This window comes from Enoplosus armatus, chromosome 17 (genome assembly GCF_043641665.1).
Source record: "Enoplosus armatus isolate fEnoArm2 chromosome 17, fEnoArm2.hap1, whole genome shotgun sequence".
NCBI classification, from domain to species: domain Eukaryota; kingdom Metazoa; phylum Chordata; class Actinopteri; order Centrarchiformes; family Enoplosidae; genus Enoplosus; species Enoplosus armatus.
The window spans coordinates 12772611-12844699 of record NC_092196.1 but is presented as its reverse complement, the minus strand read 5'-3'; the positions used below and the strand labels follow the sequence as shown (position 1 = coordinate 12844699).

The window sequence follows — 72089 nt, the reverse complement described above, 5'->3', positions numbered from 1 at the left end:
CTACCTCGCTTAGACAAACACATTATTCATCCACTTTTAAATCCTGCTTACACACAGATAAAGAGTGTTAATGTGAGAAAAAAAAAGACAGATCCTCACCTCTAAGGCTTCTCCAAACTCGCTTTAATAAGATAAATCCAAGTAGATGTAGTTCACAGTTACCCTGCGGTTTGTCTGTCAGGATGAAAGTTCTTTGCCAACAAACTTAAGACTTAAAGTAAAGTCGTTTTCTCGTTGTGTTTCCGTGCTGCTCCGGCGAGCTGTGAGTTACTAGTGAGCGTGGAGGAGGAGAGGAGGGCTTATAAGTGGAAAAAAAGAGGAGGAGGAGTCTGCTTCCAGTAAAGCATCTCTCTCTTGGCAGATTGACAGGAAGCATATGTTTATTTTTTTTAAAGGATTCCTGCTATGAGAAGCGCCCGCCCCCCTCCCTGTTCCTCCACAACGAAGTTAAGGAGGAGTTCCAAGCAGTGCGTATTTACCTTTGGTAACCTGGAGTCTGTCTCTTCAGTGTTTATAAACACTTTAAAGAACACACATTTCAGTCGTTTGGGGGGAATTAAAAAAACTAGAATTAGATAATCCCTTTTGATTATATGTTCTTTTCTCTGTTGTAAAAGTTCCGCTTTGGCGTCGAGTGTGAGGTAATGATTCAGTCCGTTTCTGAGAAATTCACTGTAATAGCAGCTCGCATGCTGGGCACTACTTCCCCATAGAGGGCGCCAGACTTTGGGGAACTTCACAGCACGTTAAGACTTTTATTTCCCAATAGCAGCAGCTGGTATCCAAGGGCAGCAGGTTATTATTTACTGGTTGCTGTGAAGTTTTATATCTGTTTTCCCCCTGCAGCGTTAATGACCTTATTTTATGATTGAACTTCCTCATTAAGATCCATATTAAAGCCAAGTGAGGGCTCTCTCTCCAAATGCACTTTGTTAACATGTCATTATGAAAATGTGTGCTTTAATACTGTACTTAGTTAATCAGTTATTTATTTCTTGCACATGAGGCCACATGCAGCAGACACCAAACATGCTGCTGCAACACCGACAAGAACATGACTTATTACATATAACATAACATTACAATGCAAACAAAGAGCTTTATTTCCTGTCCCGACGTTTCTGAATAAAATCTGCCACCAAAAAAAAGTTTAGTCTAAAAAGTAACATTCATAAGCAGTATACAAACATTCAATAAAACACACTATAATGTAGTTGTAAGTGTAAGTGTGTTAATGTATTTGGCATCTGTAACGCCTCCTGTGGGTACACATACAGTAAGTGGAGTCTGGAGTATAAACAGATAATGAATGACAATATAGTAAAACACAGTTGTCTTCATAGGTGAAATTATAATTGTTGATATATATATAAATACTGTACATTCATAAACACTTTAAAATGCCCATATATCTGCTTACAACTACATTATAGTGTGTTATAAACCATTTATTGAATGTTTATGTAATGATTATAATCATTCAACCAGAAGAACTCATCAGGAAAAAATGGCCATTTTAATAAAAAGTAGCTTTAAAATGTTCTATTAATTAACAGTTTTTTGGCGTAGCCTTATCTAAGATGTGTTAGATATCTTTGATGGATAGTCCACTGCTGATCCCCTCCCGCTGTGGTGACCCTAACTCTTCTCCTGACCTTACCCGTACCGTAAGACCTTCTTCATCATCATTTTATAATAAGGTGTAAATGAGCATTAGGCTGTCTAAAGGAAGTGTGACTTCAGATCCTCACGTAAAGTCTAATCTTTGGCAACATGCGTGTGACTGATAGAGTGCTCATACCATCCGCATCAGCTCCCTCCCTGCTGACTCAGCTATGACCACCGTCAGCCTCAGGTGGTCATTGTACGGCAGATTAGCTGCAGGCCGTGGTGTCATGTCAGGCTCATTTTACTCATCAGAAGATGGGGAAAATGAAAAACCTGGAAATCAGCAAAATAGCTCTGAAACTTCTTGGCATGGATTGGTTCAGTTCTCAGAAACAGATACAGAGAGTCGGTTTTGGTGTTAGTTTTACCAAACCTCGGCTGGGAGCTGGACAGAGGGAGGGGCTTGTGGGTAACGGACTGACGCCACAGAGCCTGATGGGCTTTGGTAAAAGCCAGCTGTGTCCACAGAGGTGAGTCAGGTGTTGTCTGATTCAGACCACCAGCAGGATGAGGGGGGAAGGGAAATCACTAGGATAGCCTCGTAACAGTCCCCTTGTTTCCAGAAAATCTATTGTGTCATCATCGTGAGGCATGTATTTAGCATCCAAAGCCTCCCCTGGGACCACAATGAGAGTCAATGGAGGGGAGAGGAGCAGTAAGTTGTCTCGAGCTGGGAAGGAGAAACCCCCACACTGTGTTTTAGCTCACCATGTCTCCATGGAAACCACTATGCACATCATTACAGCGTGCTGACTTGGCTTTTCAGCATGTCTTCTGTAATTTCCCAAGTCGATTACACTTTTGATGGAGGGGAATAGAAGGACCTTTAAGTGGAGCGAGGTGGAACAAAAAACGTTGGACAAAAAAAGACCTGTAACTGCCCCCTGACGTCAAATACTTAAAATAAATAAATAAAATGAAATAAATAAACCAGACAGCGTACCAGAGGTCAACCCTCAAATGGCAGGTTAGGAGGAGGCGGCTGACGAACCAAGTGACCTGGAGCTGAGAAAGCTTTGAACTGTGTTGCTGCAGCACGCCGCGGGACTCCAGCCAAACATCTGAGGCTCACAGTGTGAGGCTTGGCAATGACCGATTTGGCTCTGTAGGCTGTGTGTGTGTCTTTTACTTCTAGTAGGTTTACAGAATCTAAATAGAAAACCAAAAACACCCTTTTGTATGTGTCATCTTATGTATTGCGTATCCCGGCTCAACTGAATGTATCTAGCCTCCTAATAATCTAGGCACATTTCAATTCACATGCAAAGTCAATGGATTGGTCCTTGCTTTAGTGGATGAGACAAGGCCTTGCATGATAGCTTCTTGGTCTAAACCACTGTTTAGTGGAAAAGGCAGCTGTTTAGGTTTTCCCACACTGACTCAGAAATTTACTCTAGCTCATGGTTCCCGTAAACCCGCTGGGTATGAGGGGGGGAAGAAAGCGGACCTCTGGACTGGAAAGAGGGGTGAAAGGCAGAAAAATGTTATTCACCAAAATATTTTGGAGCTGCTTGGTCTTCCAGAATTTCACTGAACAGGGGGATCTTTTAAAAGCTCTGCGTGTCTTGCCAATTTTATCAAATTTATTTGTGGCGTTAGCAATTACAAAGGTGCCGCTTATTCAGGTTGAGTCTTTAAAGAAGGTTGAATTTAGAATAAAATCTTTGTTTTCTAAAAATGTCCAACTTACTGAAACCAGGATACTGCATGAATGAAAGGGTGGTAAGAGGAAACACTGTTGTTGCTGTGAGATGTGAGCTACACTGTATGATTCAAATTAGGTAAATTACTGTGGAACTGTCACAGATGATCTGAGATATGCAGGGAGGGTTCCTGGTACATCAGGCTATCTAATTCCTGTTAGCTCTGTGTCATTATCATGTGCAATAGCTTTACTTCCTGCCTCCACCTGCATGAGTTCCTTTGTTTTAATGTCACAATGCTGTAGAGGATTGCCATCCAAAGCTGTATAAAACTTCCTTGTTGGTTGAGCAAGACCCCTTCTGTGTGATTACCAATCATCCAGTAATAATTTCCTGGTAACCCTCTCTCTCTCTCTCTCTCTCTCTCTCTCTCTCTTTCTCTCTCTCTCTCTCTCTCTCTCTCTTTCAGTCTCTCTCGCCCTCTCTGTGTCTTGCTGTCAATGTTGTTCTTTGTGTGTTTTGGTGAATTATGGGAAGTGTCATGTGTGACCACCACAGATGAACATGAACTACAAGCCACAAAAGCCCTGAGTGGCAACACTGTTTTTCACAACTCATTCTTTGAAAAATAGTCACAGACTGTTTTTTTTACTTTTGGTATCAGTATTAAACTTATTTATGTATTTGTTGTTGACTAGAAACATGTTCGAGTAGTATTTTCCCGCGGTATGTGGAGTGACGCCAGGAATTCTCTTGAGAACATTTTGTTCACGAGTGTCAGAGATTGTTGTCTGCACACTGATGGCGCAACACTGCCGCGGAGCGTTACTGTAAATTTACAGGGAAGAACTCTCTGTTATCATCAACTCTATCACTTATTTCTCGTTTATACCCCTTAGTAGGAAATGACTGCACCATGTGAGCACTGATGTGTGGTGTAAAAACTTAACACAGTGGTTAAGAGTTGAAGAAAATTAAAGGCAAAATAGAATGAAAATGTAAAAGAAAACATATGACTGACATAAAAGCTCACACATAAAGTAAATTAACTTTTCAGCAGAAAAGGTGAGATCCTTATGTTATTTTCATCATACACACTCCTAATTGTGCACTCGACTGTATTTCTGTCTGTAGGGTGAATAAAACCGGTCTCCACCCTTCTGCACCAGACAGGGAGTGTTTCTTTTTGTTTCAGTTAGCACGTTACGTTACAAACGGATGGCAACGGATGATCACCTGAAAAGGTGTGAAAGCTGACAGTGAAATCCAATGTGACACTCTTGGCATGACATGGAGTCTATTTATAGACGAAAGTATCATCACTGCCACTGCTGCCTTCTGGGAAGAGCTAAAAGCAGAACTCAGTGCTATTAACTTGTACCTTCCACGTCCACAAAATGATCCGGGACGATATTTGACATCACAACTATTCTAGTAAAGCATGTGACCTCTTTACCTTAATGTTTTGATAGTGGAAGAAGTATTCGAACCATTTACTTCAGTAAAAGTATGAATACCACACTATGAAAATACTCCAAGTATAAAAGTGTTAGAGACAAACTTCACTTAAAGTATCAAAAGTAGAAGTACTCATTATGTCGAATGATCCCTATCAGTTTTGTATTATTATATCATTGGATCTTTATTATTGATGTATTAATATGTAAGCGGTACTTTAATGTGGTAGCTGGTTATTGTGGAGCTAATTATAACTATTTTATACAGTGTTTGAGAGTTTAATCTGTAATGATGCATTATATGTTATGAGCTGATCATATGTCTTGTGTGTAAGATCTTAATCTGAAAAGTAACTAGTAATTGTAGCTGTTATATAAATGTAGTGGAGTAGAAGTATAAAGTATCATAAAATAGAAGTACCTCAAGTTTGTACAAAAGTACAGCACTTGAGTGAATGTTACTTTCCACCACTGGCATTGATTATCCCTTGAAAATGTCATCCATCTATCTCCCAACAGCTGTGTACTGGATCTTTTTAACAGAGGCCTATCACCTTGCAATGGAAGCTCTTTGAATTTTGTGACGCACTTTCTGGCATTGTTCGACATTGGCCCTGCCAGCAAATGACCAGCAAACTTTTCAACTCCAGGCACCACTCCAATATTTACATAGCATCACACTGTAGCCCATTGACGGGGCCAGTGCCAATTCTGCTCTTCTCTCAGGGTTAACAAGAGGAGGAGCAGGAGGAGGAGTAAAGCTTTTGATGTGACAACAGGAGAGCTGTGATAAACTTGCTCATTTTCCAGAGCTTGTTTACTTTCCTTCACACTTATTTTCCTGGCATAAGCCATTGAGACAATAATAGAACAATCTAGTGCCATTGTGATAAGCTGCAACTGGAAGAACATGTGGGTCGGTTGCCAACATTTTAGCCATGTGACAGTGAGCTGGGAGCTTCAGCTAGTGCTATTATTGAGACAGGCATCACAGGACTAATTCCTGTGAGACCCATGCCAGGGTTTCAAAACCCTTTTCTTTCCAAATCACATATAGCTGACACAATGTGGCAATAACTATTATGACATTTAGCGCTAACTTGTGAAAAGGAATACAGGAAACACACAGTTTGACAGCGCAGTCATGATGTTGAGGAAGAAGTTAAAGAAAGAAGCGAATGTCACAAGCGTCATCAGGGCATCCAGCGTGTCATTATTTTCCACCACGAGCCACATTGTGCTAGATGTGGTTGCTAAGCACATGGCACCTCAACGTTTACTGGAAAGCTGAAGTTCAAATGTTTGAGATTATAGTGTGTAAGTCAGCTGATCCACATTGCACCACATCACATTCTTCACTTTCAGGGGATTACAGACTGAAGAAAGACTAAAAATAAATGATGAAAGTGTGAAATAGTCTTCTTAATTGAGGAGATTCAAATGGGTGCAAATCCTTATTTACTTTGAGAGGAGTAGTTTGATAATTTGGGAAATGAGCTTAATCACTTTCTTGAGTTTCAGTTAGATGAGAACATTAGTATCTGGACGGTAAATATGTAGCTGGAGCCAGCAGCCGGTTAGCTTAGCTTAGCATAAAGACTGGAAGCAGGGAAACAGCTAGCCTGGCTCTGTCCAAAAGTAACAAAATCCCCTTACTAGCACCTTTAAAGGTCACTATTTAACACGTTACATCTTCTTTGTTTGATCTTTGCCGAAAACGAAGTGTAAAAGCACAAATTTGCTGTTTTAGAGGAGGTTATGCCTCGGACTATTTCTTGGTCAGAACCAGTTGCCAGGCAACCATTGGAGACTTCAAAGTTACTAGTACAGACCAAGAAATATTCCGGCACATAACAGCTTGTAAAAAAGCCAGTTGTTGTTTTTGTTACCTTTAGACAGAGCTAGGCTAGCAGTTTCCCCCTGTTTCCAGTCTTTGTGCTAAGCTAAGCTAAGCTAAGCTTACCGGCTGTATCTTCATATTTACCATACAAGCATAAGAGTGGTAACAAATGTCTCATGTAACTCTTGGCAAGAAAGTGAATAAGCGTGTTTCCCAAAATGTCAAACTATTCTTTCAAGATATGTTTTGATGTGGGAGTCATGTGCAAACAAGAGGGGAAACTACTTAACACCCTGAAGGAATGAGCAGGCAATCTGCACCGCTTTGATCTCTGCACTTTCCGACCAAAATCAGCATGTGAGGTCATACCAGCGTGGCGGTACTGAGTTGCATCTGGAGATGCACATCTGTCACACTTCCAGAAACAGGCAGTGTCCAGATCATGATCAACTGCTGCCTCAAACATTCAGATTGCATCATGGCAGATAATACGATTGATCTGACGCTGCCCGCCTATCTGGCCTCGCCTGCCGCTGCCGCCGCCATCCGTTTATCAGTATCAAATGCTTGGAAATAAAGGGAGCCAATGACATAATCGGGATCTTCAGAATGGACTTTGATTCCCACAAACCCCAGAAATAGCTGGCTGATGTCATTGGGCAGATGGTAATAAATCTGTCTGCACTATAATAGCAGGTTGGCTGAGAGATGCTGTTAGCTGAGAACACCTTATGTACATGCTCTCAAGTAAAGGGTACGTGCTGCCAAAACACACATGCACAGAGCACACACAAATATGCATACAGTATTCATATGCAAATAGAATAATACGCTGGTTATCCATATGCGTCTACACTCAGGAACACATGTAAACGCAATCACGCACACTTCCTCCACAACACAGTAGTAGTAACTTGATCCTGAGTTGTGCCAGTAAGTCTGACATTTCCGGATAGATTTAGTGTGTACGTGCAACGTTCACACACACCGGTTTTGTGGTTACCGTCCAGATAAGAGCGCTGATAGCGGCCTGAGATACATGCCAGGCGGACAACAGGGACATTTCAGAGGATCAGAGGAGTTTTTAACCTGGGAGATGTCGTGTAATTCAAGTGGAGGCAGATCTTGATTGCAAGTTCTTCCCTCAATGATAAGTCGCCTTTCCCTTCATACTCCACATTGTCTGAAGGGCCTGACTCAGTCGCAGATGTTTGAGGGTACTACCCAGGATGCATCAGTCACCCAGAGGAAAGCTTTGATCCCAGCTATTCCTTCAGTCAGTAAATGACTCCATGTGTGTGTATGACTGGGTCTTCGATGACCTTGCACGAAATGGCAGACACAATGAGGTCATATCAGGGGACCATAAACTGACTATAAGCCAATGGGAGTGTTGAATAGAGCCTATTGTTTCTGGTGCAGGTGTGTGTTCTGCTAGAGTGAGTTACAGGGGCTCTCTTTCATCTTCTCAGTCATAATCTGTGACTGTCCTGGTTTTAGATACAGCTTCTAATAAAATTGCAGCTACATCATCGGGCAGTATGTGTGCATTTCTTCTTCTTTCGCAGCTCTGTTCTCTTTGTTTCGCAGACGTCGGTCTTTCATCGTAGATGTGAAACTCCTACACTTTGAGGTTTGTGACCTCTGCAAACAGCAACTCAGTGTCCCCGAGAGGCCTAACAGAGGGAGCTCCTGTCTCCACAACCTCTCCTACATGTACTCGGATTGCACACTTCACACAGAGGAGCTCTATGGGCTCAGTGAGCTCTTTAACTTTTTTTTATTTATTATTTTCTTAGAGTAACAAAGACATTAATCACAATAATGAAAAAAAAAGAGTTCTGCAGCACTGCAGGCGTCTCTCTCTCTCTCTCTCTTTTCGAGGCATTTCCTTTTGTCCCCTTCTGGCTGGGCACTCCCTGAAGACAGGAAATTCTTCTGGAGCGGCTCCAAACCACGGCCTCCTTTTCCCTCTTTTTCCCGGCCTAAACTGGAAATCTTGGAAGGAGGGTACAGTCTGTCCCAACTTTCGACCCACATGTAAACAAACAATCTGCCTGTTCCAGAAATCGCAGCAGTTCTCATCTGAGATTTCTGCACTGCCTGCAATCAGCACGAGATAGTATACGGTGTACAGGACGCTCCATTAAGGCATGAGGAAAAGCGTAAAAGTCCCACAGGGAAAAATGTGCTTCTTTTCACACCACATTAATAAAAAAAACTACTGAGTTTCCCAGAATGGGAGCCACCCACAGTTCAATGAATGTGCAGAAAAATCCCACAATCCCATTTTCCCGCTGGGACAAACAACCTTCTGTCTTGTTCGCACAGTTATTCTGAAGGCCCTGCATCAGCAAGTTCGCTCACAAAAATATTGTACACAAGAAAAAAAAGTAGATTCTTCTTTCCAGTAAATCTAATTGATGTGGCACTCAGACAGCGTCTCTCTCTCTCCCTCAACTCGATTCTGTTCAGTCAAACTCGATTCCTTGAACTGATTACATTCAGGAACAAATACTTTAGATTTAAACGGCATCATTTCTCAGTTGTAATCCAAGAATGCCAGTAACTGCAGTCACTACATTGTCTCTCTGTTATATCACTTACAGTACCTTTTATGAGCTGAGCATGACCGTCTATTGCTTACGACTGGGTCATAAATGCGAGCACGCTCCGGATTCAATCGGATGGATTGTAACAGGAGAAGTGATAGAACCTGTTTGTTTTCACACTCTATTTATTTCCTTACACTCTCGTATCTGGGTCATTATGTCACCTACTTTAGGTTTTAATAGGAAGAACTGTAGCAGGAAAACTGCATTTGATATGAAAAGAGGAGAGATCAGGGATGTCTCCTTTCAAACTCATGCCTAAACATGCAAACAGCAGCTGCCCAGCTTTTCACCATTTTAATGTTCAGATATAAGAATCACTCGCTTTATTTCAAAGAAGTGAGGTCATAGATCTTCATTTCTATTTCTGCTCCAGCGAGTTTTAATAAGATGTTTTTATATGCGGGCAATTGTCAAACTTACACAACTGTATGTTTGCGGGAAAATACTGCAGTAAATCACATATTCCACATCCCTGCTGTATGTCACTCCCCGCACTAGACACAAGGCAAACCTTTACTGCTTTTCACTACCACTGTTATAACATCACTCTCAACACTAAGATGCAGTGATATGCAGCGTGTGCAGGGTTTATGAGTGTGTGGCAGGCAGAGAGAGATACAGGGAGAGATATAGTGGATAGTGGCGCTTTGTTGTGGCCATTTTTTAAACTCCCTTTCTCAGAAATCCTGCCCCGAGGATGAATGCAGAGTCCCTCGGCCGGGCAGGAGATTCCTGAAGTGATTCGAGCACGATTTATTCTTCCAGTAAACACAACAACAAGGCATCTGCGTCTGTACACGCAGCACCTGAAGTTTGCGTGCACCTAAAACAGCATCGCAGAGTGCGAGCTGCGCTTGGCTCCAGCCTGTTTGTGTGTAATGTTTTGTTCTGATGGCATGCTGTTTTCTGAATTGCCTTTGACAGCTTGTCTTCTTGTTATTGTCCAAGAACAATGATGACTCACATGATTGATAGCTTGACAGCTTTTAATCATAAGTGTCAACTTCAACGCACCGCCCCTCTCAGATTTCACTTGGTAAATGTATGCACATTTGAAAACCGAGAAACCTGTTGAAGCAAATTCTGTGCAGCTGTGAACTGGTTTGCGTGAAAATGTCCGCCAGGCTGTGTTGCATTTAAGTTTGCGTGACAGTGTTCGTGTGCATTCGCCTGTCTGTGTGCCGCATTCTTTGCCTGCATGAGCCCATACGAGGGAAAAGGGCCCTTCTCATGCCAGCTGAGGTCAGGTCCGGACACCGTGGGGGTGCACCCTTCTCCCACCGCGGTGGGCTGAGAGGCAGGAGGAGGCCTCCAGCGCTTCTGGGAAACCGTCTGGGCCTAATTGGAGCCTGACTGGTCTCACATGTCTCCACTTACTGGAGGAGACGGAGGATCCCACTGCCTGGCCTATGAGAGCTGCTGTAGGCCCAGGCCTTTCCCACTTCATCAGCATAACCACAGAGAAGTGAATTCACCAAGCAGGCCTGACATGACAGCATGACTGAGTGGTGTGGTCTGCTGTGTTTCAGTGCACTGAGGTCAGGTGGGTTACACAGAGCTGTGCCACTTTAGGTTGTGTTTTTCGTAAGAATATTTGACCTCTCGGTACAGTTTGTTCCAAGAATCTCCTTTCTGTGGAGTATGTGCACCCTCCTCCTATTGTTCCCTCTTAACTCATTCTGGGTCAGGACAGACGAAACCCTCCCTCCTCCTGTACAGTATATCACGTTCCCCTTCTCACGCACACAAACCTCAACCTCACAAAAAAATAAGACGCACAAGAACACCGTCTTTTCATGTGCCTGCTTATCCACGCTGCAGTGAGAAATACGAGAAGTGAAGAACAGCGCAGAGGGTGAAAAACAAAGACTTCCCTGCTGCTGCTGCTTCACCACCACCACACATTCTCAAACTTTTTTTTTCTTTCTTGCTGTGGCAACGCGCCTCTCATTTCCCATCAGTCACGGTCACCTCCTTGGCCCTGCTCTGTAATTCTCAAAAACGTCATTATCATCCTGTTTTACAGCAGTGGTGCCAAATATTGTTTGACTGCAGTTGTGCAAAAATGATTATGGGCAATTTCTCTGTCTTTTCAACAAAACTCCATATCCATTTAATATCAGAATGCACAGATGCAAAGCAGGAATGTTGTTTTGCAAATTATGTCTTTTCAATTCACATCTGGAACAAATTGTTTCATAATGTGTCCCCATATTCTCCCAAAACACTGCAGGCCATGGCCCAGAGGAATATATCATGCAAATAAGCACCCAGCCATTTAGCCTTGAATTTGGGTATAATTTGGTTTTGCTTAAAAAGAAAAACAGATTTTAATCTTTCTCACATCAAAGGGCTTTTGAAAGCCATTCTCCCTGGTTTTCTTGCCTTTTGCAGCTCAGATAAACACGTCTCAACTTGAATAAACGTAGGTATTCAGAAGCCTTTGAAACCCCAAGACAGAACAGTTTTAGGTTTTTACTTTCTCACTGTACTACTACCTGCTCAACATTAGCCACAGTACTCTGCAACTCCACAACTACAACGTATGTGTCAGTACAATTTAGCATTCACTGTGAGCGTTCAGCTGGGACTGGAGCTGATTTGTTTCACTAGAAGTGCTTTTGTAGGTGACATGTTTACACAAACTGCTTTGAATGAAAGTCTCCTCCGTCTCTGCAAGCTGCACATATAAGATGCCGAAAAGCAGATTTGTGTTCGTCAGCAAATTTGTGTAGACTGTAATAACATGCAGAAAACATGAAGTTAAATGTAGAAATGAAAACAGACTTTTTGGCAACTGCTGCAACCCGGTTGTCCATCCCTCGCTCAAACTGTAATGTCACAACAATGAGTGTTTTTGTGTTTTTCAATGAGGTACTTACTTATTCCCATGGTAGTGCAGGATGACAGCAGGCATACACAATCTCCACAGTGAGATTAAGGTTAGTTTCAAGGTACATTTCATAGTCATTTAATATGACCCACAATATCTGAGTCAAGCTCAGTAGATGACAGAAATCCAAAGACGCATGTGCACATGTATATCAAACTGTATTTTAGTCTTCAGTCTACGAAAATGCCCTGCAGTTTCCTGCAGGCCCATTCCATTGAGAAAAAAGTCATTTCTATTGATTGCTTTTCCAGGCATCATTTAATATGATACATATTCACTTGTAAATATCGACCTCTCCCTGCTGCCACAACGTTTGTGCCATAAATACTTTAAGAGCAAGCCTGCGAAAAGATATGAAATGTTACAAAGCTGTAAATAAGGTCTGGATTTAAGCAGTAACAGGAGATTGGGGTTGTTTTTAGAGGGTAAATGTGGTTGGAGTAATGCAAACTTTGGAAGTTGAGTGCTTAGTCAAAGCAGAGGAGGGAATGATTCAATTTCAAGACTGCCCTCAAGTGGAAGCAGAGTTCAGTATTCATGGACATACAGCAGGTTGGCCTCACTTAACCCAAAACTTCATTAGTGATTGATTTGGAAACCCTGTAATTCAGCTGTAATTAAGGGCAACATAAAGATGCACGTTTAACTTCCTTGTTTGCAGCAATACGCCTCAACAGTCCTTATCACATGCTGCCACCTGCTGGAGCTGTTTTACTACTGTTACATGCAGTTGAGTAAAAGACATCCACAGCCAGAGTTGTGACCAATCCGTCTTTATTTCAGCTTGATTAAATGGTATTGATAGAAACCTCAAATCAAACATTATCCAACAGGATAAAAAAAAGAAAATGGCACAACTAATAAGAAACAAAATTAAGACAAAATACCCACTATACATTTACGTATGTACAACTTTGATAAATAAACCAATACTGTCTAGAATTATGATTGTTTTGCATTTTTTCCTTATTTCTCTAGGATTAGCGCGCTGAGAGGAGCAGAGAGGAAGAGAAGCAGGAAACAGGACAGGCAGGGAGTGAGGACAAGGACCCGCAGGCACAGAGGAGAGAGGACAGACCATAGTGGACAAGAGTAGAAAAGACAACTGCTTGATGCACAACTCGGACTGCATTTGCAAAACTGTACCTCAACGCAATTTTTACTATTTGACGAGATGACATGTCACTGCCTCAGCGTGAGCAGTCAGTCACCGTGCCCCTCCATCTTTTGGTTCACTGCAGTACATTCCTCATACAACTAGCAGATTTGTATTGTTTCACATCACACTGTGGATCCTGAGACGCGGGACAACCCATTCTTTTCCAGGCATAGCTTCAATGACCCCCATATTCAATTGTGCCGCTTTAAAGCCTCTACACCAATATGTCATATATTATGTCTTACACATAAACGACCTGAAGCACACAGTATTGTACAATGATCAATGAGGTTGGGCTGAAGGCTGAAAATGAAATGTGGTTTGTTTTACCATTAAATAGGTAAACTTCTACAAAGAAAAAGTATATTAGAAGGCAAGAAACAAAGATTAAATGTCGTGGAGAAGAAAACTGTGAATTACTGTCGCTAACCAGCAGCTTTACTCATCACATTTCATCTTGAGCGCCAGGCACTGTGCAGCGGTAAAGTAACCGACAATTAAATTGCTTTCTGTATGATACAGTAATAGAAAGTGGCCTTGTGTTTGAGAAGGTGAGAACAAGGAAAAAAGTGTATGGGAAGAGAAAACAAGAAAAAAAGGGGCCACCAGTTGTAATTTCCAGACAACCTGAGACCTCAAAAAGAAGCCCAGGGTGATAAACACTCGTCCCTTTAAAAAGACACTAATCCCCAGGATGCATCTCTCCAGGAAACTTCAGGAAATGAACAGTAAGAGCCAGATCCAACACTGAGACCCTGTCGAGACAAGCAGACACACCCTCATCTGCAGCACTCCAGCTTCACATTCACAAAAAAAACAGTTCAGTCTGGGACACAGATGAGACTTTCATTCCTCACATGGCCATCATGTTGTGAACGGGGTCCTCGCCAACGCCGACATGGAAAGTTTCAGAACATCGTAACAATCTCCTGAGTGGCAACTTTTTTTTTTTTTTCTTTTTTTAAAGTTTTTTTTTCTATAAAATCACTAACACTTGGCAAAGTAGACCTCCCGCCCCCCCCCGCCCCCCCCACAGTTTCTGTTGCAAGACCTTGTTTTTTTTTTTTTTACAAAAGCAAACAAACAAAAAGACTCTAGAGGAATATTGACAGTAAAAGCTGTAAAAATATCACCGTGACACATATCACCCAAACATATCAAAGCACATCAGAAAAGGTCTTTACTTTTCTTTCAGAAAGCGAGGAATATTTTGGTTGGGGTGTCACACTCTGTCAGACCTGCTGAGTTTAAACGATGTGTGCTACGGGGGGCTGCATGAGTGTATGCATGTTGTCTATGTGTGCAATGTATTTGAGAATTGTGTTTTTATTTAAAGCATCTTCGAGGGGGGATTTTGCTGAGTTACACAGCAAGATTCCCGTTCAGCCTCATGGACAGAGAGCACACACAAAGCTGAGAGAGAAAGAGAGACATTCAGACAGGAGGTTAGAGGAGGCTTTGGCCCTGACTGTTATCTAGAAACCCCAGCATGCTTCCTGTTTTTCTGGCCTGTAGAGTCCCAAAGCCAGACCTAGTATGTATCCTAGAGAAATCCCCTGGAGAGGTCTGAGGCAGACCTCAACCGTGGCCTCTGCACCGGCCCAGACAGGCTGAGCAGATAACCCGGACCCCCTGCTCTGTCAAGTGCAATATCAGGAGCGCTGAGCAGCTCTAGTGCCTCTTCATGGACGACACCTTCTTCTTCCTGGCTGCCAGCATCTCATAAAAGGGGTCCCTGCTGATGGCAGCTCTGTGAACACAGACGCAGAGGGAAATGTCAGCGGGAGAAGCATAATGGCATAATTGTGCAAATTGCTGCAGTCACACGGTTCTGTAATGTTAGGCATGGTGCATTTGCATGTAAGTAGGGCTCATTTCTTCCTGTTTTTATTTCAAACATTCTTGGAATTTATGTGTGGATGTGTGTGATTAACGTCAAATGAGAGTGCAAAAATAACATCTGAAATACCAACCGTCTGGTTTAATCATGTCTTGTTTTTTATTTTAGCTACCCCCCCCCCCTCAGAATCATATCTGAACACACAGACATGAACACATTTTTAGATTCAGTAACTTATCTCCGATGTCCATCACAATTAAACGTCCATATATCTGGTTAGAAATCATAGAAAACACCCTTATGACTCAAGAACTTGTCTGAGTCATCATGCTTTTAGTAACCCAGTGATCCAGTGATGGTTATCTGTACATCCAGGGTACATTGGGTTTAAAAAGGAACGTCAGTTTAATGGTGCCAATTCTCCAAAATGTAAACATATATAGGCTAAAAAAACTGGGGAAGCTGTAGTTCCAAAACTTAGAACATGATTATCCCCCAAATTGAAACAAAACAAAGAACAATAGTACAAGACTCCAGACCTACAGCGATGAGCCTTACATACAAGTTACAAACAAGCCCTGTATCATACCACGCCTTTTCAGAAGGGAAGGAAAAAAACATTTACTTGATGCTGTTCATCCACTCGTCTTTTTCTTCAGCAGTGGGGGCGGAGATACGGTAGAAGGTGTGGTTGCCCTCCACAACGCGTCCGTCGGCCTCGGTCTTGCACGCTTTTATCACCTGGTCTTTGTTGTCAGGGATGAAAAGCTCAAAGCAGTTCTGCAGAAGTGAAGTGGGCGGAGGTTAGAAATCAAAAAAAGAAATTTTAAAAATAACTATTTACTAAAAATGCTATAAACTATTAGCTCACGGTCATGCACGTCTGTACGGTTCCACATGTGTTCAGTGTCTAGTTTACATGACATGACTCTTTAGGGCATACTGTCCATCTCTGTACACTGTGCCATATAATGATGTTGTGAGGACGTTACTGATGGTGAAAATGGTTGTCAATAAAAATGAAACTACCTCCCAAGCATGTCTCCATTTATTTAATAAGTCCGTTAGATTGATTTCTAGTTAAATGTCAATTTTCTAAATGGGCAGCACTGGAGAGAGTCCTTCTTTATTGCCTATTTAAAGTCCAACTCCCAGCTCTGCTCTGATCATGTAATGACAGAATGAACCACTAGAGGGAGCTACACTTACAGGCTTCTTATCCTCCACCTCCTTGATGCTCAGGTTCTCCAGTGGGATGATTCCTCTGGGCTCTTTGTCCTGGACAAATATAAAATATATATATGACAGTGCTTGCCGCATGCAAAACAACAGGAGCAGAGCCAGCGGCTTCTTCACTGCGACTTAGAAACAAAGCAGTACTCACTGTGGTGTACTCAAAGTAGTACAGACAGTTGTCTGTGAGGATGAACCACCTCCTCTTCCAGGTTTTAACTCGTCCCCCTGTGGAGCAAACAGCCAGCGTCAGAGAGGCTCAGCACGAGAGAGAAAGAGAGAGAAACGAGCACCGAAGCGCCGGGTCGAGCAGCAGACAGGCAGACAGATGTATGGGCAGACAGACAGATGACGGCTCCAGGGGACTCCTTTTACCCAGAACATCCCGCTATTCACCCTGATCCACCATCGCACCATGCGCTCACCATCACCACAAAAGCATAGCACACCTACATTTTAATAACAGCCACAGGCCACTTAAGTTAAATCCCAAATAGTGGATAAATGCCATATTAGGCTACTTGGAGTTGATGAAAAGATGCTATACGATAAAGCTACATGTCTCCATAAACGTCTTGGAAAGTCTCCTGACTTGCTGACTCAGAGAAATAAGTCTGGAAAGCCAGTATTGATATTCAGGAAACAGAACTACGTGCTTTGCACTGACTGAACTTATTAGACTACCGAAGTTACTAGAGGACAGTTTTAAATGTGGAAAGCACTCCAGTGATGGGCTGAAAGTGGAAAGTAAGGAGTGATGAGGATTAAGTTCTCTTTCACGCCCAGTGGGGGCTCTCTGGTTAACTCGCTGATCTGTAGCTGACTTCTGACCCCCTTTGTCACCCATACTTCCTGTGAGGGGAAACCTGATCACAGTAGCAGATGGCAGCCTCGCTCTGGGAGGATGGGATGCCAACAAACTGAGGAGGGCAGGAAGCTCAGTGCCTGGAGCTATGCTCGGCTTCTCTAAAGGAATCTCAGACTTGAATTTCCTGTTTTGGCTTTGTTAAGCAACTTCTCAGTTGTATAGGAACATTGCCCTGTGAGTTAAACATGACATTAAGCCCTAAGCCTCATCTAGACTCGGCTATCCCTCCACCAATGTTAGTAAAAAGCTGCATCGTGGAACCCATCTACCAGGATAGAAGAGGCTTTGAGGATGTTGACAGACATGTAGAACACACTTGTATTGTCATATAACAGCATTGCACTGTATATGATCTCACATCATATCACAGACATCATGATAGGTCATGATAACACTTTCTACGCTTGTTATAGTCTACAGACGCCATCGACACGCTTCACTCGACAGGCAGAGAAGGAGAGCCCCTCGCCACATCTCGACTTCGTCAGCGTTTGCAACAAAAAAGCAGACAAACAGAAAAACACAGACGCGATGGCAGAATCACACAGCTGACGGCCCCCCCGAGAGTCGATTGGGTTGGTTGGAGGTTGTGATCGGTTTTTCATGGTCACGTCAGTTCCCGTCACTCCAAGAAAGAGAGATGACCTCCCTCCCCCGTGCAAGAATGTCTGGGACGAGGCGGGACGTCCCAGCAGATTGTTGCAGGGGTGTGTGGACGACGGTGTGAGGCCGGAGCGGAGCTGAGTGGAGGGAGGCACCCATGCAAGACGGGACTGTGGGAGGCTGGGCGAGTAGAGGTTAACAGGGAACAGCTTTTCTTGTAAATCATATCCACTTGTTGGAAGTTTTATGATTCCTTTGGAAATCATAAAACTTCTAATGGATTCTTTATTTTTGTTTTATTTGTGCAAAAATTTCACCTTTTTGCACCAATACAAGTGCTATTATTTTGAAATGAATAGGAAAGATGCATTAATTACAAGAATGCACAGTCAAACTACTAACCAAGTGCACTTTAAGTATATATTAAGCATGAATGAATCATTTGAAGCATGCCTGATTCCCTTTCAGCACACTCCTCTGCCCACGCTTCTCTCCCACAGTTTGGTCCAGTCCGGTCCAGCACCACACCGGGCCACAGCCACACTGTTACCCTTCAGGTCCATTTACAGGCATAAGATAAGGACAGCAGAGACACATTGTTGAAAAGGTGCAGTATTCCCTTTCCATGCAACCAGAGAGCAAAACACAGTAAGCCAATGGGTAAATGGGTTCGTGATCAATTTGGAGAGTCAACCAAAAGTCCTTTGTTGTGCTCGCTGTATGGAAAAAAAGGTATAATGCAGCTTCCAAAAAAAAAAAACAGATCAAAGAGAGTGACCACCACATACAGAGAAAAGAGGGTCAAACGGCTCAGTAGAGTGGTCACAAAGCATCAGCTTCCCGAGCCGAGCCCACGGGGTGGCAAATGAACCCGGCGACCGCCCGGCAACCACCCACAGAGATAAAAGAGTGTGGACAAACCACCAGCTCAATGAGAGACTGAACAGACAAACATCTGAAGTTCAAATGAGTCAATGGAGAGGCAAGAAATTGAAAAATAAAAAAAAAAGTCTACAGACAAAAAAAAAAAAACCTTGTGAGAACGTATAAAAATGAGGAAGAGAACAAAAGCATGGCAGACCACCAAAAGCACCTGAGAGATGGACTAGCGTTTGGGAAGAGCAGGTGTACATACCTCCTGAGGAAAGACAACAGCCAAAATCATGGGAACAAACAAACGAAGAGGAAAAGAAAACAAAAAAAATCAAATTAAATGATAAGGAATTATTGCACCACAGTCCTGTTAATCTGGTTCCAGGGAGGCTTCGATGCACTGCTTTACAGCTTTCATGCTGAATTTTAGAGGACTGTATCTTGTAATGACGGTCAACAGATTTGACATATCTGCTGTTATTATATCAGTCCACAAGGGGGAGTTCTACTCAATGTCACAGCTACTGTAAAGCACTACATTAAAAATCACCTCCACGTGGGTCCATTTCTGTCATTTATCTTCCACCCTATTTCTTTTACTCAAATCTGCCAATTTGGAGTAATTGGAGAAAGAGTAATTTTTCGCTCCCTTGATGTAGTTGATTGTAAAGATTCACAGCGAAGATTCAATTTCACTTTGCACATTCATGCTTTATATTTTAAATTCATTGTGAATCTGTACAACAGAGAGAGATCTCAGAGGAAACAGAGGATGAAGAGTTCAGGGGTCCAGGGTTGTGCTTTTCTGCTTGTAGACTGATTGCGACCAGAATAAGTATCAGCTGACATCCTGTGAAACACTTTTAACTATACAGGTATGTGTGTGTCTGTGGGCGTGTTAAAGTCAGAAATTAGCTAAAAGGTCAAAGGTAAAACATCATGAAACACTGGTAAAATTTTATTAGGGTAAAGATGAAAGATGAAATTAGACGCACCAAGACACACCCTTTATTATTAAAAAATTCTGAGGCCTGCTGGATATACACTGAAATCTCCACATAAATTTCCCCAGAGGACCAAAATGTCCACAGAAAATGCCAAACATCTGATCAAGGGAAAAAAATGCCCTCTCAAATAAAAAATGTTTAAACTATGTGTATGTACAGTATGTGTATGTTTGTGTATATGCACACACTTGATTTACAAGCTATAAAAGTCAGTATTTGTGCATGTTTGTGGATGCCAGTGTATGACTATGCCCTGTCTTAAATAATTCAGAGGCCTCCACATGTGGTGGTCTGATCTCAAGGCCACATTCATAATACATGAAAGCCGGCAGAGATGTCTTCAGATGTCTCGGGTCGAATGTGTAGACACCTATCCACACACGCTCACTCTCACGCACACACACACACACGGGTTATTGACCTCAGGGGAGACACTGGTTATCACTTTACGGAGGCAGATTTTCAGCCTCGAGATAATCTACTAATGTGCTGCTGTGAAACCACAGCACACCGCCACACTGATAAGAGCAGCCTTATTTTATTCATTATGTGTCCAAATAACTGTGTACATGTATTTCAAGTGTCACTCACCCAGTTTTAGCAGCCAGCCCTCTCTGTCTGGGTTGAAGAAAGTGTGTGTGAGGTCGTTGCCGTCATCCTCTGGGATTTTGAAAGGCTCATTCTTGATGCTCTCATACAGATTCTACAATAAAAGAAAGTTGACGGTGAATACAGAGCAGGTTTGAGATTAGAGGAAGGCACAGGGACGCAGTTTTAGAAGTCACCCACGAGGAGGTAAATAAAAGGAGCACAGCGAGTTTTAAAGTCGTACTGACCCTGAGCAGGTCCTCAGGTAAGTCTCCTCCATCGTTGATTCCTCTGTTCATGGAGATGAATCGTTCCACAGACGGCTTGTCCTTCACATTCGGGTTGTGGAGGCTGGTGTTTAGCATGATGATGGCAAATGACAGGATGTAACAGGTGTCTGTAACACACACACACATACGCACACACATAAGCCAAGAGTGGTCCCACCATAAGAGAGGGGTGAGCTTTGCAAGACAGCAAAAGGTTGCTGTTTACCATAAAACTGCTACCAGTGTTTAATGTAGTATTTACATATGAATGTAAATTAGCTGAGCTGAAAGGACTGCACTTTGGGGACCCACAGTCAAACAGAGAGGAACAGATAGGCAAAGCTTCGCTAGCGAGGAGAGTGGGTGGGAGCGAAAGGCTGCGCGTGGGCAGGTAAATATGCATGTGTGTTTCTGGACGTGCACTCTATTGTGTGTGTGTGTGTGTTTGCTGAAAGACACCCTGGCCAGCGCGCGGCTGACGCAGCAGCACTTTATCTGGCCTGTTAGGCTGTTGAGAAGCCCCATGCATTATTCACATCCATCTGCATCCATGTTAGAGGCAGTCGGCTGGCTGCTATGGGCATTATTTCACCAAAAGCCAGACAGTCTTCCGTAACACACTTCACCTCAGCAGACTTTGAGTCTGCTAAATAAAGCAGTTTAGATACAAGCTCCATTGATATGCCATTAAATCTCAGTGCAATATGGAGAATTAAGTACTTCAGAGAGACATACGTTTATCCAGCATAGTCTCTTAAAAATTAAAATAAAAATATATTCTAATTAGGAATTTGATCTAGAGTAACTGTATTCATCAATATTGCTGACAAATTGCCATATTTTAGACTCAATCAACCAACTATAAGACAAAATGAAACCCTAAATGCAGTTCACATATGTATTTGCAACCTTTTTTTAATCAAGACACAAGATAAACTGAAGTCATTTTGTTCATTGTTTGACTCGCTTTCTATGACAACACTGAAAGCCGAGCTGTGTGGCATGACGGCGCTACCTGTGGACTGGAAAACACCAGGGTTGCACTGGCAGTAGCGCTGAGCGAAGGCCTCCATCATGCGGTCGATCTTCTGAGCTTCTCCCGGTAGCCGAAAACTCCACAGGAACTGTCTGTCAGGGGACACAGTTCATAAGTCAGCAACAGACTCACTTCCACTGTGAAAAAGCTAAATTAGTTATTTTAATAAAGGCACATCACTGAAACTGACAGCTGCATCTTTAAGACTTACAAATAAACTCTTAAAAAAATGACTGCATCACACATGATTTAAATAAAAGGGGGGGGGGGGGGGCAAAGCATAGCAAAGCTATGAAGAGATCGGGGGAGATGCTGTCTTACCTTAGGGCCTGAACCAGGTTGAGGTCTGTGAACTCATGAAGCTCCACAAAGGCATGGAGGACTTGGATATTGAAATCATCTCTACAGGAGACAAAACATGGCACATTTCTTACTGGTGAACATTTACAAAAGTGCTATTCTGCATAACCAAGACATAGTAACTATACTATATAGGATTTGGTGTTATTTTCATTATTGATTCACCTGCCGATTATTTTCTCAAATAATCGACTAATTGTTGTGAGAAAAGAGTGAATAATGGCAAAATGACCAATCAAAGATATCATATTTTTTATTACATGCATTCTTCTTCCTTGTCAAAACCTACATAACTCATGATGCAACACAAGCGCCGATATTTTGTAGGGAGATTCGGGTGTGTTATGCTAGTAGCGGCTAAAGTAGCCGCGAGCCGCTAGCCTCAAGCAGAGATGAGGAGCGGGCTACAGAGGTCTGCTCACTTCTTTCAAACTCCCCACTCCTAGATTTGTTTCACTTTAAAACTTGTAGACTTCAGCCCCAACTGAGGGCAATACTCCTCAAGATTATTAAGTGTAAAATCGGTGATTCAATCATCCATCAAAATGGTTGTCAATTTTCTGTTGAAATCTATAAAAGTACATTTTAAGGAGTGCTTTCATGAATGCTAAAGGAGGCTAAGACTAAACCGTGCTTGTACTGTAGCGGCTGGCTCACTTTTGTAAAAGTCAGATTGCTGCCTCATTTGAAAAGAAGACCCCATCAGGAATGTGTCTGAGGACTCAGCTCAGGGTGACTCACATGGGCTTAAGAGGTCTGTGATACGCTGCATACTCCCATCAGACGGAATAGAAGTAACTAAAAACACCCCGCACCTCCCTTTCATTTATCATCTAATCTCGATCATGACATCATCCCCAACCTTCATGCCCTTCAGAGTAAATTATCTGCCCTGTGGGATCATGGGTAGGCTCTAAGGAGTTCTCGTTGACACAGTCATATCCAGTCACTACTGTTCCCAGTGGACTAGTGACCAATCATGTCTCAAGGCTCCCTCGTTGCTCCGGCCCCTCCTTACAGAATCAAAAACACTTGGAGAGCTTGATAACAATCAAGCTAAGAGCATCCATCAACAGCTTGAGCTCCATTTCCTGGTTTGACCTCACAGACCACACCCTGACTGTAACACTGCCTGCCCTACAGTCCCTGAGCACTGCACACTGTACATCAGGCCCATTTCCTGTATTATGTGTTCACTCTAACAAGGATGGTCTCAGCTCTCGTGTGAAATTGCCTTCAAACACATGCGTTCCTGAGTTGTGAGTCTCTTCATCACGTTACTTATGAATGAGTACGACAATCAAAGACAGATGGAGGCTATTGAGTAACGGACATCGTCTTGAGAGGATGATCTAAATGTGGGACCAATAAACTATGTTTGGGAAAGGATGGGTGTGTGCCTGACCAAGAGGAAACACAGCAATACGGAAAATATGCACTCGCTATTCGATGGTTTTATCAACCACATGGATGGGTGCTGGTGAATGATGATGGAGAGTATGAGAGGGAGATGGTTAGATAAAGGGAAAAAAAACAATAAGTCAATCTTCATCCTGACCTCTCTCCGAGGTAATCTCCGATGGCTGTTTTGTTGAGGCCCTCGCCCTTGTAGAGGAATTGAGCAATGTCGTCGCTGGTATTCTTCAGCAAGTCATTCTCAATCAGGAACTGGATCCCCTAAGAAAGAGACAGGGCCCCAGGTTACATCCTGCTTATGAGAACATCTAATTTGTGAAGAATCACAGTTTCTTCCACCTACCTTTTTGGGGTCCATGTTAAATTTCTTTCGGCCCATGGCCACCTGTTTATTCCTCTGCATATTTTTCCTGGAATATCAGAGAGTAGGTTGTTGTTAGTTGCTCTTGAGGGGAACATAATGTTGTATATGAACAAACTGCGGGACAGAAAAGTGTATCAGGGCTGAAACTAACAACTCTTTTCATTATTGATTAATTGATGAAGCATGTGGTCTATAAAATGATCAAAAATGCAAATCACAATTTCCCAAGCACAAGGTAATGTCTTCAAATTGCTTGTTTAATCTGACCAACAGTCTAAAACCCAAATATATTCAATTGAATATCACACAAGACTCAGGAAACCAGAAAATATTCATGTTTGAGAAGGTTGAACCAGTGATTTTTGCGTGATAAACAACTTAATTATTGCTCTATTGTGCATATATTTTGATTGTTTGCTCTCACAAATCAAAATGCAAGCACATCCGACAAATTGATGGTCCATCAAGTCTCGGACCATTACAATAAATGTATTCACTTCATTTCCCGAAAGCATCTTTCCCATTAACGTTTTCCATTTGTTTGACAGAGGCCGGCCTTTCCTCCCCCTCGACCGTGATGACAAAGTGTTGATAAAGCCTTTGACATCATGCATATTGGAACGTCTCATTTCTAAGGCCTTGAGTTATTATTCAGGGGTCAAAGTGCACTCCGAGTGTCCGCCATCACCATGGTTACATCTCAATCACCACTTCTTCCCACTGACTCACTCACACCAGCATTCCTTTCGGCTTTAGTCTGCCAAAGTCCGACACTCAACTAAACAGATGCTCCACCAGGGTGACGGCACAGACTGTCACATACTTTCTTCAATAAATGGATCACAGGAAACTTTGATCACAAGAAGGTACTGTAACCCTTAATGGGTTTTTAGATCCAGGAGAGAGTGCTTTAGGATTATTTGGTAGCTGATGGGATCCCTATCCACTTGAGTGGAGCAAACCCAAGCGTTCCCTCCCCTGGGACCATCCATTGTCTGCCTCTACCCATACACCCACTGCATTATTCAATGAGGCCTCCCATCATGGGGGTGTGCCTGATGAAACATTTAAACTGCCTTAAAAGCATAGCCAATTTGGGGAGTGTATTTGGTGCGACGTGGCCATCAAACATTAATAATTGACAGCTTCATTTGCTAAGTTAATAGAAGGCAAACAGCAAGCCGGTTTACGCAAAACAGAGAGGGAAATGTGTGTGTAGAGGGGGGATGGGTGGGGTCCCTTTTTCTTACCTCTCCTCAGTGGAACCCAGGTTCTCGATCTCACTTGTCACTTCTGCTATCTCATCCTTCAGCCGCTGCAGAGAAAGACAGAAATGTGAGTCTTACAATGTCACAAGTACGATGTGAGAATTAATTCATCATCTGTCTACTAATTTCCCAGACACCAGGAGGCGTGGAAGGGTGCGACCAACGCAAACAACATGCAAAGTATTAAAAACACACAAGGACTCTATTGAACAGTGCTGAGGGAGAGGCTATCATCTCTGAATCACCTGTTTGTCTGTAAGACAGGTGGCCTTTTATCACATAAATACTCACATCAGAGCCGTCAGCTCAACAAAGAGAGCAGAGTCTCAGGCTGCTGATGAGCTGAAACTTCACAAACTGCTGCATATGAAGTTCCTCTTCTGACCCTTTAAACTAAAAACTGATACTAACTGTCTATATCTCATATCAGTGAATGTGTTTGTGTGCGTTTGCTCTCCTAAACAATCCTCTCATTCATAATTTGATTAGGCGGAGAACATTCGGGGATAACCTCGATACAAATGGAGTAAGAATGCGTAAAAATGGATTATATTTTGTGTAGCATTTTAGTGATTAATGGTCTTAGAGGCAGATTTAGTCGATTATGCCAGACTGGCGCAGTAAGGGCATTGCAGAGGGTAGAGGATGGAGAGGGTGACGTCAGCTTGATGAAATAATAGATTGTAGCATAAGAGAAGTCTTGTATGCAGACAGAGCTTACTACTGAGTTAAGGTTACAATCATCAAGGCTCTCATTCATATCCAGCTGCAGTGTTAGTGTATAATTTCTCATATATAATACCAACTCACTATAGGCCAAACCACCAAGGGAACATCTGTGCTTTCAAGGCCTGCGCAATCATAACACATTCCTCAGATGCTTGCCTCCACAAACAAAGGCTGTGCTCATACAGGAAAGCGGGTGGTTGAGGTGGGGGGGCCTTGACATGCAGGACCAGCAGAGGAGGGTTGTGGGAGTCGAGGAGGAGGAGAGGGGTCAGTGTGCAGACCAAAGAAGAGTTGAAGAGGAGAGAACGGGGGCAGCAGTGGTGGCCAGAGAAGGGGGAGGGTTAGGCAGCAATGGTGGCCCAGGCTCATAATAGAGAGGGTGTCTGATCACACCTCCACTGTTGGAGGCCAACTCTCTGCCAGAGCATGACAGTCTGTCACCCCTGTGTGTCATTTGCTTATGGAGCTGGTTATTGAGTGACAGAGCTGACCTGAGCCGAGCTCCAGGCTCAAGGCAATAGCCAACAAAGATTTTCATGGGCCAGGGACAGGACTCAAACAAACCACTTTAGGGAAATTCAGCCAAGCTGATTTGAATCCTGGCTCTGTTTGGAAATCAGAGAGCACATGAGGGATATTCAACTGGCTGCATGAGCACATTCCTCATAAGAGCATAATCCTATTTTATCTGTACGTAGAATCATTTGCTTGTCTTATTTTTATACTCACGTTATATTCAAAACCACATTTCAATAAAAAACACCCAAAAGAGATAACTTCTATCCACAAATGGTCTTTGTTGACACAGTACATGGACAGAACACTAATGGCTAAACAATAAACAGAAACGGTTTGCTAAGGAAGTGAGCACTTGGCAGGAAATACCTCTCATTCCACTTGGGGTCAAACGTTTTAAAGGACTCCTTGCAAAAGAGACATTTGTACAACTGGATCGGAGGTAAATGTTTAATCAAAAAGCAGAGGAGTTGCAGTTGTAGCTGAAGGCAGTGGAAGTGAGCCAAATGTCTGGATCTCACAAAAATGAAGACGCTCTTGCCCCCTGAGCCTCTAAATCTCAAGCCTGGTCATTTTCATGGGTTGATCACTTAAATATTTCATTAAGATTATCCATATAACGTTTAATTGGATCCAAGCAGCATAGTTTACATTTGAAAATGTGTAATTGTCTCACTTTTTCTACAAAATATCAGCAAAACTGAAAATGAAAGTAAATAAGCTTAAGAGGGATATTTTCTGCAGTCAAACACATGGAGTACATGTTCGTTTTTTGTACATAGCCACTGTCTGTGTTACAAAAGCCCCCATATCCTATTCCAGTATTACCTGAATGTCCTCCAGCAGCTCCTGCTTGCGCCGGCGGATATTCTCCAGCTCCTGCTGCTCCTCTGGGGTGAGGTCGTCCGGCACTGGGGAGAGACGAGAGAGAAGATGAAGGGTTAGGACAGAGTTGCCCAAAATATAATGCACCTTTATCCCTTTCTATGCATATCCATCCCCTGAGGAGTGTCCCTGAGGGTATCTCAGTGCACAGAAATAACATCATACTTCCTTGATATCAGAAAGTGATTGAATGCCCACGGCAAGAGGTGTTGAGCATGCCACAGAGAACAAGCAATGACAGTCATGAAAGATGTTTCTCAGCAGCAACCAATATGTGAGAGGAGAGGGGGACAGGTCAGACAGCAAACAAACACTCTCAGCGTTTGAAACATCAAGTCAGCCAGGTGCACTCTGAAGAGAATTTAACTTTTGTGTGTAATCTGTCTGACTCCTGATGCTCAGGTCAGCCAAGCAGCACTGAGCATGAGTGCCAGAGTAGCACAAATGTGACGGGTCACAAAAGCGCTGCCAGTCTTCCTGTCACTCACACTATAGGCCGTTATAATTAGCTTTGCCCGTAACGAGGACTGAGAGGTGAGCAATGTGTCCTGCTTGATGGACAATGTGTTTGTGTGTCTGTGTGTGTGTGACCCCTACCTGCACTCCAAGCATAAAGGGACACCACTCGTATCAGCACTCTGATCATAACATCAGTCCAAGCACAATCTCTGTTTCATTTACTTAAGCACTGCGCTGGAAGCATTTTCCCTTTACTCTCTTTCTTTATTTTATTTCAGTCTCTATTTGAAAACCAAGTTATTCTTGCATTAGAGCTACTTTGTGATTATCCTTAAAAGAAGGCAATCATTGCTTGCTTGAATCAAAACTGTTTATTAGCAGAAAGGGATATATTTAAAATGCAGCTTTCTAAAAACATTTGTGACGCCTGGAGGGAACTGATTTCATCTTTTTGATGTTTACAAAAACGTGTTATCTCTGCAGAAGAAATGATCTCCTTTAGTTAATGCAAACATACTATTCTCAGGACAGGTACTAATAATAATAAAGCTGACAGCATTGTCTAATATTGGAGATCATTTAAGAAACTCCTTACCTGTATGTTCAGTTTATATGAATACCTGCTGCTTTTTGCAAAATGTTCATCATAAGCTGGACTTCCTGTGAAATAAAATGAAAGACTGACACCAACCATTGGCCGCTCTAAAACAGTGACATAGAGACAGATTCTTGCAGTATCACAAGACTAGAGACATTTAGCATGAGCTGTAATCAAACCCCCTGAACCCTGACAGTGTCATGAATTGCTCAAGTCACAATGGTTGTAATGTCACGCCGTGTCTTTTTCTCTGATTCCCCTAGTGGCCAAGCACAAGCCCTCCCTCCTGTGACCCCCGCTCCCATTACCTCAGCAGCAAGGTTCAAAAGGTTAAAGGGGTCGAGGCTAGGGCCGACTTGGTGAATCTCCGCAGACGGTTAACAAGGTAATGGTTATAGAGTGGTGGAGTCTTTAATTACTCATCCCACAACTCTCTAAGATACCACCAATGACCTGAAAAAAAAATTCCTCCACTTTTTTTTTTTTACTCTCCTAAATGAAAACATTAATTTAATATCAGTCCTACATAATCCTAATAAAATCACAGGCATGAATAAATGTGAGTGGTTAAACTGTGGACACAATGTACCTGCAGTAAAAAAGGTCAGTGGAATGAAGGTTACAAAAGCTAAACAAAATTTGGCACAGCGATCAATAAAGCAAGGACGAGGCCAGCCATCCAGAAATTATGAGCTTCATTGTGCTTTGAGATACACGCACACAAACATACACAGCTTCACAAGTAGCAACATAAAAGATCAGCTCATTTGATTTTCCCGTACAGAAATTCATCCAAATGTAAAATCTTACATAAAATAAATGAGCGTTTAACATCCTAGAGAGAAACGATATGCTGCAAAATGGAGAGCACTTATCTTAATAACAGAGGCTATGCTAACCTAAACATCTTGCGGCAAATACCCACGACATTCCCTGGAATGTCTGCTAATATTTAACACAGGGATAATAGACAATGGAAGTCCAAAACAAGAGCCTTATAGCGGGCTGTTACGGAGCTCCAAAACAAAGCCATGTTGTCTTCCCGTCTTGTTTTCAGACAGCTGGGGGAGCACGGCAGTCCACTCGAGGTTGACCTTTCACATATCATACCTCACAGCCTACAGCATCCCTGGCGGATGAGCTGCATCCATCCCAAATGTTCAGGGTATCCATGGAAACCATGGTAACCTCTGCACAACTGTTCTCAGGGAGCTGACACCAAAATAAATAGTTGCACAACCTTTTTTTTTTGGTAAGAAAGTTCCCTCGAGAGCAGCTCATATTGGGGAAGACAAGACTGTTTTGATACAGAACGAGATGCACAAAACAAAATTACACAAAACAAAGTGCTGACAGGTCTGAGAATGTATGCATCTTCTTGCATTTAATGACCCCGTCGCCCGATCGACTGGACAAGTTAACGTCACGCTGAGAAAACCCAGAGTAGGCCATGTGTTCAACAGCACAAGAGTGACAGAGAGGACGAGCTTAAAGCAGGAAGTCAAGTCCACTTTCTGGAAATATGATGTCAAGTCGGGCGGCAGGAGGACGCTGAAAGGAGCCACACCACACAAAAAAAGGACAGCAGGACTAAACAAAACACCACCACAGCATTCCTGGCTTAGAGGAGGACCACGAAGTGAAGAGAGAAGAGCTGCAGACAAGGACTATAATTTGACACAGAGGAGGAGACAGAAAGAAACTGAGCAAATGAACACAATCATTTGAGGATGTCACTCGGCTTTTCACTTGCTTCCTTCGAGAGAACAAACGAGGAGCTTGTAGAAAATCAGTATCTTAGCCTATCAGCAGGGCAGATGCATGACGACACCCTGATCCAGCAATTAAAGGGTAGGATTTACACCCAAAGGGCCACCCTGCCACCACAAGTCATCTGACGTCACCCATGTGATCAGACTTACTCAAGGAGCCAATCAGGTACAGATATCACTCCCTTCCCGACTCCACCCAAAATAATAACAACCACATCAGGGAAGGGAAAGGCCCCACCCACAACTGTGCCAGAGGTGGGCACCAAGTGGGTGTCATTTCCCAGAACACAGCAGATGAAGGGGGGAACCCATCCACTTAAGTAAATGCTGAGAGCTGCTTGTTTCTCTTCTGTCTGTGAGCGCTGCTTGGCTGTCGTTCAGTGAACCTCTGCACTGGTAAGGCCAATGAAAAGAGGCTGTCATCAGAGACAGACAGGAAATAAGAAAGACAGAGAGGGCAAATAAGGTAAAGATGGAGTGATGGAGAGTATCTGTCACTGTGCAAGGGAAAGCTAATTATCTTAAGACAGATTTACTGATACCTTAATAATATCCATCTTTTGCTGTGGTGCTTTTCCCTCCATATTTACGACATGTACCCCAGCTCATCTGCCCCGTCTATGTCTGACTTCAGGGGCCTCTCAGAAGCAGAGGGGCCCCTACAGCAATCTCACTGGAGCAAGCCTGTATGTAGTGATTTCTGCAGGCTGAAAGAGAAACACGGGCCACCCACATCTTCACTCCTTCAGGGACTCACGCTGCCTGGAAAACTGGTCATTCAGGGGAATCACATGCACATGGAGGCGTGCAGTCGTGCACACAGACCAGGGTACAGTCACATGCACACACGCGTAACACCCACACGCCGACATCGACACAGTGCATCCCCCGCTGTGCCTGGCACTGTGTCAGCGCTCAGCAACTTGCTTTTTGTTTCAACTTTCAACAGTAACACCATCTGACTGGAACTGTCCAGACTGATATTCCGACGGAATCCATTGCATCACTGCAAAAATGTCAATCTTAAGTCACTTAGTCAATTCAAGTAGAGATTATTAACCAAAGTCAGTATCAGGAAACAAGGTTACTTATATCAGGAGAAGCGTTTGAAACTGAAGCTTTTTGCGAGTGGAGGGCAGATAATGACAATATCACTATGTTAAGATAAAGACACAAGTTCCCTTTTGCCAAATCTGGGACAGTATAATCTGAGCTTTGTCCTGCCGAGCCCTGGCCCTCATTACTCAAGTGCTGTTTAACCTAAATGTATGACTCGAAACACTCAATTTGTTCCCTTTGAGTATAATCATGGTGCCCACTACTGAATTGGTGCATCCCTATCCTCATAAACAACTACATACAAACTCTTCTTGTGAAACTTTTGTGCCCTTAACATTTTTAACTCACCACAATGCTTCATTTCAGCCCTAAATCCCATTTAACATCAATATTTTGACCGTGTATGTCCTTAACTTTTGCGTCTAAGAGTGTCTGCAGAGTTTCTAGTTGGGCGAAGCAGTTTTTAGAGAGGGCTGGGTCAGCGGAGAGCACTGGGGAGGTGACATCAAGGGAGATACCAATTATAGCTCCCTCTCCCACAGCGGCGGAGCCCACTAATACACATCCTGATTGCCATCCTGCCAGAAGAGGCAGACGTCTCATTTCCACCCAGATCACTGAAGAACTCTCTTTGGAAAATAAGGAAATTAGAATTCTGAGTGCTTGTAGGATCTTTCAGCCCCCCCATCCCTGCAGATGTGACCCAATTTAGGGAGCTCCTCTCAGTGCACAAGGACTCGGAAAACGTATTAAATAAATAACTCACCTAGGCTGCCCCGAGTGACACGGCTGCTGGACAGGGTCACAAGATAGGTGAACTTAAAAAGACATATCTAAGCTCCACACATCTGAATGGTGAAATGACACAGTTTTGTGTCTCCCTACATCTACTGTATATCCTGATGTGTTTTAGAGAAGAAGCTCCATGAAGGTTTTACACTAAACTGTGGAACCATGTTGCTCCGCAGCAGCAGATGGATACATCAATGAATATATTGACGCCACAACGCTGCCTATGATCTGCTGACTGGGGGAATATGCAAAGAGATACACATCCATTTCTGCAGCCACGTGTCTGTGTGCCTGTACATGATTACATTTTGATGAAGTGCACACACTGATCGAGGCAGATGAATGTCACTGGTGGCACAAACTGCTCCCTCGCACGAGGTCCTTCATCTGCTCCGTGTCTAGCTTTTTTCCTCCATACCTTTGTGAATAGAAACAGCATCCATTTGGTCCTTACACATTTTCCATTAGGCTTGATTGCCCTTCCTCTTCTTCCTCTATCATCTCTCCTCTTATCTACTCCTATCTCTTCTTTGTACTCCCCTGTCTTTCTGTTTCTAGACAATCTTATCTCCAAAATGCAATCAAGATCATCAGTTTTCTCCAGCCCTCCTCCCCTCCCCCTGCTCCTTTAGGCCGTTATTGTTGCTGTACAGCCTTTGTCCTTACAGTTACATGGCTAGTTCCCTTTAAACTTGCTAAAATGCACCCTCCACCCTCAAGGTCCCCTCCAATCAATCGACCCCTAGCCAAAAGCAATAAGAGCGCCAGCTGTAACAAGAAGCAGTCTACTTTGATGAGGTTTAATGCATTCAGCGCAAAACACGCACACAAACAATCGATTATGTGGCCTGGGATGGGCAAAAACACACACAGAAGCACCCTAAGGTCTATTAAATGCCTCTAAGCTTTCTGATCTTTCCTGCTGTTTGCTGCTTGAACAACAAAAGGCGATTTAAAACGTGAACGTCTCATCCACTGATCCGAGACTGAATCTCATTACTACGGTAAATCCCAAGGGGACTCTCCATATATATTTGAAACCACGCACACACATCTTCATCTTTTGAACCAGACAGCTTATCACCAAGCAGAGCAGGGGCTGTGAAGGAATGCCAGTCTTTAATATGGGCACTGGCCCAAAAGAACTTGTTCACCTCTGACCTCCAGATCCATTGCTGCCACACACAAAAACAGAACCCAAACTTGACTGAAACGGACCACCAGTTATGTATCAAAAAGCCACAAAGCGTCTAACCTGACCTGGTCTGAGGGTAGGAGGAGGTGTGGGGGGAGATGGAGAGAGGAGAGATAACAAGAGAAGGAGCCCTGTGTTTGGCCGAGGAGGCGTGGGACGGCGAGTGGCAGGAGAACACAGAGACAGTGGGAAGAGTGGTGGGACGATCACAGCTCTTTCTTTGTGTCTGCAACTGGCCTCTCAGGACATTCCTCAACAAGGCCCAGGCACGGGGACTTAAGCATCCTTGGCTTTACTTGTGTGTCCAGGCCCGACATTTATTTGTTGGTCATCCCAGCTTCCTGAAACCATCTTCTGTGCCACTGAGATCCATAATAAAGTAAAATCTCATTTCTCATTTCTACAGCCGTGGTAATAAAGCCTTTGCCTCTGGATGCAGCTTTATTGCTCAGATATATGATCCTTGAGAGTGTGATTAGATATACACACATACAGACACACCTCACAGCCCAGGTCATTGGCCTGCCCCCAGCACACTGCCCAGTCATTGGCCTGCTGCACCAGTACTCAATCATCTCAAGTGTCAGTGGAGCTCTACTCACCAGCCTTAACCACAACAAACCAGGATGGAGAATAACACAACAGCACAGCTGAGACAAAAAGTCAAACCACTACTACTTTATATGATTCCCATTGTTGCTGCTATATTGTCCAGCTTCACTGACTGAATCTTCAATACTGTCAAAGTATGGCTGGGGGTGAACACAGAGTCAATGAAAACTGACCAAAGTCCCACATGATAGCAAGTACCAAAGGCAACTTGTGGAAAACATCACAAGATCAATTTAACAAATAAACACATAAGCATCAGCAAATTTAAGCGCAAACCTGTGTGAGAAATCCTCCAAAGGGTCTGTTTTTTTGTGCCTTTCCAGAGAGCTCCTCTTCGTTTTCTACCCCACCTTATCTCTCCTCCTTGATATAAAAAGTCCCTTTTTCTGTCAGCTCCTGTGGCTTAACGCAGGCGAGCCGGACGTCCACATGACAAGTGGCAGAGAGAAGGACCCCGCTCCTCCAGTCAGGGGGAGAGATACTGCCGGCTTTCCTCAACTGTACAGCACAGCTATCAGCTCCCAGCATGCTCACAGCACACTGACACAGTCCATTTGGGGAAGGAGCCTTACTCACCACCTCACTCCCTCCCTTTCTCTCTACTACTCTCTCTCTCCATTTTGCTGTCACTACCGTTAACATGGAGGCTCCACCCAGTGGTCATTCCTGTCTCTGCCTCCTCTTCATACACACACACAGAGTAGGGCTGGGCAATATATAATTTAAATATAGGCCTAAATCACAATAACCACATGAGTTTCTTTCAATACTGATATGGATTATTAAACATGTTGAATTGAGGAATTGGCATTTTAAGTATTTGAGAATTTAGTAACCGATTTGTATCACAATTCATGAAATTAAGACAAATACGGACACAATTCACTTGGTACATAATATTGACATTTGACACCCAGCCCTAATCTTTAAAAAAACATACACAAAAGTGTTTTATGGGGTAAAATGAACTATGATACAACCCAGAGCCAGCTGTCAAAAAGAGACCAAAATGGGTCATTCAAAAGTCACATCACATGTAGCTAATATCATAAATGTATTAGCTCAGTGTCTCCAGCAATAAAAGTCATACAAAGAGAAATAATACTGAACTTGATGGTGAACAGTAAATATATATCTATATATAAGTAATTATTCTACGTTGGACACATCACATCACCTCCTAAGAGACAGGGAGTCATAATCTCTAACATGAGCTGTTATGAGTCAGCACTTTGAGCCAGGTCTTCTCTCTCCTGATCAGTCATGCGACCAGTCATGCTATCATTACCACCTCCAAACTGCAGTTTAACAATGGAGTCTGTGCTGGAGACAATCGTGTATTTTTTTTGTTACGAATAGTGCATGAGCATTATCCCAGTGCTGATGATGCATGCCAAAAGATTGTGCAAGATTCCCAGCATTCCTCTCCGTCGTGTCCCGAGAGGCTGTGTTTTTACAGCATGAGTGTACACTTGCCCCGGGTACGTCTGCAGCTTAGAGCAGATGTGAGCTTTTGCCTCATGTCTGTGCGTCTTTATGAGTCAACCTGGAGCCCTCTGCTGTGCCGGCTGCACTCTACAGCCCCACACTGACAGAGCTCCCTCTGACAGGTGTCAGTATGGAGCTGACAAGCGATGATTTATGGCCTGTGTTAGGTAAGCCATATATGCAGAAATACACCTGTCTACAGAAGATCTCAAAAAGGAACTTCAACAGAGAAGAGACGAACCTCAGAATCACAAAGAAATCTGTGTCTGGCCCACATACCACTAATAATCATTCAGGAAGAAATTCATAAGAAGCAGAGATACTTGAGACCGACGTCTCAAAAGACCATAAAGCAAAGAAACAAACATGTTCACTTAGTTATGCTATCACTATCAGTGTCGTTATTATTCATTTAGAATATATCAAAACCCCTGCAGATAAAGATCAGACACTTCGTTTCTACCTCAAGTTTTTGGGGAAAAGTAGGAAAACACAGTGAAGTACAGGTAGATATGTCAGGGAGAAAACGTAAATAAATATGTATGGAGCCTATATTCACTACACTAGTCGTTACCAACCTTTTTGGCTTGTGACCCCTTGAGGCAATGTGTACTCATTACAGGTTACAGCCTCAGTAGGAACGTGAGTTGTGAACAGCACAACCAAAAGAGGGATTTCCCCTTCTCAGGTTGTTCAATTTGAAGATTTTTTTAGAGGCCTTACGAAGAAAAAAAAACAACAGTATTTCATAAGAAAAAATACAGAAACTCAAAAGTCTCTGGGGTGTATGCCACACTATAGAGTCACGGGATACAAATGACACAAAGGACGGCTGCTCAAAAAGAAATGACCCTGTTGCTCCACCAAGAGAATATTACCATCTCTGAAACAGTTCACAGTCAGCCTGCTTGCTGTGTTAAGGCTGCTGTGGAGGAATGCTGGGACCAGAGGATGTGACTGGGTGGGAACTGGATCTGGAGAACATATAGCTGGGCCTGCCACCGTACACACAGCTTCGGTGTAAAGCAAACATACAGACGACTCCACAGCATAAACATCCTGCAGCTGCACGCAGACACACACACATACAAGCCATCGTTATGAACACAAAAGACCAGCTTTCTTAAATAATCTCCATTCTGTTTTATTGGCATTTATCAACATTAATTGTTTTTATAGGCCAATGTGGAGGCTTCATGATGTTTTCCCTCAAAAGCGGAAGTGCTATTTCTACCCACAATGCATGCCTTTGTCCTCTGAGGCTGTTGGCCTTGATTCTTATCGGGGCTGTCCTACTATCAACATCCTCTCTCGCCAGTAAAACACACACACACACACACACACACACACACACACACACACACACACACACACACACACACACACACTTCCAGAAAATAGGATCGGTTGGGAAAGATGAAAGAGCCACCAATCTTTTCTTTTTTTTTCTCTCTTAGCATCTTTATTTCAGTCTTTCTGTAGCAAAGCAGTGTAGAAATTTTAGCCCACAAACTGTGGGATGTCACTTTCTGTCAAGCATATTGTCAAACTCTCTGCTTCCTGTTTGTGAGCCGTTCTCATAGTTCAGGGGAGGAGTGAAAGCTGTGGCTAAAACCCGCCCATCCTGTGGAAAAAGGCAATAAAATAGCCATTCTTCCTTCGTCATAACTTTAATACCTCAACTCTTGTCACAACATGCTGGCATGCATATTCAACTGTGATCTGAATAGTACACAAGGGGTCGCAAAATGACTCCAACAAAGCAGCTATACAACTCAGCATGCATTGTTTACCTCTTTGACAAGGTTTCTATGGTGCCAGATCTTTCTCAATGCATTCTTTGTGTTTTCAAAAAGAGACAACCCACCCCACACAAATAGTAGCTATCCCAAATCAGACTGATGCTTTAATTTTTACGTCACTTTCCTGTAGCTCAAATTATACAAAAATAATGCAGAGAAGATTGTGCAAGCACAACCAGGCCGTAACCAACCCCTGACCTGCAGTGTGCTGTGTTTTGTTGGCAAATCAGCACACTGCTTCAAAATCCTGTTCCCACATTTCCCGCTAGGCGACATTTTGGATTTCTGGTCGGTATCAACAGAACTGATCACAAAGTTTTGTCCTGTATGAAGAAAATTACTCCAGGCGTGTCTATACCTGCTGCGGACAAACCTGAAAGTCACTCAAATCAGTGCTGGGAGAGAAGACAGAAAAATGAACTGGAGGCTAAACTGTGCAAAGACGGAAAGAAAAAGGCAGAAGTCAATGTGAAAACATCTGGTGCAATTTTCTGATTCCTGGAGAAAGAGAAGCTGTGTGTGTGACTTAACACGTCTCTGATTGAGAAACAGAGAAGTGAATTATTACTAAAATGAGTGGTTGGCATACTCTTGCCACACTACAGCATCACCTCACACACTTTAAAGTTCAGGATCAGGATCTATTTGTGGAACACAGAGGATGTCTTCTCACAGGCCGGCATGGTGACAAGCAAATACAGCTTCCATGCAAATCAGCCATTACTGTCAACAGTGTTAACAGTAAATGTAGTAATATTTAGAGCTCGTCAGGTAAATCCTCCTGTTATCCTAACAATGAGAGACAGCTGTAAGTGTAGACTAGGTCTGCAGCAAACTGTTATGATCATTAAAGTTTAATCTGTCAATTATTTTTCTAAATAATCGAGTATGTTTGGTCTAAAAAATGTCAGAAAATGGTGAAACACACAAGCTGCCAGAACCCAAGGGGATGTAAAGAAATTGGTTGTTTTGTCCAAATAATACTTCAAATTCAAATATATCAAACTCACAATCACATAAAAGAGAGAAGAACAGCAAATTTTCATATTTGAGAGGCTTAAACCAGCTAATATTTGGAAGTTCTTTCAATTGACTAACTGATTAATTGTTTAGGCTTAAGTTTAGACTAATTTATACTTTTAGCTGATTGTGGTTAAGAAATCTTATTTTGTTTGATGTAATAAATAACAATCATCTGGCTCCATAATTTGATATCAATTCGAGGAAGAGAAACATGTTTATACTTCTTTGTGGCTTAGAGCTTGACAAGAATAATTAATCCACTAGTTAATTTTGATCATAACAATCAACTAACTTTTCAGATGTTTTATCACATCATTACATTGTTATAAAGTGAACCACATTTTTTGGCTGCCAATGAAACTCAAGACAAAACTTTTGGCTCTAAAGACCCATGATGGGCAATTATTTTGACATGTTGTAGTCTAAGTGGTAATTTGATTAAATTAAAAAACAAAAGCAAAAAATAAACAATGAAAATACTTATTGATCACATTTCTACATCATTAGTCTACAAACATTACTGTGACAGGTTGCAGTGGTTAAAATAAAAGAGGTATACCATTGTTTTTCTGCCTCTTTCATCGACTGGTGATACTGCCCTAAAAAATGTCAGCAATGCAGCCTACTGAGTGTTGCTGAGCTACCGAACACTTACAACAACACCCCGCTGACTGTGCTGTATAGTAACTACACATTTGACCAACTGCATTATAGCAGTAAGAGTGCAGAAGGAACACCGGCCTGAGTGGAAAGGAGGGCTGCAACTGATGCCGAAAGAAGGCTAAAATATGATTATAGGGGAGACGATGACAATTATCAAACCACTGAGCATTAGTGCCAGGCAGGGTACGTTGTTCTGGAGGGCCCATTAGACCTCTCAGTGCCGCTCATTAGGGAACCATTAGTGACAACTACTTTAACTTCCCAGACCACCCACCTCTAAGTGGCAGAGACAAATGGATTCAGAGAATCGACTGTTCCCCCTCTCTCATCCCTCTAAAAACAATGCAGCTGTGTGCCAGCCGGGCTCAGCCGAGGCTAAGAGTGTGCAAGTTCTCGCTCTCCATCAGCAGCACAAAAGAGCAGTAGCATATAACAGGATCAGGCAGTCAGACATTCACTGTTCTCTAACACGATTAATTGTGACGCAAGTCAAGGGTGCTAATTAATGCTGCCAGGCTAACCAAGCCAAAGAGATGAAAGCATCATGCTCAGCAACAAAGGCTGTCTGTCTGACTTCAAAGGCTGCACGCTCATTTATTTCTGTATAGTAACACTCTGTGGTAATAATAAAAAATAATAGCATGTGAAAGAATTACAACCATCCTTTAATACAGTTTAAAACAATATTACAGCTGTTAGAATGGGCGTCTGTGGGGGTAATATAGTGAGTTTAACCAATATAACATTTTCAATGATATAGAAAACTAAAATGTAATATGATTAATAGTGTGTTGATTTCATGCTAACACTGAGTCACTGTCTGCTCTCACACCTGTTGCTGCTGACAGCTCAGCATTCACTGAATAAATGACACCGAGGATGTTTTCAATAGTGCAAAAGCTGCTAAACTGGCTTGTGCATCAAGGGCCAAGTGATAAAGGTGTTACGAGAGTATTTACATGTGGTTAAGAAGTAACCCCCACACTGTTAAAACAAATAAAGATGTTTCTTTGAGCTGACTGACACATATTAAACAGTTAATAATACACACTTAAAATGGCATAGCTAACCTATAGGGTCTTTTTAGTGTCTTTAACTTGAGTTCTTCGTGTTAATTTGTATTTTTGAAATCTGCTTTTGACACTATAAATGACAACATATGTTAATATTCTTAGAGGAGGCATGTAAAGTTTAGTCTTTTCAGAAAACATATGCACAAAAGTTGACTCAGTAACTATTGTAGCTATAACTAACTAGTAACAGTGATGGTACAAATGGCAGAGTAAAGACTGTAAACAAGGCCAGACGATACACGCATTTAGATTACCTTAAAGAAATTCACCCATAAACACATCCTCATAGTTTTAAACTGCCGACTGAACGTCTCATAAACATGTTTTCAACTAAACACAGTCCCGTGAAGACATTCAAACGACATTTAGACGAAGAAAAAAATGTCTTTCCTTGACTGTTTAACTCACCTACGCCGTCTTCCGATTTTAACACCATGCTGTCTGCGCCTCGCAGGTCCGAGTTCAAAAAGTTTTAAGTGGATTCCGAGCGTCAAAACTTCGGCCGGATACAAGAATCGATAAGTAAATTGCGCTTTTTATAGTTTTACTGCCGAGTTAACAGACACACTTGGGAATAGCTTCTTCGGTAATGAAGAGTGGCTCAGTCGACAGCTCAAGGGAGTGGTTTGAAGAGACGGAGGATTTTAACCAACTAATCTTTCCTGCGCGCGAGTCTCTGTCAAGACAAGCGCAATAAAATCGAAGAGCTTCCGGTCATGACTTTCACAATAAAACCCTCAGGAACGGAATAAACTGATTTCTCTGTAAAAGACGTGCTCCAGTCAAATTAATTAGTGTGCAAAACAAATTTAAATTTGATTTATTTTTGTTTTGCACACTTGACTGAGGCTACAAGTTAGATAGCTAGATTATTTATTTGCATCAAGATATTTCAGGAAGCACACATAATCAAATTGTAAATTATAAAGTAACAGGTCTTTCAATATTAAGTGAGTTGAATAATGGATTAATTAATAATAAGGGATTCAAAAAAGATACTTACATAGTCCTGAATTCCTCTTTCATTGCATTAGAGCAAGATTATAGAAAATACACTGCAGCAACAATCGCTTCCTCAGCAAATTGGAAATAAAGATAAACCATAAACATACTGGTTTCCTACAATAGTTAATTTAATGTTAGCCTATATTATTATAATTTTAGACTCTTATTTTTAAGGAAGGGCTGCTCCATATCCGGTAACAGTCTCCTGTCTCTTTCCAATTGACGTTGCTCAGGATGAAGGTGCAGCAAATGGGCCAGATGACGCGTCTGCCGCCTGCGTTTCACCCTGTTGCCTTGGGCGCTGCTCTCTCTCTCTCTCTCACACACACACACACACACACACACACACACTAAACTGTTGCTGGGACAGGGTTGAGTGGGGGCAGGGTGAGGGTGATTGACACACACAGACACCAGAAGTTCACTGCTGCTGATCTTGCGCTTGTTGCTGCGCTTGATTCACCACATCCGCAGAGAGCAGACGTGTGTTTGCAGTCAGACTTTTACCTCGGAAACACATGTAAACCATTCTTTAGAAAATAGCAACAACATCTGTCTGTGGCAGAGACGATACACACCACCACTTACAAACACTCTCAAACACCTGTTGAATATTCAAATGGGGAATATCTCTGCATATAAGTACAGACACTCACTAGAACTATTCATTGTTACTGGCCATACCACACTTTATGGTATTTTGAACTGTTTTCTACTTTTTTTCCCACTTGAAATTACATATATATCTTTTTATCATAAGGAATGTTTCAGTGGTTCAGCTAAAGAGTTGCTTCTCATTACACGGTCATTATTACACAACTTAAACCACGTACACAAGAGCTGGTTCTACCAAATCCTGGTGAGACAGAGCAACATATTTTACCTCTGATGCAACTTTCCAGATACCATCATCTGCTCAGAAATAAAAGTCTCATCTTTTTTGATTTATCACTTTCATATTCATACGGTATATTCATATTTTGTGCTGCCTGTGATCAAAGGTGCATTTGATGGAGGTCTCTTTGTTCTAGTAGGGAGACATTTCTTTTTAGGGAAAACTGTAAGGGCAGACAGCAGAGCTACCCAGCTTTCCATCCCCTTGTTAAAAGTGAATAAATCTGCTTGCTGTTTGTATAGCACCTGCTCGACTGTTCTGCTGTCAGATAGGAAAGGCCAGAGCCTGTCCCTGCCTGTTGATGAGCACAGGAGGGCCAAGAGGAATGCAATGCGCTCCAATGTTATCTGATGCACTCGGAGAAAATATGTGCAAAAGGCTGTATGTCTGGCTGCATTTTAATTGTGTTGAGTAACCATCAACACAGTAATCAAGACCAAACACATGGGATTCACCTCTTTTCTGAAGACCACTTTGGCTCAGAGAGTAAAATCACCACCCTTGAAAGGCCCTCATCTGCCTGTAATGGCCACTTCATTCAAGGGGCTCGTCTTCAAGCTGTGGCCCATGAATGCCTCAGTTGTGCTGCCCAAACTCAACAACTGACAATGTAGCCTGTGTGAAGTGAACTCTGTTCACACAAAGTTTCAATTCATTGTTACGAGTTCATCCATTCCCCCGAGCACTGCTGTAAATCTGTGCTAAAGAACCCAGAACAAGTGAAACCAGAGAGCTGTTTGACCTTTCAATGAAAAGATCACCAGTTGATATCAACACATTGTTGTCTGCAACTTCCTGATCTACATGAAGACATGTAGAATCGATGCTCAAATAAATGTGGTTAATGGAGCGCAAACGTCAAATCAGCGTCACACTAAATTATGAAGTGTAAAGAGGGGTTTGTTCTTGCATGTTAAAAGATGCAGCTGATTATTATCAATGAGTTGGAGAAATTCCTCAAAAGGACAAAGTTTGCTTCTGCTCTATGTTTGGATTTATGAGATTTTAGTTTCAATTTTCAGGGTGCTTCAGTTTGAAAATAACAGGAACAACTAACAATTTAAGGTAATACAATACGACAACACCATAAACTAAAACGTCAGGTTACAAGAATATGCATCAACACTTTTCTGACACAGTTTGAACATAAATTGAACAAGTGTCCTTTATCTGTGCTATTATTATACAATCAAGATAGTGCCTTTTTCTGACAACTTTCCAGCAGGAACTCTCTTTAAGCAGCTAAATCTGCATAAGCTGAAAGTAGCTCACTAACACCCGGGAACATTTTAACCTCTCACAAGCCTTGGCCATATTATGAAATAGTACTTTGTTAAGCCCTTGGATTACAGTGTTGTTGTAAGTGACAGAGGCACTGGCAATGTTTGAAAGGTGCCTCCCATCGAAACAACAGGCCTTTTCTCTGTTTACAGGCTGACCATCTACTCAAAACGTCTGATTTTAAACAGCAAATCAGCGTGTGTAGTATACTATGTACTTGCCATGCAGGTCAATGATGTTCCCCTCATAATGTATCTACAGAACTGATCAGGTAGGAAACTCTGGCTTTTAATGATGAAACATACTAGATCCAGCACTTAATGGGCTATTCCAGCAATAAAGTTGGGGAACTTGCAAGAAAATAATAGTCAGCAGAGGCAAAGATATCCTGATATTTAGTACTTAGTATGGGCCAAGCTCCAGAAACACACTTCCCAAAATGCAACTTGATAGTGTCCCCCATGTTTGGTAAAGCACCATGTCTTTCAAAGTCCACAACCTCAATTTATAACACAGGCAGAAAGCCTGTGTTATAAATTGAGGGTGTTGAAAATGTGCAGTCCAAACCCATTATCAGGAGTCAAACTTTAGAAAACACCATCCAAAAGCAGGGAAGACAACACCAGTTTAATACAAATAAACTGATGTGTGAAATCAGTGGAATGACCCTTTAATGGGATTAAATGGGACCCTCCCAGCTGTGTGTTCCTGGGACAATGTAGTGGCCAACTCTCCACAAACAAGGCGTTGACTATAACTGCACAACAGGGTCGCTCCTGAAACCACAGGGCGCTGTTATTATCTATACAGCCATAACAATGCCATGACAGTTCCTGAAGTCACAATAGTAAAACTCTTTGTTTAAATCGGAGGTGTAAAAAGCTTAAATTAGATGGAGAAATTAATCTTTAACCATTCTACGAGAAGAGATGCCAAGAGTGACCCCTGTTGATCATCTGCAGTAATTGCAGTTTTACCTGCAGAAAAAAGAAAGGGCATGAAGGGAAATTTACTAGAACTGAGTTCCATGCATGATATCTGGACACACACATCATTATCATTATTACATAATTACCAACACAAATGCCTCATATGTCTTAACATATAGTGGTTAGTAATCCGCAGGGTGTTGGTCACTTCACACAATGATACCCCTGTTTGTTTCTCTGCCTCACTGACTTACAAACTAGGCTTATTGAGAAATAGGTTAGTTTCAGCACACCTGCTTGACACAAGCAAACACAGAGCATGAAAAATGAGAAAAGATGACTCCATATTACTACATCCATGGCAGACATTCTTTGGCTTGAGCTGCAGCTGGAGTTTTGTTGCTCCACGTTCAGCCTCATTGCACAGGCTGATTTTGAAAACGTTTTACAGCTGCATTCAGAGGTAATGAGACCTTTGGATCAATCCAGCCTATAATTTTCCGGGTGAGAGGGAGTGCACACCTGAGCGATTAATTACTGGCATGAGTCATATGATAAATCAACAATGTGTCTAGCTCTGGTGTCACCTTTCTTATGTGGTTGTGAGAGAGAAGAAATACTCTGTGGGCGGCCAATCACTTTGCAATTCCAAACATCCAGCTTTGTTTTATTATATAACATGTTCCCTGAACATCTTTAATTTACTTTCTAATCTTTTCCGTCCCAGCAGCCTACAGCAGATCTCAACTACACCTAAACAAATAGACATACAGATATACTGCTGTCAGAAGCTGTGCCCTTAAAAATCAGTTTTAGGAAGAGGGTGTGAAATGCAGAGAGCTCCTGATGAAGTAGGACAGCTGAGAGCATGCCTGTCTCAAAGTCACTCTTCCTCAGGCTAGACTCACAGCTTACTGCACTGCATACATTTCTGCATTTGACATGGTCACCCTGACGATCACTATCACTGCCTAGTAGACTTCAGGCTGACAAAGCATTTATTCATCTGTAATGAATTATGCATAAGTCAATGGAATGAGAAAATAAACCCCCCTGCTGTTCATAGATGGATTGTGTCTGCAGGCATGAAAGCTTGATGAGTTGGAGGCCAGCATGTCTACACATTTACAAGTGCAACAACAGGCCTTACAGTGTGTTATAAATGTCAGAGATAGCCAAAGACACAACAGAAAAACATTATTTCCCACTTCACCAGCAACCATGCCCCATTTTTATCAATATTAAAAACCAAGAACTCTGACAAAAACAAATCCTCCCAATGCCGCCAGAAAGATCATGTTTTGGCTTACATAGCTGTGTGGATTTCATCTGCCTCTGTTTGGATTCCCACACACTCCTCTTTCAAGCAGCTCACTGGCAGAGTCTGTCTCATTCAGCATCCAAAACACGTCAAACTGTGCTTTACCAGAGGAGTACAGTTCTGTCTCACCTAAATCTGGTGAGGAAGCAAAGTACACATGAGATATTAATATCATGGTCTTCTCTCATGTAAGTGTGAACGTGAGCTTACTGATCAATTAGGCCTTATGATTGATGTGCAGAGGATTCTGTGCGTTACTTTATCATCATACCAAGTTAGAAGTCTGCATCCCATAATCCAGTAGCTACCCCTGAAAGGGATGCAAGGAAAATCTGAGGGATCACAAGATGTGAAGAAGAAGAAAAATCATATTTCTGATACCAAAATTTGGTTGATTCTTTTCAGATATTTGAAATATTGGACACTTCAGTCCTCTGAAATGAATGAAATGAAAATGCCTCTTTAGTAGAACTGCTTACAGCTCGTATGCAACCTGTGACAAGCAGCTGGCAGCCTCATCGTTTTCTGATTTGCAATTACGATCATTGTTGTCCAATAGTGTTGTCACAGTTTCACAATTGCTTCCAGTAAAAATCTCATGACAAGCCTTTACTGGAAGTGTGCTCAGCTCGTAAGAAAATGTACAGTATGTAATGCTACAGAGTGCATGTTTATGGCCAATTAGAATTGATTTGGGATTTTGGAGATTATTGCTGCATAAGAAGTACTTTCAACATAAATCACAGACGTAGAGTGTATGAAAATCCCTTCTATTCAACCATTTTTACATCTGGGCTGTCTGATTATCTAATGTGTAATTTTTTATAGACTTCTGAAACAAGTGATATTTATGAGGAAGTCATTTAGTATCAAGCTGATAAAACAATATTAAGTCTGTTTTTTTGAGCTGTCAAAGAGGCCCAGGATCTCCAAGATCCCAAACAGTTGGACACTAATGTGATCGTGTCAGTCACTACTGCACCCTCCGTTACAGCAAGCTGATTTGGCAAATATGCTCGAACACTCGCTGCTGCTGCTGACGGGCTTGTTTGTGCTCCCAAAGAGATCACTTTGTCCTCAGCTGCCCCTAGAGCCCCACACGAGTAATTTCCATGTCAGAAAACCAAGGAAAAGCCCGGGCACACCTGCCTCACAGCACACACGGCCCTCGTAACTGTGCTGATATTAATCAGCCAAATCACTATCACGTCTGCTTTAGGCGATACACTGTCCACTATCAAGATTAACTGGGCATGTTGACTTACGCTCACAGTGACTGTGAACGTTAGACTCACAGTTACATTTGCAGTCAGAAAAGGGCGCTGGCATAACACTGTAAATGTGCTTAACTCATTTATATCCTGACTGAGGAGACTGATACATGAAGACTTTGGTAAACTTGTCACTAATGTCTGCACTTGTGTTTTTTTTTTCTTCCAACAGCTCATGTCAAACAGCATTTGGCTATATTTCAGGAGTGATTTAATAGTGCTGCTGATACAATGGGAACTTGCTGGACAAGCATTAGATGAGTCACACATGAATCACTTGCATGATTCACGATTAAAAACAGAAACACCAACACATACAGAACACCGCCCAATCTCTTCCCACCACAAGGGGTCCGAAATGTAATGGCTGCCATCCCCACATGAAAATTTTTTATTACAGTTCAAGCTAAAAAAAACGGACACTGCAGGCGTGTGAGAGCTGAAATTAAGCCTTTTGGGAATACGTTGCTTTCAGCCCACAACTAGGACTGGAGGCTGAATATTCAAATGACAAACCAGTGTCATATCTGACAAGAACTTTTTCTTCAACTCAAATATAAAAGATACAAAAGTAATTTTTGCTTGCTTGACAAACTGTGAAACTCTGCCGTCACCACGTTCTTGATACCAGAACAATCCAGATTACTTCCCCCTTGAATATCCCAAACTAATAAAGTCCCCTCTTTTCACGCAGGTCCGTGGTGCTGATTCAGGTGTTTTGAAATCACTGAGACAGCACCGCTTCCCCTTGCCACGGACTCAGTCAGCTGATTCACCACAGCCCAGTCGAGCCGCTTTCGTCATGTCAACAGTGTTTTAAACACTCCCAAACCTGCACACCACCCTGCAGTGTAGCGTAATGCAGCTGTAACACTTAACAACAGACTACACACACACACACACACACACACACACACACACACATTTACACAAGCTCCATCACAATTCAGATCTCGTTATTACTACAGTGTGAAAGGACAAATCTGGGAACATGGTGACAGATGGTAAGTATAAAAAAAAAACACTCCTAAAGAGGCCAACGTCTTAGCCAGCTCCACTTCTGCCTGCTCCTCCATCTGTAATTAAACTGGGAAGCACCGAGATTTGTTTATCCAGGTTTAGGAGGTGATCTCCGGTAAACACAGCCATCCCTGTTATCGAAGAACACATCGACGAGGAAGAGGAACAAGAAGAGACATTCTCATGCACAGCCGAGTAGGGTAGCAGCAGAAACACTAGCCTTTAGACAAAGATGAGTATGTTGCGCTGTGTGAGGCTGTTTTCACCTGAGGTTTCAGTGTTGTCATACGGTTTGTGGATCTGCTATATAGATGTGTGTGTGTGTGTGTGTGTGTGTGTGTGTGTGTGTGTGTGTGTGTGAATAAGGATGTAAAGTCATCATGAGCCCAGCTCAAATTAGTTTGGCGGTGGATGTGTGCGAGACCTGCTGGAGATTAGATCTGCTCAGTAAGTAATAACATTAGCTCGCTCTCTTTCTCAGTGTGTGTGTGTGTATGTGTGTGTGTGTGTGCGCACACAGAGGTTTAAGTTGTGCTTAATGATCCTTAGCCACAAAGAAGCTCCCTCTATTTCTGTTCAACTGTCCAATCATCTCTGGTGGAGCCATGTGTTTGTGTCAGTGGTCACACATGCACGTACGAGCACACACACACTGTCAATCAACAGGTTTTCTTACAAGGCTCCAAAACTCATGAGAAAGTCATTCAAAACGACAATGACTGCTTAAAATGGTCTATTCTAGCCAGGGAGTTCAATACCACAGTAATGCTACAACACAAACCAACAACCGACCAACAAAAAAAAAAAGCTATCACACTTCAACACAGCGCTTATTATAAAGGCCCACAGATGTGACTTTACTTTACCTGGAGCTGGTTGTGTCGGCTTCACAGCTGGACACAAGAACGTCTGAAGGCTGGACACGCAAAGTTCACTCACTGTCCCCATAGCGTCAGTGTGTAATATGTGTATCTGTGTGTGAAGGTGTGTCTCCGTTAGCGGCTGTGTGAGTGTCCAGGGTTGCTCCTCGCCAACGAGTGGGATGAAGGGAAAGGGAAGGTACGGAGGGCCGGGCTCCCCTGCTGTGGCTGCCGAGAGTCACTCCGAGCTCCCGGCCATTCAGTCCATAGAGAGGCTCAAGCTCAAGCTCAACTAAAGGTCCTGCTCTGTGTCACTCTGCTCCACCTAATCCCCCTGTGGGATGAATCTCTCACACTCGCCTACTTTCTCTTCCCCCTCGATTACAATGTGCAACTTGCCAGGACGCTGAAATCACTTCTGCTTTCTCCCTGTTCCCCTTTTGTGCTGGTGTCTCAGCCTCCCTCTATCCTCCTCTGCTCTCTCTCTCCCTTTCTCTTTCTCTCTCTCTCTCCCACTTGCACTCTCTTGCTACTTTACATGCTAAATAAAGCAGATATTCTTAGACCTAACACATTGCACACACGAATGGAAAAGTCAAGTTGTATTTTAAAGCATATATTAATTAATACCTTCAGGACAGATCTCTTGTTTTCTGTCACTTTTGCTGCAACCAGGTTTGCCTAATAAAAATATAGAAACAAAACGACCTCACAGGGAAAATCACTTACAATTAAGGAGAAAGTTTTACTGTGCAGTAGAATCACGGCGAACTATCAGCAGCACGTCGCTCTCTTTTGTGCTGTGTTTGAGTTTCATCCCTACCCACTGATGCTTTTAGCTTCTAGTCACTCATCATTTTTGGCATCAAACGCCTTGTACATGAAATCAAGACTTCATTGTTGCTTGGCAACGGGGTAGAAGAAATGATTTGCTCCCGGGCAAAACACTGTCAGCCATTTGTTTTGTTTTTGTTTAGATTATTTTCACACCTATTGAGGTTATCCACCCCGACACAATCGCATTTGCTGGTCTGGGTGCCACGTAACACACATGGCGCTCTTACACACACACACACACACACACACACACACACACACAACAAACTAAACTGGTCTGGTTCTGCCACAGATGCGCTCATAATCAGCAACAATTGATTTCATTTTTGATTTTCACTTCCTCCACAAAACGGAAATGTTTACCTCCACTCTTGAACGGATGCCACTCCGCCTGCCACTCTGAATTAGCCTGCCTGTCAATCACACAAAGCGTCTCTCGCCCCTCAACAACAGCCTCTCACATTCGGTGTCAGTCAACAATTAATGTTCCAGCTCTGCCTTCTTCGTCAATCACCATTAAGGGCAAGTGGCAATAACAGAACGCGACAAGGTACACCTGACGCGTGCTGCATTTCTACAGTGTGCACGGCTACGACATCACCTCTGATCCAACAATCATTGCCCAGTTCATTGCCAGAGGGCCAAGTGCCTCAGAGAGACCCCTACGTGAACTGCAAAGTCAGTCCTGACCACTTTAAAATGCTGCAGCTGCACATCACCCAGAGGAGCAGCCCCTGTCACGGGAGGAACCGCAGCATGGCACACAGTGAAGTCAGCACAACACACACTTCTCTTTTTCAGTATGCATATTCCTACCCACTCCCACTGCTCGGCTCCACGTTACCTCTCTGAACAAGAGTGTGTTGTCAGCAACTCGCCGAGCACCGGCAGAGAGTATAAACAAGTAAACAGGTGCGTGGATGATAGATAGATAGATAGATAGATAGATAGATAGATAGATAGATAGATAGATAGATAGATAGATAGATAGATAGTAGGTGTGTGGAGTGCACTTGTCAGCCTAGTACCTGGTCCTCTCTGCTAGCAAGGTCAAAAAAAGGCATCAGTTGATTGCTGTAAATGGAATAATGTCAGTGTATTACACTGAACTGTCAAGTGGCCATGCCTGAGTCCACATAGTGAACTGTAAGTGCTCTAATGAAAGCCATAAAGGCAAATTAGCCATAGCAATAACAGTAAATTTCAATTCATTATGGTTATTATTGCCTCATAAGGTCTTGCGGGTTATTTTAAGCCAAGTGCAACACACAGTATAGAGTACCAACTGCAGTCACTGACAGCTTGGAACAGCCTGGACAGCCCTTAAAGGTTCCCTGTGGAGTTTTTTTTTGATATACCTCTAGTAGCGCTTGTAGACTAGTAGTGCATGCGCACAAGGACAATAGCTTTGCACTATTCCACTGATCTACAGGTGGTGGTAATGTGCATGATTTGCAGCAAAAACAGGGGAGAAGAAGACTGCGAGCAAGTAAACATGGATGTAACACACATGTTTTGAGTGACAAAGTGCCCATATACAATGATCAATTGTACAACAGATCTGCTATTGGATCTTTTGGAAGATTTATTTGGTCACACAGAGCTCATGCGGCTCTGCAGCGTTGTCTAAAACTTTGTCTAAACTGTTAAATTAACTGTATGGTTTAGATTTAAACATAACATAAATCTTCACACACATGCTCAGTTGTGAATAGTCAACAGTCTTGCCATAGAACAGAGAAACCGCAGGACAAACATGTTGCTGTCTGCCCACTATAACAGCATAATCATTATAAAACAACTCATTACTAGTAATCCTGTATAAGCCAAACATTTCATAGTTGCTGTTCCGCAGCTGATCCTGCAACCTCTACTTCCCAGTGGAGGGTGTTAATTGCAAAATAGCAATCAATACATTTTCACATTACAAAAATATTTGGTGCAGCCACATGTGCGTAATTAAATGTGCATGTGCATCCATGAGGCAAACATCTTCATGTAGCAGAAACAGAGGCTGCTGAGATGTGATTTCCTCTGCACAGTGCTGTCTATGTAGTCCTGGCCTGGAGCTGGACACAAATGAACACTTTACTTGAGCAGTTGTGCATATATGCCACCAGGTGGACACAGCATGGAACAACACCTTTATTCTGAGTTCACTAAACAGGCCAGAAAAGCTTCTGTCACACCCCAAGTGAAGCACAGCACACTGCAGATTCAGCTTTAATTCATCTAGTGTCAGTAGACGGTCTACCAGGAGATTCTGATGAAAATCCGAAAGTCATATGTTTGTCTTCGAACTCTCAGGTAGGCAGACAAGTCTTCTGTGTGATGAAAGAGTTTCCCCAGTTGGATATAAAACCTGCAGAGAGCTCGCTGATCTGTGTTGGTGGAACTCCTACATAGCGGCCTAATGTTAGCATCACCTCCAGTGACTAACAACTGGCTGGGTGGGAGCAGAACAAGCACCTCTGCAGGTACAACTCCACTGAACGCTCACCAGAATAAAGCTTATCAGGCTAAATATAGATTGAACACGCTAAATAACATCTTGCTGATAGCAAGCTGCAGCGCCCCATAGCTCACTTTTTGTTTCAGCTGTCTCAAAGCTTTAATATCCTGCCTTTGTGTGCTTCACTTTATCTACATCTCTTTGTGATTGGTGTAGATTTAATGATGGAAAACAAAGGCATGGTGTTATTTTTATCTGGTTTCACCGATCAGCCTAATTCATGACAATTATTAAGTGTATTTCTAGACTCGTACATGGTTGAGTAAGAGGTGACAGATTTCAACTTCCTCTTCTTTTTATGTCCTGATTTTGTATGGAGTAAGATATGTCTGCATAAGTCCACTGAGAGTTTGCTGCTGCTGCTTTGACGGTTTTCCTCTGAGTGCGCTTTGAACGTTAGAGGAGCTTAGTGCTGGAGTAAACCTGTCGTATCACATGGGTGCAGAGTGACAGTATACAGTAGAAAAACAACATATTACAGGCCAGTAGAAGCAACTATAACTCTGTCAGTCACTCAGCTAAGGAGGAGGGGTCTAACTCAAAGGAAAGATGACACCTAACCACAGCAACCACACGTACCTTGCCGCTGTAGTGCACCACGCCTATAAACCGGCACACTGTTTCCTTTGTGTGCACAAATTTCATTATGCAAAGGGAAACTGAGCTGCACTGACAGGTGCAGGTAGATGGCAAAAGAGCATGATAAAAAAGAAAAGATGAAACAAAGACATTTTGAAAACCTGCAGCTCAAAGCCTTTTGAAGTGAGTCTTGAAACAGAGCAGCACCCAATGAATCCCAAGATAGCTGGTTTAGGGCGCCAGCACCTTGAAACATCACAGACAGCAGAAACACCGTAATCCTAACCCTAACCCAATTTTTAGAAGGGGACGCAACATATGTCACTGCAAGAATATAAAATATACAGATTATCCTCAGACACAAATATACTAGTTTTTGTTTCATAGGTCTTGTCTACATTAACACTGAAATAGAGGAGGGGGCAAACGCAGCTGTACCAAAATAAAATGAAGTCTGTGAGAGTCTTGACTGCAGACGCGTTACTTCTGTCCTCTCTCCTTCTCAGACTTCAATTATGCTGATCAGTCACGGCGCTCAGGGACAGAGGAGACGATGTGACGTACACTTACTCGTTCAGATCCACGAGCCGCTGATTTGACTAAGGAGGTGTCAGGGACAGTGAGTGTTATTTGAATGTGCTGGGAGCTTCAGCGCATGCTTTCTCTTATGCCTCACACTTTAGCACATAATTACATAATCGCCGACTGATTCTTCAGCTGAATTGCAAATAGGAGAGCACTGACAAGGGAAGACGGCTGCAAATAAATATGATGATGCTTCTTGGGAGCCCAGAGTAAACATGCTGTGTGGGCAGTCCAGACTGCCAGGAGTCACTCCTGGACCCTGTCTACCTTGAGTCTGATAGGTCAGAAACCCAATGAAAAGGCGGGGACATTAGTAAAAATTGCACAGCTTTCAGCAAAAGTCAAGACACAAGATAATGTGTATGAGTGCAAAACAATAATCTAAAACTGGATTTCTACTTGGATAAGATAATAACTTTTTTTAATCTCTCATATGTGACTCACAGAAAGCGATGTGGGGTACCAGCCCTCCCTTTTTTTTTTAGCAGAGCATCAGTTGAAATCTTGCAATGAGGCCATTGCTGGTGGTTCTATTTTGAGATGCATTAAGCTCATGGAAAAACTAAACTGCTAAATAATTGAGATGAAGCCTCTGTCATAGCCTAAACTGAGCCATCGGCTAGCTCATCGTGGCCTGACATCACGGGGGGGGGGGGGGGGGGGGGGGTTAGAAGAAGGTATTTTGTGAAACTGTGTCATCTACGGAGCCCCAAACTAGATCCCAGCATGGTATGAATAAATCAGTTTGTATCTTGTCAATTCCCATAAGAACAGGAACTTTTATATTTCACTGTGTAAATATGTGGATTTCCACAGTGCTGTCATTGCTGCAGTGTGATGCTTAATAATTCATCATACAGATCATTTTTTATAGCTTATAGCTATAGGCCACCTGTTTTTAAGCTGGCTTGTAAAAACCCTTCCTGTGTTTGCAGTTCAGTTACATAAACATGTTAAATGAGTCCCTTTATGACTTTACAAAATTATAAATGCAGCACAGTGTCAGTCATGCTGTCATCTGAACAGCCCTCCAATCAGTCAGACTGGCAGCAGTAAGAACATCTATGTTTAGTAGTCTGTCTGTCATTACTTGGCTCAGCAGAGCACGAGCACTGTGCCCACCAATGCTATTAAAAAAAAACATACACTCATGGTGCAGTTATGGGCTCGGCTCAAAGCGTCCCCTAAACGCCAAACAGTGTATGTGAGAGTGGGATGAAGACAAACCGTAATTCTCCCCCTCCATCCTGGTGGTCCTGATGCTGCTGGAGGCGTCCCTGCCCAGGGATGTCTCTCGCACAAACGCCCGCAGCAATCCGGATACCTTCCTCCTTCCTTTCCGGTCTCTTTCTTCTCGCTCTGCCTTCGCTCACCTCCCAGGTTTCAACTTGACGGCAGGCTCTCTAAATATGCCGGCTCACTCTGAGGTGGTACTTTTCGGCTTGTTGCCGTTTTGTTTGTCCCTAGTTGCCGTTTGAGATGTGTGTGTCGATGTTGGCCGGCTGCTGATATGCATCCAGAGACGCCGGTGCACATGCTGGCCCCTCCCATCCCAGATGTGATGTCACGCTAACCAACAACTTTTCTGAACACTATTTTGAACATTTATGTAATTTACTGTGTAGAGTGCAGACGTGGCTCACACATAGCCCATCACAATTATAAAAACTATTTTGTGTTTATGTTTAAGGTGGGAAAAACTTATTCTACGAACCAACTTTTCACAAGCTTCAAGTCTTAATAAAGATACTAGCTAGATATTTCAGCTTTAACAAAAACAAAACATCAGAAAATCATACATTTTTACCCTAAAACTCAACATTAAATCAAAAAGGGCAGAGAATTGCTGCTGCATTTGCTTTTCTGGCCACTTGGGGGCAGCAGAAACAAAGTTGTAAACAAGTTGATGTGGTGAGCTTGTTAGCAAACAAATTCAGCCAACATTATCATTCATTTGGAGCTTTTCTAGCCTCTCCAATATTCACTCTCTTTTAGCTCTTGGTTTTTGGTCTCCGCCAAGTCCTGAGGGAAATGTCTGTCTCGTTAGCTGCTAAATGCTCCACTGTGGTCACCAGCTAGTCGATAACTGTCTGTCTGCCATTTGGTGCTGAGCAGGTAGTGAAAGTGACACCATGAGAGCAGTGATGACCCGAAACAGTGAAGTTGAGGCCGGACAGCTAAACAATGAGCTGAAGCTCACTTTAAAGCTCTGCAGAGCCGAGGGGAGCTGCAGATCCAGGTGATGATTCTATGTAGGTTCATCACTAGGGACCCCTTTCACAATGTCATTTGATGCACTGTTATTATGAAAACATTGATTATAGCCGCTTTAAAGTTTCACCATCCGGCACAGTGATGTCACATTAGGTGTTTGGCCTCAGCTTTCAAAAGTGAATGACGAGTGAACATTTCAGTGCAGCAAGTTTTCTGCCTTTTTGTGAATCAGTTTTTATCATTTGAATTTAACACAAGCTTGATACAGCTCCACTGGCCTAAGAATACATTTATGTACAACAATAATGGATTTACCCCCCCCCTCTAAATCACAGTAACCAACAATGAAGAAATGTAATTTGGCTGACAATTCTCATTGGATTTTGACGCTGCATTGCTGTAAAATATTAAATTATCTCCTATTTACAGCGATTACTGCTATCAAAACTACATGAAATCCAATTACAAGAAAAAAAAAACATCCATTCAAAGCAGTAGAAGACAGAAAAATACACAATCAGCTCACAAAAGTCACAACTTTATTGCACCTTTATAGTTAACTATAGTGTGGTAAGAGACACTTTCATTATGAAAGGTCTCTTCCCTGGTCAGAAAAGGTGGTGTGAAATATAGAACCATCAATGCAAACATGTGGACCGTCCATTCACACTGGTAAATGTTCCTCTGTGTCAGTTTGAGAGTCGCACCCTACAACGATTTCACAGCCGACAAACACATGTCCTCTGGAAATTAGACCGTCGTAGCCTCTCTTGTACTGTACACACTACAGTGACATAGGGAAGGTCTTGCATGAAAACTGACAACTCTCTTTTACACAAATGAACTAACACATTTGCATATTAATTCTCAAGTTAACATCCACCAACTGATCTGAGTATTAGTAGCACATTAAAGATCTGTGTCTTTTCTTCTTTAAATTATATATTTATAACATTAAAGTCTATGCTTTTTTATAGCCAATTCAAGGCAACATCTCTAGAATGAAAAGAAATGCATGGGCAAATCTTTACAGCGTTGGAGGGAAACAGGTAGCACAAGATGGACTGTACAGTCTTCTACATTGGCAAAGCATTTTGTTATAACGTTAAGTTTCTCTACGCATCTGTGCCCGGATTGGTGCAAGATGATCCCATTGTTTCCACACCTGAAATACTTTGTATAAAACAGTTTCTACAGGATGTACAGGATGCAAAATGGTGGTCCAGGGGAGAGGGGCTACTCGGATATGAAACGGGAGGGGAGTCTGATCAGAGACGAGGATGGGATACAGGATGTCTGGGTTCCTGAGTCTTAGCCCAGTTTCTAGATGACCAGCATGACCGTCAGAAAAATTGCATAGAGATATAAGATACAAGGGGGAAAGAAATTATTAGCATGTGGCAGTCCCATTCTAACACAGTGCCTGAAGTATAAAATGTAACCCTTTTATTTCAGTACATTGGTAAAGAACAGTTGGTGGCGAGGTTTGTTACAGAGAATGGAAAAGTCAGATCTCCAGACTGAGAGCTTCTGAACGCATGACTGATGAGGTGAGCTACATAGTTAAACAACTCCTCTCGCCTGAGTTCCTCCAACAACCCCCGACCTCTACTCTGCAAATGCACACGGCACTATGAGCTGTCAGAAAACAACAACGACCAGGTAAACATACAGATATGATGAAACCTTTAGCGTCCAATGTGCCGTTTGTCCATATTCACGCTTCCACAAACTGTTAAACTTATACAAAATCAGCAGAGCATTCTTTTGTGGTGTAAAACTTAACATTAAATCTTAAATAAACTGAATTTGTTGAAAAAAAAGGGTACATAACCAAGATAGCAGAACTAAAAACAAAATTCACAAATTTTTCAACTGGTTTAGACATGCAGGTTTAAAAAAGGGGGAAAAAATGGTGGCAATTCTAAACCTTAATTTTACCAACAATATGTGGGCAAAATGTGGTCCTTAAAAAACAAGCCACGTGGCACAGACACAGCAAAATAAACTGACGGCGGATAAAAAGGTATAAAATAGGAAAATTATAGAGAAATCTAAAATAATATACGTTTTAATGGATAAACAATTTTGGATCTTTGTAATTTGGTATAGAACAATTTCAGGAGAAGGGTAAAAGAAAAGGTCACTTTTTGTAATGTCCAGCTTACTGAGCCCTTATGTCTGCAAAAGTATGCTCTGAGATTGTGTACAGTTTTCAATACAAGACAGCTGAAGTGTTGCAGATACACTTTCTCATTCTTAGCCGACCCTTCTCAAATACGGTTAACTGTATTTAATTTCACTGAAGCTCAAGATTGTTGGGGCAACAATCAAGGCTCAAAGGGTGCCAACCAACAGCGATTCATTTGACATGGAGGTGTAAGGGTTTCTGTTAAATACCGCATGCATAGAAGAGACTGAGCCACTCACTGTGGTATTTGGATTAAAAGAGGATATGAGTTAAATCCCACTGGCCAATGTTACTGAAGCCTGAGGACAACATTTCATGTCTGTTTAAAACTGAGATTGATGGGGCTGTCAGTCAGACTGTGCTGCTTTTGGCTCACATCTAATTCAGGAATTTGGGTCTAAATTTAACACAAAACAGAGAGATTAAAAAATAAAAAAATTAAAAAAAAGAGTGAGAAAAGGTACAGAAGTTTGGTATACAGTCTTGTTTGTCTTGTTTCCAGTCAGCATGCCCTCAACAGCAATCTGGACTCTCAGCGACGGACTCCAAAAACTCTCTTCCCTCCGGGTGTTACAGACCACTTGTTCCGCCTGTCCTGGATCTTCTGGAAGATGCTGCTGCCACTTCTCCACTTCTCCCTTTTATAGTTTTTCAGTTTCTTCACCTAGACACGTTACATTCACACGAAAACAGATGGAAAAGTTGAAGAAGAGGGACAGTGACGACGGGCACCTTGAGATTAGCAGAACTAAAGACAAACTGTGATTTAAGATGACATGTCTTGTTGCGTTTCCTCACCTTTCCCCTGTCAAAGTCTTCATCCCACTCGTCGATCACAGTGTCACACTTGGCTTGGCGGACATCATCAATAGCATCTCTACTAATAGCAGAGACCTCTCCATCCCAACTGAGGACTAGATAAGGCAAACAAAAAACCTATAAATGCATATAAAAACATCTTTTGCCACAAATGATCAAATTAAAGTATCACCATACAAAGCTTCAGATTTACAGAGCACCCAGTGTCTCACCGTTGGCTCCGTAGGCCTTATCTGTAGCGTTCCTGAGCAGCTCCTCTACCACCCCACTCGTCTTTTTCCCATCCCAGGCTACAGAAGCAGCACGGGACGGGGTTTCTCCTGACCCACTTGCATCAGCTGCTGCCGCCTGGCTGCGTTTGTAGCCGTCCTTCACTTGGCTGTCCCACACTACCACTGCGGCTGGATTTGAAAAAACAATCAGCAAAAAACAAAAAAAAAAAACAGATAAAAAAAAAAACTAAATTAAATTTGACATTCTCAAAATGTAGTGAGTCATGCTCTCTTAGTATGATTGTGAAATGACTGGTCAGCTGAGAGGCTGCAGTGGTGCTGTGATTTTTCGGCAAATGGCTCCAATCAATACAGAGCAGCATTGTACGTTCCGTGTTGGCATGGAAACAAGATCGGACATTTGCCGTTTGCATAGTGTGAATGCATGCAATATGTGCATGCTCACATACCTGTGCCTTGTTTACTTGTTTTGCCGTTCTCTGCGCTGTTCTTTCTGGAGGGGGGCTCCGCTGCTTCAGGCTCATCGTTCTGTCCATCTGAGCATCGCCTGCTCTCCTCCCACAGTCTCACCTCTTCTTTTAGCCTCTTCTTCTTCCTCTTTAGTTTCTTTTTCAACGTTATCAAATTGCCTGCATCATTCTGAGCGGCTTCTGCGGCCTTCATCTCAGAAGTGCTGTGGTGAAAAAAGTAAGGTCAGCAAGGTTAATGTTGTGCAAACTGAGGGTAAATATTTGGATTTGCGTGTTTTCATACACAAATTTGACTTTTTAAATATTTGTAGAGAAAGATGCATGATGTTAAGTGCTTCAGAGAAAGCAATAGGAAATAAAAATAGGAGAAGTACAGGCATACTAGCAGCATTGTGGGAGTTTCTAGTGTCTGACAGTCAGACATGAGTTCAATGGTAGAGCCAACTGGTTGTTATAGAAACAAAGTTATGTGCCTCTTTTTCGAAATTATGAGCTCAAACTTTACTTCAGGCAGAACGTTTTGAACAGAGCTGAAAAATATTGGGAAACAAAAACAGACATGTAACTAAAAAAAATGAATTTGAATCATAACCTTTCCGATGCAGAGCATGCGTCAGCTGAAGGTGTGTCCTGCAGAGCCTCCGCCAGTTGCATCTTCTTTTTCTTCTTCTTCTTCAACTTGACAGAGTCCCTTCCCTGTTCTTTCTGATTGGCCTTACACTGCGTTGGCGTTGTGGCAGCTAACTGAGGCTTCTGCTCAGACTGTTCTGTTTCTGGATGGGATGTAAGACTCCACATGCCACCGTGGCACCAATCCTCTTCCTGGTTCGATGTCTCCAGGTGAGACGGGACACACTCCCTCTCCTTCGCTTTCTCGCCATCCTCATTCTCCCTCTTTCGCTTTTTCTTTTTCTTCTTCCGCTTCTTCTCGCTAGCCGATTCCGCGAGGTTGGGCTGCGACGCTGTAGCTGGGGAAGAGACTGATTCTGCGTCGCCCTCCACCTCAGAATGACGCCGTTTCTTTTTCTTCTTCTTCTTTTGGTTGACCTTTTGAGCTGGAGGGCTGTTGAGGTCTGGTTCTTGGACCAAGGAGCTGAGGTTGTTGGAAGACTTGGGGCTCTTTGGGCCGGCACTGTGAAGCCCGTTGGTTTTAAGAGAAAGGCTGGCGTTTGGTTTTTGCAGTGTAGAGAGAAGGGACTGTTTCTGAGGGCTCTGCTGTTTGAAGGATCCACTAGAGTGGGCTAAAGGCTGCGATGACTGGACTTTAGGTGAATGGAATGGAGCAGCTCTGGGAAAAGAACAAGAGAGAACATCTGGATTTACTCGACCACAGACAAACCTGCATTTCCTTTGCAATATGGGGTTCAGAGCTCATACCTGTGTGTGTGAGAAGGTGAGGCAAAGGTGGGGGGGTTAAGTTGATTTCGATGCGTGGGGTCACTGGACAGCTGGCGTGGCAAAGGGGGCAGAGCATCAATGCTGCTCGGACTCCGGCTGCGAGCCTGCAGTTATCGACATAAATAAAAACTTGGTGGTCTAAAGAAAATAGCCATGAATGTGACAAAAATAAGGAAGAGGAAGATTAAAAAGGGATGGCAGGAAAAGATGGAGGGAGGAAAACAAAGAGGAAAGGGTATGGCAGAGAAGAATTAGAAATGGTTAGAAAAAAAGGACAAACTAAAGGAAAAGAAGACAAACTCTAAACAAGTGCTACCATGTGGTTGATTAGACAGGCAGACTGGAGAAATAACACGTTACATACAGCAGAAAATAAGCTAGAGAAGGAGCGTTTACTTGCCTTAATAAAACTACTTATTGAAATCAATGGTCAAATTTGGGATAGCAGTGTGGAGTGAGGCAACAGGTGGTGCTGCTGCTGTGGATGGGTATGAAGTTCACCTTCTTGGCCGACAGGGCCAGTTTCTTGGCAGGTGGAGGTGACATGGTGCTGGTGGCTTCAGACGTGATGTTGTTGAGGGCCGGGGGTTTTATTTTCGCCGTCTTCTGCTCCTCTGTGCTCTGAGAGCGCTCCACGCTCCTGGCTGGAGACGCCAGGCCGTTAGAGCCTTTCCGTGGGGTGGAGGGAGTCTCTCCTACTGGCGCACTTTTGGGACCCACAGAGTCCTGAAAGAGAAACAAAGGCAATCATAGGCTGTGGTTATGCGTCTGTGCATCCACACATAGCCTGTTATGCATCTCCAGCATAAAAATCTGCATACTTAAAAGTATGTACTGACGACTACACACTATCTGTTCCTTCTATTCCATATATAGTATGCAGAACGCATCCTGTTCTCAGGAAATCAGACTTCTACATTCAAGGTGGCTACAGGATGTTGTACATACTTATATAATATTAATTCTGCATTAGAGCTCGATTCATCAGTTAGTAGATCGACAAAAACATATTTGGTATATATTTTGATGTATATATTTTGTCATTTTTTTTATTTCCTGTGTTAGCTTATATGCATTTTGCTGATACATGTTTCACACAATACGTTTTTAGATCACAATGACTTTCACATCTAAATGATGTTATCAGATGATTAAAACTGCAGTAAGGTTTGTGTTTGTCTACTTTTTCAGTGACAATCTTACCTTTGAGTCAGTGGTGTCGGCAGAGGAAGAGTCAGACAAAGACTTAAATGAGGTAGACGCTGCCATGCCTCTGCCCTCGCCACCTTGCTTTTTATCTCCCTCCGTCCTGCTCAACCCATTGTTGGAGGGAGTCGGCGTGCTGCTGCGAGGCTGCACTTGGCTCTGGGGGGAGGGCTTCTTCAGCTTCTTGAAAGGTTCCTCGATAACCGTGGGTCCACCTGGCAGCTTCGGCGGGCCGTTGGAGGATGACGACGTCCAGTTGGAGAGTCTGGGCTGTGGCTGAGAGCTCACACCGTTCCTGGAAACGGGCAGACCCAAACCACCGTCCATGGACTGGATCTTACGCAGTTGTGCAGGCTCGAGTTTCTGAAAAGAGGAGTATTGAATTTGTATTTAACTTGTATTAAAAGAAACTGAGCCGCAGTTTCAGTCCATACAGTAGGCTATCTCTCATCTTGTCTCATACCTTTGTGACCTGCGGGGAGGAGAGAGGCCCGTTCAGGTTGGCCCTCTTTATTTGTTCAGACGACACACTGTTCTTGACGGGATGCAACATCCCCTGCTTGGTGGTCAGCCCATCTGCATTCTTCTTGGTTTCAGGGATCCTTTAATATACAAAGAAAGACGGTTTATTTAATCATATATCCAGGAGGACTGGACACCACCTTCTTTGATCTCTTGCTGCAGCCCACAGCTTCTTACCTCAGGTAGAAAAGCACGTACGCCTGCTGGTTCAAGACCACTTTGATGTTACTCGAGTGCACCATTGAATCATTCATTTGGTACCATTGTCCGTTGCTTGCCTAAGAGGAAACAAGGAAGAGATGATGTTTTAATGAACAACCTTACACAGTAATTGTCTGGGACATTTATTATATTTAACCTTTATTTATTTACAGTTAAACAATAAAAACACAAACAGAACAGAAAAGGGCAGGCTCAGTTGAAGCAGTTACAGGCAGGTAAATTGTTTAATTTTAGATCAGATTATATATCTTTTTCCAGGCATGTCATTCACTTGATTAGAGAAAACAGACTCCTTATATCATCTACAAACGGTTTATTAATTTCCAAGAAATATTATGTCTTGATATTGTGATATCAAATACATATACAGAGATTTTATCAATATTGCCATCCATATAAGCATCATACCTTGACATAGCAGTAGTAGTGACCAGCGTGACAACTGTAGCCAGAGTGCACCAGAACGGCATAGAGGCCATACATAACAGGATCGCCTGAGCTCTGAGACATGTAGGGGCGGATGTTCAGAAATTCTGGGTAACCAACATCCTGAAAAAGAAAAAGACAGAAATATGAGATCACTGAGAAATGAGACGTCTCTTTCAAAAACAGCCAATAGTGTGAGAATTCTTTGTTAACCTTTGTTATCTTTCCTCCGCTGAAGTTGGCAAACCTCTTCAGTGAAAGCGTCAGCACATTAGATGTTCGATGGACTGTGAAGCGTTTGGTCGCTGGCACTTTCTTTTTGCACCTGGAGAGAGAAAAAAACAAACAAAGACATGATACGTCATCCAAAACGGATGTCTAATGTGAATAAACGTACCTGAAAAAAAATAGATCTATTCCACCGCCCTGCAGCTGTCGTCAGACTAAATAAACGGCACTCACTTGGCACACATGTAGGCATTCTCTCCACTTAATACGTCCGGTTTAACGAACAGTTCCAGGGCTCGCACAATGTTTGCTGCTTGCTGACGGACAGAAACAGAGAAAATACTTTGGAAAAAAATATTATATACTTCACAGAAATAAAGGTTATATTGAGATCTTGTTTAACATACCCGAATCTCCACAGCAATGTCCAGGTAGGGGTCATATGTGTCTGACACACTTTTACAAATAGAGCATTTCACTGAAAAAAATACAAAATAAACCAAAATTAACAACAAATCTGACTCTCCTGGCACCAGCTCTGAAGATCGACAATCTGTTACAGGGTGTAGCAGGGTGATCAGCGATTACTGGAATATTTCACACAAGCGTCTGTTCCACTTCCTGTGGACAGAAGACTATCAAGAACCTCAGACCAAACATTAAGGGGAAATACATTAACATTTGGCACTCCTCTCAATATTTCCAGTTCAGATCTGATTGTCATTAGTTTCTGGACCAAACTGACACTTGCAAAGGGATCTGGTGAATTCCATTGATTTCTAGTAGTAGTTTTATATTTGATTTAAAATGATAAAACTTCGTCCTCTTGCAAACGACATTCAGTATTAAACACACATTTAGTCAGACTATACAATATGTAATGCCATATTTAGAGATTTAAGGATAACTGTAATGGAACAATAACGCAATACCAAAAGCTACATTTCTGTGACAAAAAAAGTCAATACCTCTTGACCTGAGGTACCCTCCAAAGATCTGGTGAACCAGCGTTGTGGCCTGAGTCTGCCTGTCAAGCCTACAGGCAGGAAGTAAACAATGAAAGCGATCATCAAAGCAGTGTTTAAAAAGAAAAACTGCCCGGTTTTATATGAATATACTCACTTTGAACACTTTTAAGCAACAATAATAAAGCCTTACTTAGGGTAGCCATTGAGACAGGCTTTCTGCATGGCATCGATGGTGTACCGCAAAAACTCATGGGCGTCCTCCTGGCTTCCAAAGCGAAAATGTCTGGCAATTTCTGTAGGTGACAAAAGTGCATGTTAGCTGTGTGCTAATTCAATGCTTCCAACCCAGAGCGCATTAACAAAATCAAGTATTCTTAAACGAGCAAGTAATGACTGCTGCTTTAAATTCAATAAAAGGTGAGCTGATGTGCGTTATTCACTGCACAGGATCCAATGTGTATAAACAATGAAAGCCCAAATATTTGCATTATGTCAGGGAATCCACAGACATGCTGACAACAAAAGGGACAGCCCAGCAGCTAGAGGAAGCAGTATCAACAACCCTTTGTTCTGCCGACATTTGTATTCTCTAAAATTAAGTTAATGCAAAACAACAGAGAAGAAGCTCATTAAAAGACAAAGGCTTTAATTCATAATCTGACGACTTCCTGTCAGAGTTAAAGGCTGCAAAAGGACACAAACAAGTGTGTGTTATTTTAACAAATATGGCAACTAGATAGGCTAGAGTAGCAGGTTATAATGTGGTTTTAACTACTTAAGATGTTTACGCGTGGCAATTAGGCACATGTTCGTATTATACAGTTAAGAATAACCAGTGAAGATAGTTTATTTAATATTTTGTAAAGTTTAAAGAGTACACTTTCATGGGTACTAACAGTTATAGTGCAAGTATCTCAGACGTGCAGTTCAACAGTGACCTAATAAAAAGATTACAGTCACTCAGTGATTTCAGCAGACTGACGTCTCATCATCTCACATTAAGAGATAATGCAGCTCGAAACCATTTGCCTCTACTGTTATTTCCTGATGGAAAAAGGGAAAGTATGAGCTGGTAGAGTTATAATGTAGTCATCACCACATTCCCAGCACAGCATCCCCATACAACAATGAGTCACCGCTGAGTGGGAAAAAGGAATAAGACACCATGCTCAAATGACCAGTTCGGGACAACATCTTGAAGATATGAAATCTGTGGGCGTACGATTGGGTGGTTGTGGTTTTATTTTGTTTGTGAGACCCCGGCTGTGAGATCCTGGGCCGATTTCAGGATCGGTTGCAGTAAGCTCTTTTAGATTTTAGTGCGATGAGACTGCACTGTATTTCTTCTTTTTTTTTTTTTTTTTTTTTAAGAGGACGTCTGTGTTTAATTTTCATTGTATGCATTTACGTTGTTCTAACTGTGGAGGCACATTTCAAGTGCGTGTGTGGGGGGAAAGGGAAACGATAAAACACGAACAGCTAAGTCCAGGTTGGAAAGAAGGGAAAAAATGTGGACTGTACATTTTCGTGCTAAAGCTGCTCCTCTCAGCCCGCAGTCACAAGGAGACAGAGAGGGCATCGTGGAAGGAGAGGGGGGAGGGAGAGACAGAAAAAGAGGCGCAGGAGGTGGAGACATGATTGCAGCAGCACATAAGGAGGAGGCAGGCAGGTAGGGAGGGGACTGGGGTGGAGGGAGGGCTCCTGTGAGACTACAGCACAGTGCCTCACCATGTCAAGGTGCAACTCACACCTCATCTCTACTCTCGACACGGTGTTCATTCACAGCCTGCAGTCTCACCGCTCCACTTTTGGACTGCAGTTACCGGCTGTTGTCACATGGGACACTGTGGCCAGTGGTGCGTCATCGTGCCTCTGGCAGTATTCAACCAAAAAAATCAGGTGTCTGTGACTCCTGACACAACCCACATTGAAAGTAGCGAGAACAAACTGCTCAGGCGCAGTCGCGCAGTGTTGAAGGGAAGCTGGTGGTCTTACTTTTCAGGTCTCTGATGAAGGACACAGGCTTGATGGCATTGCCTGTGTTGGCAAAGGCTTGGATGATATGGTTCTGCATTATACAGATCATACAAAAGCCTGACTGGTGACCTGAAACACAGACAATAACAACAACAAAGAGAATCAGAGTCACTCACTAAATGAAAGCACCTAAATGTGACAATACTCTGAGAAACATTACTGATCATAACAACACAGTGGTGATCTGTCTTTGAGTATGTAAAAAAACCCACATTAGCTAGACTGCATGTCATTTATGCGATGCTTTTTCTTACATGTAATGCCTTTTTTAGCCCCTACCCCCTTCCCTCAAGAGTGGATCAGCAGCTTGCTTTGCTTTTCTCACCATTTATCGCTTCACTTTCTATTACCTGAAGCATATTCTGAGCTGTGCCTGCTGCAAGAGCACCTCATTTACTGTACGCTCTGGTAAACTGTGTCTTGTTGAAGCAGAAAACACAAAAACTTCAAGACTTCAAATCTGGGTGAAAATCAGTTCAAACAGACTTGCTCCTTCTTACAAAAATCCAGATATTTTTCAGTGAGATTTGGTAAAAACTGAAAGTAACGAGCCTTACATACAGTATACAGTTTGTGGAGCCTTTACCAAGTAAGGCTTTGTCCCTCAAAACGCAAATTAGATTTGTTTTGAAGGCTTAATCATTGGCATCTCAATGCCTTTGTCACCTGTAATACCACAACATAATATGTCTGAATGAAATGAAAACAAGGCTGCATCTGCAGCTTGGTTCCACTCGTCTGGACCAAAGTAGAAAGCGATTGCTGTGCTTTTGTCCATTTAGGGTGCTTACTATTTTACAATTTAGCCTTTAGCACTGAAAGTGTGATGTCAGCGAGTCTTTGTTTTCTATGCTTGTTAAAAGTCATTAAATTGTAGACTGCTGATGTTTCAGAGCCTGAATAAAACTTAATGTGAACAAACTGGCCAACTGAAGCAGCTGTTATTGTTTTTCTTCGTCAGCTGCTTTGGCTTGGACTCCACATTGACATTCAGCCACATGTGTCTAACAGTAGCGGGGTTAAAGTAATTTCCAAAACTTAAAAACTATGTGGGTGTGCATGTCGTGTTAAGAAAAACAGAAGTGAATGAGAGAGTAAATGCTGCGAGTCTGGCAGCATTTAAGAGCACGACTCAGGTACTCACAGGCACGGCTGTGCTCCTTTGAGAGTAAGTAGTTGGCAAGTGGCGGGGTGTAGGTGAGACACTGCACTGTGGAGTTGAGGAAGCAGGTGTTCCCTAGGTTGTGGAGACCGGCTCCCACCCTGTACAAGCGCTCCCATTTAAGTGTAAGCTTGTTCCCTGGGAAAAGCATCTTCTGCGGGGCGGGGATCCCATCGCTCTGGCCCCCAACCACGTTCTCTGAGACTGAAGGAGGAGTGCAGTGAGATTTGGTGGCATTATCAGAACAGTGATATACAGAACACAGAAACTGGGCTAGTACCAAAGGCATGTCAAACTACGAAAATCTGCAACATTTTCAGTTCAATTTGAGAGCTTACCTTGCCTCTTTATCTGGGCAGGCTCTGTGGCCTTCTGGCCTGTAGCGCCCTCATTCCTGGGATTGAGGATCACATACTTGTTCTTCAGGCTGTCCAGCTGATAGGAGAAACCCTTGCTGGCAGGCTCAAACTCTATCTTCTGCAACAGGACCTTCTTGGCGGAAGAGGCCAACAGTTTATTGAGGTCGCCCTCATCACCCGTCTCCTTTCGACCAGGTTTTAATGCCTCCTTGAGTTTATCCACTATCGGCATTGTTGGAACATCACTGCAGAGAAAGTTGGATTGAGTGTCAGTGTGATAAGTTGTTCTCAGACAAACACACACACACACACACACTTCACTAGACCCACATGAAGCTGCATGAAACAAATAACAATGCTCATTTACACCTCACAGTACTGTGTCTTTGCTGATTATTACATGGTCAGTGTGCTGAGATTTGAACCTGTGACCATGACACTGTTAATGGCCTTCTGAGGTGAAAAGGACAAAAAGTTAATCTTCAGTTGATCAGATAAATGTTGAATTTGATCTCTCAGATAATCACTTAAGTGCCAAATAATGCCGTGTTCTGCTTGTGCTTCGGTAGGTACCTCTCCAGGCCACATATCCTGACGTGGCTCCACAAGAGACATAAGGCCTGAGTGCATCAGAGGAGCCAGCTGGGTCTTGGCAGCTGTCCCTACAGTTATGCAAGACATTAGACGTTGGTAACATAGGGTGTGTGTGTGTGTGTGTGTGTGTGTGTGTGTGTGTGTGTGTGTGTGTGAGTGTGGGGGGGGGGGGGCAGCATTTAGAGGACATAAGGTGTTAACAGCTGCTGTTAACTGCGGGGTCAAATTCTTATCATTCATTTTGCATCAATGTTTTTACTGTTATCTTCCACCAACTGGCACGTTTCTTCAGTAAAGCTATATATCATAAAAGTTCATCATCTGGACTGTCAGTGATAAGAGTGAAACAAAAAAACTAAAAGACAACAAACGTTGCTTGAAAAAAATGAAAACATTTGCATTGGCTTGTCTGCTGTCCCTTTAAATACAGTGAAGCTGAGTGCACTAAAAGGACCATTTCAGTGTAGATAACAGTGTGTGCACATTTCCACAAAAACCGTCTGCCAGAGTCAGCCGAGTGAATGACTTCTGACGTGTTTTTTTTTTTCTACAAAAAGGCAGCAGGCTGGCAAAATGTGTTCAATGCTGACTGAGTAGCGAGTAAACCAATCACTGGTCTCCCACTGCCTCAATCTACTCAGGATGTAGCCGAGCTGCCCCAAACACAACAAACCCTCGTAAAAAGTGAAAGCATTGCATCGCATAGATGTCACACAGAAAACACCAAAAGCACTGAGAGAGTCGAGCTCATCACAGTGGGCAGTGACGACATGAAGAGGAAAGGAGGGCTGAACATGCATTGTATGCACAAGGGCACGCTGACCTTCACGTGCGGCTGATACTGATACAACTAAAGGACAACACAGCCTACAGGGACGCAGCTAACTGCAGTGATGTAACTGCAAGACCGGACAGCAGTGTTGATAAACTGACCACAACATAGGTGCTTTAAACAGGTTATTATGTCATGGCAATTAGTAATGTTATTTGTACATATCACACTGACACTTTCTAATGTTTATGATGGGATGTCTCAGCAGCTACACAATGAGCAATTATCTGAAATCTTGTCTAGTTAAACTATTTCAAGTAATAGCTGTGTGATTATTGTGTAGTGACCTCTCAATATGAACATGAACATAAAGTCTCACTTTTATGTCCTCTAATGGCTTACACTGGTTATAAAAAACTATAATCTGCTTGCCTCATATTTTGGAGGTAATCCTCACACTGACATGTGTAGATACATCAGTGGAGTTGTCAGTCAATACTTTCTTCAACTTAGAAGAAGAAATAGAAGAAACACATCTGCTAATGTAACCACAGGCCAAACATCAGCAAAAACTGACATTTATCTAGGTTTCGGATAAAATACAGGTAATATTGATCCACGTAAAGCTGCATTAGCACATAATATGAGGACCAATACATAGAAGTGGGTTTATAAAGTACACTTAACAGAGTCTTTATGAGACAGACTGAATTGTTGCAAAATATTAATATTAGATATATTTTTAGTCAAGCTTATATCAATATGTCGGACTGCAAAAATGCATTTAGTCATAACAGCTGCACTGTACGCCGGTGCTTCCAATGTATAGATTGAGTGGCCCACCCCAAGAAGTTTTTTTTTAGGTTTTTTCTATCCACCCCCCAGTTCATTTCAAGTCTATGTTAAAATACATTTGAAAGTGCAGGCTACTTGAAAGGTCTGCAAGAATGGTGTTTCCTATTTGTGTGCAAATCTATAGACAAGGTAGACTCAACCACAGCGGCTGAGAAACACAAATCAAAGATAGTAAACTAAATAGTTTTGGATTTCTGGCATCAGATATCATCTTTGGCTCTGGGAAATTGTGGAGGGCATTTTTCCCTATTTTCTGATATTTTATATGATATGAAGCAGTAGTACACTACTAATCTACCCCACTAATCTAAATTGGCTGCACACTGATGAACTACAACATTAAAATTCTCTTACAAGTATTCGTTAGTGATAAAACAGAATAATATAATATTATATGATGATATAACCCTGTGGAAAGAGCCATTCTGCATAATGAGTACTTTTACCTTTGATACTAATGATACTAAGTACATTATGCTGACAGTACTTTTGTACTTTTAAGTAACATTTTGAATTGTTGCTATGGTAATACTTATTTTACTTAAGTAAGTAAATGATCTAATTACTTCTTCGACAAATGGAAAATACTGTTTATTGTTTCCATATCATCGTAAATTACAGACAAAAGTGACGATTTTCACCTAGATGACAGGATGAGTGACGTGTGATGCCTTCACGGACTTCCCAAAATATCATAATCACAACTGAGAAAACACGAGTAAACTAACTGAACCATGTTAACGGAAATGTCATGATTTTGAGATACACCTTTTGCTGAGATATAGAGAGCAGATAGAGTTTAGCATTACGGTTCATATAAATATTTAGATATGTTTAAAAAAAAAAATAAAGGTACAACTTTCTTTAGGCAAATTATTTAATCAACGTTATTCTGTTTCTGTCACAAACAATGCTGCTGGACCACTTAATATTTAAATGTCAACGAAAACATCCAAAAAGCAAAGACTAGTCATGCTTTATCACAAGGATCCAATCGTGGAATAAAATTGCGAACGATTGATTTTATGGGGAGCACCTGAATGCAGCACAGCTATTGCTGTCACTTCTAAAAATCTCTGCATCGTTGTTGCCTGATTAGGCGACTAGTTAGCTGCCTGGTTTCACGGATTTTCACTTCTTCTTGATCGTAATCATCGTTATCAACTCCAGTAGCGGGGCAGCCTCTGTAGCCTCTCTGGAGTCAACTCTTAGGGCCAGTCATCATGGCTTAAATGCTAGGTTGCTAACATCAACCACAGCTAGCGTTAATGTCGACCTGAACGGTCTCAAGTTTGGAGACAAAACGTCGTCATTATTTCGATATATACCTTCACCTTTCGATGTTTAATTGCTGTCCTTTTCCTGCTGCAGGCTCTATAGTTTTCTGTCTTTTTGCGCTTGACAGTAGCAGCAGCAGCAGCAAATTAGCCAGCGAGCTAACTTAACGTGGCGAGACCTCAAGCCTCCCTCAATGCTGCAATGAGGGTTAGCATCTCAGCGTACAGGTGGCTAACAACCCCCCAGCCGCCACATCCTACCTGTTTGTTTATCGACATCATCCTGGAAATACATGCTAACAATTATTACGTACATACAAAATTAGTTTGTTCACCCACCTTTTCGTTCAATCGTCCAAAATCGTTGACAGTAGAGAGGTCTGCTTCCTCAGCTGTAGCTCTTGGGTCTGGTATTTTCGCCCATGCTGCATTATCAGAGGGCGGCGACAACAATGACTGACACGAATCAAAGACCAATCGGGGAGCAGGTCACGCCGTAGCCGAAAGGTTCAGCCAATCAGCGCTCAAACTGACGTAGCGCTGTTAGGGAGAGAACCACACGTGACTTTCAGCCATCGCTGTTTACCATTGATGCAATCGGCGCGATTCATGTTAACATTTCTTAATGTAACAACAAAGAGCGCCGCAAAATCCTCTGTTGTAGTCTGCGGCTCTGTTAGGCTCGCATCATGGCGCTGACACGAAGCTGCCTCTCGCTCAGATGAAACTCCCTCGAGGAATTAAATCGCGTTCCCTCGTGTCAATCCCTCTATTGCTGCTGATTTGATCAAATATTTGATTATTGCAAAATGCCAGTAGGTTTCATTTTAGGTGGAACCTTTTCCATTTAATGCTGTAGGAGAAAACTAACAAACTAGTATAGCACAGAATAGTCACTCCTCTTACAGTGACATTAAAGAAAAGATAGAGGTTGCGTTTCATCCTTGAACAGATTTAAACAAATGCAGTATGTTGCAGTGTCATCTACTGTAATCAACTCTACATTCATTCATATCGTGACATCCTGAGACTATCATGGCTGATAATTGCACACACAGTATATGCTCATGGACAGTCTCGTGAAGGAATGTGTGTATGTCACATGTTGTTATCTCCACTAGGCGGCAGCAGATCGCTGTTACAGTGTCGCGAAGCAGTTATTGGGACTGTAACTACCGTAAGAAACTGAACTAAAGTGAAGTCCTGTTCTCCCTGCTCCACGTGTGCCTGTTTGGACTAGGTCAGTTATGTTTCTGATCCCTTCACTTAAAACAAAATCTGTGTATTTTAATTACATAACTAGCAAACAAAGCCTCTCTGATGCTTTGATGACCTGAAATAATTTGGAATTAGTGATGGCAGCTGGAGTCTTGTC

General features: G+C 42.5%; 3 protein-coding genes across 8 annotated transcripts in view; all 3 read right to left on the bottom strand.

Moving 5' to 3' along the window:
* The window catches only part of socs3a (suppressor of cytokine signaling 3a), a 2653-nt gene extending 2393 nt beyond the window's left edge, over window positions 1–260 (bottom strand). Inside the window, exon 1 of the mRNA XM_070922852.1 lies at window positions 100–260. The gene's annotated coding sequence lies outside the window, so the exon portion shown is untranslated. The remainder of the gene's footprint in view (window positions 1–99) is intronic.
* A 14040-nt stretch (window positions 261–14300) lies between these two features.
* cyth1a (cytohesin 1a) lies at window positions 14301–53992 on the bottom strand. Of its 6 annotated transcripts, XM_070922614.1 has the most exons (14): window positions 48255–48275; window positions 27074–27156; window positions 24983–25047; window positions 23712–23778; window positions 23511–23629; window positions 21914–21994; window positions 21572–21684; window positions 20536–20684; window positions 20291–20402; window positions 18955–18957; window positions 16500–16576; window positions 16325–16393; window positions 15741–15895; window positions 14301–15025 (listed from the first exon to the last, which is right to left on the bottom strand). In XM_070922614.1, exons 4-14 carry the CDS (start codon window positions 23769–23771, stop codon window positions 14947–14949), a joined length of 1017 nt encoding a protein of 338 aa, XP_070778715.1. In that variant the 5' UTR covers window positions 23772–23778; window positions 24983–25047; window positions 27074–27156; window positions 48255–48275; the 3' UTR covers window positions 14301–14946. The 6 variants fall into 6 exon arrangements, with proteins under 6 accessions (XP_070778715.1, XP_070778719.1, XP_070778714.1 ...); XM_070922618.1 differs by lacking the exons at window positions 18955–18957; window positions 48255–48275 and adding an exon at window positions 53989–53992 and having other exon boundaries at window positions 16500–16578; window positions 20290–20402; XM_070922613.1 differs by lacking the exon at window positions 18955–18957.
* A 3706-nt stretch (window positions 53993–57698) lies between these two features.
* On the bottom strand, window positions 57699–71075 carry usp36 (ubiquitin specific peptidase 36). The gene is made up of 20 exons (XM_070923145.1): window positions 71054–71075; window positions 67196–67461; window positions 66840–67061; window positions 65654–65764; window positions 63849–63951; window positions 63659–63726; window positions 63098–63168; window positions 62925–63007; window positions 62676–62787; window positions 62445–62585; window positions 61992–62092; window positions 61756–61894; window positions 61290–61655; window positions 60588–60812; window positions 60066–60190; window positions 59281–59976; window positions 58668–58891; window positions 58198–58386; window positions 57965–58080; window positions 57699–57830 (listed from the first exon to the last, which is right to left on the bottom strand). The coding sequence occupies exons 2-20, from the start codon at window positions 67446–67448 to the stop codon at window positions 57699–57701; spliced, it is 3477 nt and encodes a 1158-aa protein (XP_070779246.1). The 5' UTR covers window positions 67449–67461; window positions 71054–71075.
* Window positions 71076–72089: the final 1014 nt, after the last annotated feature.

Excerpts from the sequence above, each read along its gene's own strand:
- cyth1a (XM_070922615.1), bottom strand. The coding sequence starts at position 40,102 with ATGGTGTTAAAATCGGAAGACGGCGTAG. Across the intron at positions 23,630-23,711 it reads TTAACATGGACCCCAAAAAG|GGGATCCAGTTCCTGATTGA; the intron begins GTAGGTGGAAGA and ends TCTCTTTCTTAG. Across the intron at positions 20,403-20,535 it reads TACCTGAGGACCTGCTCAGG|AATCTGTATGAGAGCATCAA; the intron begins GTCAGTACGACT and ends CTTTTATTGTAG.
- usp36 (XM_070923145.1), bottom strand. The coding sequence starts at position 67,448 with ATGCCGATAGTGGATAAACTCAAGGAGGCATTAAAACCTGGTCGAAAG. Across the intron at positions 63,169-63,658 it reads AGGGTACCTCAGGTCAAGAG|TGAAATGCTCTATTTGTAAA; the intron begins GTATTGACTTTT and ends TATTTTTTTCAG. Across the intron at positions 58,081-58,197 it reads TAAGGCCTACGGAGCCAACG|TCCTCAGTTGGGATGGAGAG; the intron begins GTGAGACACTGG and ends TGCCTTATCTAG.